Raw genomic sequence first — 72,089 nt, forward strand, 5'->3', positions numbered from 1 at the left:
CACATTGGTTTTATTGAGGTAGTGGATTGAGTCACATTAGTTTTATTGAGGTAGTGGATTGGGTCACATTGGTTTTATTGAGTTAGTGGATTGGGTCACATTGGTTTTATTGCGGTAGTGGATTGGGTCACACTGGTTTTATTGAGGCAATGAAGTGGGTCACTTTGGTTTTAATGAGGCAGTGGATTGGGTCACATTGGTTTTATTGAGGCAATGAATTGGGTCACATTGGTTTTATTGAGGCAATGAATTGGGTCACTTTGGTTTTTTTGAGGTAGTGGATTGGGTCACATTGGTTTTATTGAGGTAGTGGATTGAGTCACATTAGTTTTATTGAGGTAGTAGATTGGGTCACATTGGTTTTATTGAGTTAGTGGATTGGGTCACATTGGTTTTATTGCGGTAGTGGATTGGGTCACATTGGTTTTATTGAGATAGTGGATTGGGTCACATTGGTTTCATTGAGGCAATGGATTATATCACATTGGTTTTATTGAGGTAGTGGATTGAGTCACATTGATTTTATTGAGGCAAATGATTGAGTCACATTGGTTTTTATTGAGGTAGTGGATTGGGTCACATTGGTTTTATTGAGGCAGTGGATTGGGTCACATTGGTTTTATTGACATAGTGGATTGGGTCACATTGGTTTTATTGAGGCAGTGGATTGGGTCACATTGGTTTTATTGAGGTAGCGTATTGGGTCATATTGGTTTTAGCGAGGTAGTGGATTGGGTCACATTGGTTTTATTGAGGCAATGGATTGGGTCACATTGGTTTTAATGAGGTAGTGGATTGGGTCACATTGGTTTTATTGAGGCAGTGGATTGGGTCACATTGGTTTTATTGACATAGTGGATTGGGTCACATTGGTTTTATTGAGGTAGTGGATTGGGTCACATTGATTTTATTGAAGTAGTGGATTGGGTCACATTGGTTTTATTGAGGCAGTTGATTGGGTCACATTGGTTTTATTGAGGCAATGAATTGGGTCACATTGGTTTTATTGTGGATTGAGTCACATTGGTTTTATTGAGGCAATAAATTGGGTCACATTGCTTTCATTGAGGTAGTCGATTGGGTCACATTGGTTTTATTGAGGCAGTTGATTGGGTCACATTGGTTTTATTGAGGTAGTGTATTGGGTCATATTGGTTTTAGCGAGGTAGTGGATTGGGTCACATTGGTTTTATTGAGGCAATGGATTGGGTCACATTGGTTTTAATGAGGTAGTGGATTGGGTCACATTGGTTTTATTGAGGTAGTGGATTGGGTCACATTGGTTTTATTGAGGTAGTGGATTGGGTCATATTGGTTTTATTGAGGTAGTGGATTGGGTCACATTGATTTTATTGAGGTAGTGGATTGGGTCACATTGATTTTATCGAGGTAGTAGATTGGTTCACAATGGTTTTATTAAGGAAGGGGATTGGACCACATTGGCTTTATTGTGGCAATGAATTGGGTCACATTGGTTTTATTGAGGCAATGAATTGGGTCACTTTGTTTTTATTGAGGTAGTGGATTGGGTCACATTGGTTTTATTGAGATAGTGGATTGGTTCACATTGGTTTTATTGAGGTAGTGGATTGGGTCACATTGGTTTTATCGAGGCGGTGAATTGGGTCACATTGGTTTTATTAAGACTGTGCATTGGGTCATGTTGGTTTTAATGAGATAGTGGATTGGGTCACATTGGTTTTATTGAGGCAAGGAATTGGTTCACTTTGGTTTTATTGAGGTAGTGGATTGGGTCACACTGGTTTTATTGAGGCAATGAAGTGGGTCACTTTGGTTTTAATGAGGCAGTGGATTGGGTCACATTGGTTTTATTGAGGCAATGAATTGGGTCACATTGGTTTTATTGAGGCAATGAATTGGGTCACTTTGGTTTTATTGAGGTAGTCGATTGGGTCACATTGGTTTTATTGAGGTAGTGGATTGGGTCACATTGGTTTTATTGAGGTAGTGGATTGAGTCACATTAGTTTTATTGAGGTAGTAGATTGGGTCACATTGGTTTTATTGAGGTAGTGGATTGGGTCACATTGGTTTTATTGCGGTAGTGGATTGGGTCACATTGGTTTTATTGAGATAGTGGATTGGGTCACATTGGTTTTATTGAGGCAATGGATTTTGTCACATTGGTTTTATTGAGGTAGTGGATTGAGTCACATTGATTTTATTGAGGCAAATTATTGAGTCACATTGGTTTTTATTGAGGTAGTGGATTGGGTCACATTGGTTTTATTGAGGCAGTGGATTGGGTCACATTGGTTTTATTGAGGTAGTGGATTGAGTCACATTGATTTTATTGAGGCAAATGATTGAGTCACATTGGTTTTATTGAGGCAGTGGATTGGGTCACATTGGTTTTATTGACATAGTGGATTGGGTCACTTTGGTTTTATTGAGGCAGTGGATTGGGTCACATTGGTTTTATTGAGATAGTGGATTGGGTCACATTGGTTTTATTGAGGCAATGAATTGGGTCACATTGGTTTTATTGACATAGTGGATTGGGTCACATTGGTTTTATTGAGGCAGTGGATTCGGTCACATTGGTTTTATTGAGGTAGTGAATTGGGTCACATTGGTTTTAGCGAGGTAGTGAATTGGGTCACATTGTTTTTATCGAGGTAGTGGATTGGGTCACATTGGTTTTATTGAGGTAGTGGATTGGGTCACATTGGTTTTATTGAGGTAGTGGATTGAGTCACATTAGTTTTATTGAGGTAGTGGATTGGGTCACATTGGTTTTATTGAGTTAGTGGATTGGGTCACATTGGTTTCATTGCAGTAGTGGATTGGGTCACATTGGTTTTATTCAGATAGTGGATTGGGTCACATTGGTTTTATTGAGGTAGTGGATTGAGTCATATTGGTTTTATTGAGGTAGTGGATTGGGTCACATTGGTTTTATTGAGGTAGTGGATTGGGTCATATTGGTTTTATTGAGGTAGTGGATTGGGTCACATTGCTTTTATTGAGGCAATGGATTGGGTCACATTGCTTTTATTGAGGTAGTGGATTGGGTCACATTGCTTTTCTTGAGGTATAGGATTGGGTCACATTGCTTTTATTGAGGTAGTGGATTGGGTTACATTGATTTTATTGAGGCAAATGATTGAGTCACAATGGTTTTATTGAGTCAGTAGATTGGGTCACATTGGTTTTATTGACATAGTGGATTGGGTCACATTGGTTTTATTGAAGTAGTGGATTGGGTCACATTGGTTTTATTGAGGCAATTGATTGGGTCACATTGGTTTTATTGAGGCAATGAATTGGGTCACATTGGTTTTATTGTGGATTGGGTCACATTGGTTTTATTGAGGTAGTGGATTGAGTCACATTGGTTTTATTGAGGTAGTGGATTGGGTCACATTGGTTTTATTGCGGTAGTGGATTGGGTCACACTGGTTTTATTGAGGCAATGAAGTGGGTTACTTTGGTTTTAATGAGGCAGTGGATTGGGTCACATTGGTTTTATTGAAGCAATGAATTGGGTCACATTGGTTTTATTGAGGCAATGAATTGGGTCACTTTGGTTTTATTGAGGTAGTGGATTGGGTCACATTGGTTTTATTGAGGTAGTGGATTGAGTCACATTAGTTTTATTGAGGTAGTAGATTGGGTCACATTGGTTTTATTGAGGTAGTGGATTGGGTCACATTGGTTTTATTGCGGTAGTGGATTGGGTCACATTGGTTTTATTGAGATAGTGGATTGGGTCACATTGGTTTCATTGAGGCAATGGATTATGTCACATTGGTTTTATTGAGGTAGTGGATTGAGTCACATTGATTTTATTGAGGCAAATGATTGAGTCACATTGGTTTTCATTGAGGTAGTGGATTGGGTCACATTGGTTTTATTGAGGCAGTGGATTGGGTCACATTGGTTTTATTGACATAGTGGATTGGGTCACATTGGTTTTATTGAGGCAGTGGATTGGGTCACATTGGTTTTATTGAGGTAGCGTATTGGGTCATATTGGTTTTAGCGAGGTAGTGGATTGGGTCACATTGGTTTTATTGAGGCAATGGATTGGGTCACATTGGTTTTAATGAGGTAGTGGATTGGGTCACATTGGTTTTATTGAGGCAGTGGATTGGGTCACATTGGTTTTATTGACATAGTGGATTGTGTCACATTGGTTTTATTGAGGTAGTGGATTGGGTCACATTGATTTTATTGAAGTAGTGGATTGGGTCACATTGGTTTTATTGAGGCAGTTGATTGGGTCACATTGGTTTTATTGAGGCAATGAATTGGGTCACATTGGTTTTATTGTGGATTGGGTCACATTGGTTTTATTGAGGCAATAAATTGGGTCACATTGCTTTCATTGAGGTAGTCGATTGGGTCACATTGGTTTTATTGAGGCAGTGGATTGGGTCACATTGGTTTTATTGAGGTAGTGTATTGGGTCATATTGGTTTTAGCGAGGTAGTGGATTGGGTCACATTGGTTTTATTGAGGCAATGGATTGGGTCACATTGGTTTTAATGAGGTAGTGGATTGGGTCACATTGGTTTTATTGAGGTAGTGGATTGGGTCACATTGGTTTTATTGAGGTAGTGGATTGGGTCATATTGGTTTTATTGAGGTAGTGGATTGGGTCACATTGATTTTATTGAGGTAGTGGATTGGGTCACATTGATTTTATCGAGGTAGTAGATTGGTTCACAATGGTTTTATTAAGGAAGGGGATTGGACCACATTGGCTTTATTGTGGCAATGAATTGGGTCACATTGGTTTTATTGAGGCAATGAATTGGGTCACTTTGTTTTTATTGAGGTAGTGGATTGGGTCACATTGGTTTTATTGAGATAGTGGATTGGTTCACATTGGTTTTATTGAGGTAGTGGATTGGGTCACATTGGTTTTATCGAGGCAGTGAATTGGGTCACATTGGTTTTATTAAGACTGTGCATTGGGTCATGTTGGTTTTAATGAGATAGTGGATTGGGTCACATTGGTTTTATTGAGGCAAGGAATTGGTTCACTTTGGTTTTATTGAGGTAGTGGATTGGGTCACACTGGTTTTATTGAGGCAATGAAGTGGGTCACTTTGGTTTTAATGAGGCAGTGGATTGGGTCACATTGGTTTTATTGAGGCAATGAATTGGGTCACATTGGTTTTATTGAGGCAATGAATTGGGTCACTTTGGTTTTATTGAGGTAGTCGATTGGGTCACATTGGTTTTATTGAGGTAGTGGATTGGGTCACATTGGTTTTATTGCGGTAGTGGATTGGGTCACATTGGTTTTATTGAGATAGTGGATTGGGTCACATTGGTTTTATTGAGGCAATGGATTTTGTCACATTGGTTTTATTGAGGTAGTGGATTGAGTCACATTGATTTTATTGAGGCAAGTTATTGAGTCACATTGGTTTTTATTGAGGTAGTGGATTGGGTCACATTGGTTTCATTGAGGCAGTGGATTGGGTCACATTGGTTTTATTGAGGTAGTGGATTGAGTCACATTGATTTTATTGAGGCAAATTATTGAGTCACATTGGTTTTATTGAGGCAGTGGATTGGGTCACATTGGTTTTATTGACATAGTGGATTGGGTCACTTTGGTTTTATTGAGGCAGTGGATTGGGTCACATTGGTTTTATTGAGGTAGTGAATTGGGTCACATTGGTTTTAGCGAGGTAGTGGATTGGGTCACATTGGTTTTATTGAGGTAGTGGATTGAGTCACATTAGTTTTATTGAGGTAGTGGATTGGGTCACATTGGTTTTATTGAGGTAGTGGATTGGGTAACATTGGTTTTATTGAGATAGTGGATTGGGTCACATTGGTTTTATTGAGGCAATGAATTGGGTCACATTGGTTTTATTGACATAGTGGATTGGGTCACATTGGTTTTATTGAGGCAGTGGATTCGGTCACATTGGTTTTATTGAGGTAGTGAATTGGGTCACATTGGTTTTAGCGAGGTAGTGAATTGGGTCACATTGTTTTTATCGAGGTAGTGGATTGGGTCACATTGGTTTTATTGAGGTAGTGGATTGGGTCACATTGGTTTTATTGAGGTAGTGGATTGAGTCACATTAGTTTTATTGAGGTAGTGGATTGGGTCACATTGGTTTTATTGAGTTAGTGGATTGGGTCACATTGGTTTCATTGCAGTAGTGGATTGGGTCACATTGGTTTTATTCAGATAGTGGATTGGGTCACATTGGTTTTATTGAGGTAGTGGATTGAGTCATATTGGTTTTATTGAGGTAGTGGATTGGGTCACATTGGTTTTATTGAGGTAGTGGATTGGGTCATATTGGTTTTATTGAGGTAGTGGATTGGGTCACATTGCTTTTATTGAGGCAATGGATTGGGTCACATTGCTTTTATTGAGGTAGTGGATTGGGTCACATTGCTTTTCTTGAGGTATAGGATTGGGTCACATTGCTTTTATTGAGGTAGTGGATTGGGTTACATTGATTTTATTGAGGCAAATGGTTGAGTCACAATGGTTTTATTGAGTCAGTAGATTGGGTCACATTGGTTTTATTGACATAGTGGATTGGGTCACATTGGTTTTATTGAAGTAGTGGATTGGGTCACATTGGTTTTATTGAGGCAATTGATTGGGTCACATTGGTTTTATTGAGGCAATGAATTGGGTCACATTGGTTTTATTGTGGATTGGGTCACATTGGTTTTATTGAGGCAATGAATTGGGTCACATTGCTTTTATTGAGGTAGTCGATTGGGTCACATTGGTTTTATTGAGGCAGTGGATTGGGTCACATTGGTTTTATTGACATAGTGGATTGGGTCACATTGGTTTTATTGAGGCAGTGGATTGGGTCACATTGGTTTTATTGAGGTAGTGTATTGGGTCATATTGGTTTTAGCGAGGTAGTGGATTGGGTCACATTGGTTTTATTGAGGCAATGGATTGGGTCACATTGGTTTTAATGAGGTAGTGGATTGGGTCATATTGGTTTTATTGAGGTAGTGGATTGGGTCACATTTATTTTATTGAGGTAGTGGATTGGGTCACATTGATTTTATCGAGGTAGTAGATTGGTTCACAATGGTTTTATTAAGGAAGGGGATTGGACCACATTGGCTTTATTGTGGCAATGAATTGGGTCACATTGGTTTTATTGAGGCAATGAATTGGGTCACTTTGTTTTTATTGAGGTAGTGGATTTGGTCACATTGGTTTTATTGAGATAGTGGATTGGGTCACATTGGTTTTATTGAGGTAGTGGATTGGGTCACATTGGTTTTATCGAGGCAGTGAATTGGGTCACATTGGTTTTATTAAGACTGTGCATTGGGTCATGTTGGTTTTAATGAGATAGTGGATTGGGTCACATTGGTTTTATTGAGGCAATGAATTGGGTCACTTTGGTTTTATTGAGGTAGTGGATTGGGTCACACTGGTTTTATTGAGGCAATGAAGTGGGTCACTTTGGTTTTAATGAGGCAGTGGATTGGGTCACATTGGTTTTATTGAGGCAATGAATTGGGTCACATTGGTTTTATTGAGGCAATGAATTGGGTCACTTTGGTTTTATTGAGGTAGTCGATTGGGTCACATTGGTTTTATTGAGGTAGTGGATTGGGTCACATTGGTTTTATTGAGGTAGTGGATTGAGTCACATTAGTTTTATTGAGGTAGTAGATTGGGTCACATTGGTTTTATTGAGGTAGTGGATTGGGTCACATTGGTTTTATTGCGGTAGTGGATTGGGTCACATTGGTTTTATTGAGATAGTGGATTGGGTCACATTGGTTTTATTGAGGCAATGGATTTTGTCACATTGGTTTTATTGAGGTAGTGGATTGAGTCACATTGATTTTATTGAGGCAAATGATTGAGTCACATTGGTTTTTATTGAGGTAGTGGATTGGGTCACATTGGTTTTATTGAGGCAGTGGATTGGGTCACATTGGTTTTATTGAGGCAGTGGATTGGGTCACATTGGTTTTATTGACATAGTGGATTGGGTCACATTGGTTTTATTGAGGCAGTGGATTGGGTCACATTGGTTTTATTGAGGTAGTGAATTGGGTCACATTGGTTTTAGCGAGGTAGTGGATTGGGTCACATTGGTTTTATTGAGGTAGTGGATTGAGTCACATTAGTTTTATTGAGGTAGTGGATTGGGTCACATTGGTTTTATTGAGGTAGTGGATTGGGTCACATTGGTTTTATTGAGATAATGGATTGGGTCACATTGGTTTTATTGAGGCAATGAATTGGGTCACATTGCTTTTATTGAGATAGTGGATTGGGTCACATTGGTTTTATTGAGGCAATGGATTGGGTCACATTGGTTTATTGAGGCAGTGGATTGGGTCATATTGGTTTTATTGAGGTAGTGGATTGGGCCACAGGGCTCCCACTAACCTATGAGTTTTATTGAATGTATCTCTTGTTAACAATTATTTGGGTCATGGATTTCCTCCTGACGTAGCCCAGATGACTTGCATCTATGGGTGTGGCGGACCTCCTGGCACCCCTACTGGGTGCCTCCAACAATCTCTGCTTCCTAGCAACACTGAGTACTTCCAGCACTCCACAAGACAACATCAGCACCATACATTATATCTGTGGTTACCCCCCGTTCCACCAGTGTACCTTAATCTGGATCTATTTGTTGCTCTTTCTGTTTTAAATTGAGTCACATTGGTTTTATTAAAGTAGTGGATTGGGTCACATTGGTTTTATTGAGGTAGTGGCTTGGGTCATATTGGTTATATTGAGACAGTGAATTGGATCATATTGGTTTCATTAAAGCAGTGGATTAGGTAACATTGTTTTCATTTAGGTAGTGGATTGGGTCACATTAGTTTTACTAAGGCAGTGGATCGGCTTACATTGGTTTTATTAAAGTAGTGGATTGGGTCACATTCCAATGTTAGAGCTTGGCTGGAATCTCGCTGTCATCCACCCACCCTGGACCCGACACAAGGATCCAGCTTCCAGTGGTTGAACCTCTCCTCTAAGAGAGTGTAGCAATATGCTCTTAAAAGAGCTAGTGATTATAATCCCAGGGGAGTATAGTGATATAGCAATCCCCAGGGTAAATACAGCTGTTTCCCCCACACATGAGATAAGACTCTATGTTGAGGGTAAGCAGGAACTAATTCATTGGTAGCCACAACTGGCCTTGCAAGGAGCACTCCCCTTGGACCTGAGAGTGGACTACAGTAAACACATATACACAATTGCATTGGCTCTCAGGTCCAGGACACTCCCATACATAATAAGACAATCCCTCCCCTGCAGCGTGAAAAGAATATAGGTGGCACCCAAAAAGAAAGACAACTTTTGTGCTGCTACCTCACCCCAAGTATATAGTCACTCAAATATATTTAGGTACGTGAAAAGGAGAAACAAAAAAGGAGATAAGCGCACACACAGATATCAAAGAGGGGCAAAATTCCTCATATATGTATGTTCTTCTTATAAAAGACACTTTTAAAAAAACATAAATCTGACCCAGGAGAATTAGAGTTCTGCATCATAGATAGGGTTAATAAATACTGGAGAGGGAGGGATGTATCTAAACAACTGAGTATCCAAGAATCCAAATGGATATTGGAATTACGCACCCTGACTCCCAAGGGACTTAATATAGATTTTGAAATTAATGGGATCCTATAGGTATCTACCACCACCATCTCTCTTTTTGCACCTATTTATACATTTATATATTTTTTATATTTTTATAGGATGCTTGTCTGTATATATTATACATCTAACCGGATGCGTCGCCGCCATATTGGGGGTGGCACTAAACGCATTCGGTCAGGACCATATTTGGTAATAAGAGTGTAGATTTCCCAAGTGTTTTCGATTGTCAATTAATTTGTATGCATATATATATATACTTATAATCGTTCTACAACTGCGGAGTTCCTAATTTCTGGTGATACCAGCGGGTTCCTGAATTTCTGGTAGCCCTGATATCTTTTTATAACTGTGGAGTTCCTGAGTTCTGGTGATACCAGTGGGTTCCTGAACATCTGGGAGTTCTGATCCTCTAAAGCTTCACCTCACATCTCCTTTGGAGGTTGATATGCATCATAAGTCCCGAGCCTACTTTTAATTGGCTCAAAAAAGTGTGAGTTTACCCACTACTTTCACAACACTGTTATATACCATGTACAGGTTACGCTATGTATCAGTGTTTGTATCATTTGATATAGGAGCAAAGAAACTTTGTATCTATTCCAGGGAAATACTGTATAAAAGATACACATTGGTATATTTTATAAGAAGAACATATACATATGAGGTATTTTCCCCTCTTTAATATCTGTGTGTGTGCTAATCCCCCCATGTGCCTGGGAGATAATTAAGTCAGAAACTGTACTAAAAAAACACACATTTCACAGACACCCCAAAAGTACCTGTAAAACATACAAAACCCCCACAATTACATTGCGTGATAGCCCCGATCTGGGAGACCAACATATCCAAAAATCACCCAGATCGGTTCAGGAGTTCAGTATTTTCCTGTAAGTCATAGTTTGACCAACCGCACGCATGGTCCCATGCCCAAAACAGTTCATAGAATCAGGGCTTGCGGTCGGTCTAGTTCAGTAGTTAAAAAAATTAACAAACTGCCAAGCATAGTCAATATTTTTACCCTGGAGCTTGTTCCCCTTGTTCGGACGAACGATTCCACTGAACAGAGCCCTTCTAAAATGTGTAGAACCAAACGCAGGCGGTGATGGAAGTTCAGTGGTGTTTGGAAGTTTCTGTGTCCGTTTCTGTGTCGGTTCCCAAACCATAAAATCCCAAATCCTGAACAGAGCCGTTTAAAAGTATTTTAGCCAGGTTTATCACAGGGGCCACAGTCCTGGGGCAGGAGGCTGGCAAGCAGGCTTCTCCAAAAACCCGTGGCGAGGTACTGTTCACCACAATGGGCTAGTAACCTGGAGATTCTTACTCCACTGATGACAGCTTGATGCTACGAAAGCGAAATGTCATGCACTCTCCATCAATTTATTCAAACAATATTATCCTAAATCTATAATCTACTATAAACTACTGGCTGCAAATGAGGTCAGCAGGCTGGTTTATGTTTGTACTTTCATTCTGGTAGATCTACTGAAAAAATCCCATGACGCACTATGTGGTTTCTCTGGTAGGTGGAGTCCGGCCATTACCCAGGACAGTGATGTTGACAGCCACATTCACTTGTTTCATTCTGTCCCATGATGGTCCATTTAATTCTGCATTTCTGCTTCCTTACAGGTATGTAGCGTGTAACCGCCTGGGCCATAAAGCTAGCAATCCATTTATTGCACCATTTTGTATCTTGCTATAGATTGGGGATGTTTTCCAGTATGTGGATAGATGTATAGCATTATCTGATGTCAGTGATACTCATTACCACTCTAGAATTCTGAGTACAATGGTTAATGGACCTTTTGCTGAGCTTGATTTAACTGCATGAATTCCTTCTATGTGTTTGAAATGCACACTAAGCTATGAGAGGTTTTCATATCCTTATTATAGAAGTGAGACGGTGATGATGTGATATGAACATGTTATAATCATTTATTTTAAATATTTAGGATAAAATTCTCTGTATCCTGTCATTTTATTCATTGACAGTGTGACGTTGCAGATTGCACTATTTCTACCCATTTTCCTTTTTCCAGCTGTAATTGAAAGATTGGTGGGGTTTTAATATGGTCACGTTAAGTATTTGCTTTTCACTTGTTTTGGATTTATATTAAAATTAAAGTACACGGGCTCTGAGGGTCCAAAATAGTTCTGATAAATAACGTCTCTTTTACATTAATTAGATGTTATTTCAAACTTCTCCCAACGTATAAACAGTAACATGTACAGCTGGGGCTCAGAGAGAAGAAACCGAGTAATATTCAACAGATTCCAATATCCCCCTATTTCATAAACATAGTATACATTTTACAACCATCACCACTTTAAGTACTATTTGGGTTATTTACTAAAGTGAGAATCTAAAGTGAATTTCGAACTCCAAATTTAAGCAAATTTTACAAAGTAGCCAGTAGCATTTTGACCTGAAATTCACTTTGAAGTCTACCTTTAATGAACAACCCTGACGATGCACTGTTTTGTGCTTTAGCAGCACTGAGTCCAATTATTATAATATCATTTTATCTAATAGTCACAATAACAGTAACGTTGAATGTTCCTCCATTCCTTCACTGTGCACACCCATTTTACATATTGCTACTTACCATGTAATTCTCCAGACAATATCTTGTGTTATTTGACAATACAGCCTCAGTAGGAACACACTTCCATGTATTTATTGATGTTCCCCTTTTTCTGCTGTAGGTGAAATCTAATTTGCTCAAGTTTTATTGAATGACCCGCTTTCCTTTGTGCAGTCCTGGTTACCAGAGGTCTCGTTATATTGTCCCTGTATATATGTGTAGAATTATTTTATATCCCTTCTTAAACACCTTATTGGTTCTGTACCAATTCTTCCTTTCTATTGTCACCTTTTAATACAATCTTCCTTTCCCCTTATTTGCTCCATGCTATTGCAATTTTCACAGTTTTTAATATCGGCAGTAAAAACTGGTCCCCAATATTGCCGGTATGTTCGAGGTCAGGTCTTACTATTTACTTAAAAAAGGCAAACTTTTATATCTGCCCCCTGCACAGTATCACCAAAACCATTGCTATTTGGCATCTTCTCATACGTAGTGCTGTGATTAACATATTAATTACTACTAATCTAACAGTATTTTACCAATAGATACAGTGACAGAGATTGTATTATGTATATCTCACTGCGGCTTGTAACGAATTGTTCAATTGCTGTGACGTGAAAACTGATTTGCGAATTATAGGCTGACTTTAAAATGTTTTGTAATTTCGCCAATTTTTCCATCACAGACATGTCGGCCTACATGTGCTATTTTAGTTTACTTTGCATTTATCACAATTCACTTTGTTATAGATGAGCCCCAATATTGGTCTGTAACCAGCTGAACTGACATTTCCCGTCACTGACCTTATTGCGTGCAGTAAGTGCCAAACACCCACTCATGGCTTAATAAACATTGATATGTTGTTATGTAGCAGGAACTGAATCAGGGTGAACTGGAAACCAATAGCTGTGGTAAAATAACTAAAAATAAAATATCTCAAACTAGATTTACAGACTTTATACTTTGATAATATTTGCAAAGGTGACATTCAATTCACCAGAATTCAGCTTTAGTAAATTAATCCCATTCGAAACTCAGTAAAGATCAAAGATGCATTTTTATGCTAATTTACCTCATTTAAAGGTGAGTATTTTTTTGTGTAAAAGAGTTGCCATCAGATTTTTTGGTCGAAACGTAGAGATTGTACCGTCTCGCTCCAGCAATGGCCGACATTACAATGCAGCGTCTGTAACCAACTGATACATCTTTCTTACTCATTAGACCTATGTAAGTATTGTTTCTATTCTTTGTGACAATGTATGTATGTATTTATTTATACCGTGCATTTATTATGCGTATTACTGGTTTTGCTGTGTTTTATTTTAACCCCTTAAGGACACAACTTCAGAAATAAAAGGGAATCATGAGGGAATATGTTATGTGTATGTGTTAAGGAGTTAATCATAATGCTTGTTTGTTGATTAATTGGTATAATTGATTAATAATAATTGTTAGCTTATATTATTTGCACACATCATTAACCCCTTAAGGACCAAACTTCTGGAATAAAAGGGAATCATGACGTGTCAGACATGTCATGTGTCCTTAAGGGGTTAAAGGAGCACTGCAGTGTTATAAATATAAGCAAAAAAAATTTGATTTGCACAGAAAATGCAAAAACCCCTCTGTGGCTATTAAAAGGGGAAAAGTATATAACATTAATATAAATACCCCTAAATAGGAAGTGTGAAGACTCCTCAATGTCTTCAATATCTTAAACATAAAACCATAAATAGCACGACCTAAAAGTACAAAGGGAGACCAATAGTGCAGACAGAAAAAACTAAATACATAAAAAAGGGAACTATAAAACACTCACAAACATAGAAGTAAAAAGGCAGGGTATAACCAGTCTTCTTCAAGTCTGCTTCTTCTCTTCTTGTATATGAAGATGGGTACTTAGAACAAAGCACAAAAAAAAAACATAGTGTATAGCTGTATGGTATTCGAAAAATTGCTTTATTGTATACACTTACAAAATAAAATAGATAAGAAGAGTCCACAATAAAAAAAATTCAATAGTGAAATAAAGCAAGCTATCTACTTTGTCTCCATATCCTGGCGGTTTTATCTGTTCCTGGTGGCAGACAGCGGATGTTGATTTGAATTGATGAGCTCTTTTACTACTTGTATTTTGTAAGTGTATACAATAAAGCAATTTTCCCTTTTTTTCCCTTTTTTATGTATTTAGCTTTTTCTGTCTGCACTATTGGTCTCCCTTTGTACTTTTAGGTCGTGCTATTTATGGTTTTAGTGTTATAAATATGTATCTGTATTACTAACGCTACAGTCCTGTTCCCCCTTGTCACTTTTTCTCCAGCACCAAGTCTTGTCTGGTTGCATCATAGGCAAGGGATAGGCAACCTTCTGCTCTCCACATGTTGTGAACTACATCCCCCATAATGCTCTTACACACATAATGCTGGCAAAGCATCATGGGAGGTGTAGTCCAAAACATCTGCAGAGCCGAAGGTTGTCTATGCCTGTTCTAGGGTGATGGGCCAATCCAATGTTCCCCATAGAGGACCATTGAGGAACACAGGCGCATGTGCGGCACTCACCACGATGCGCCTACAATTCCTCCATAGGGAAACATTGTACTTGGTTATTCTCTATGACCGACCGTGACGGCACTGAGTATGGGCATGTGATGTCACGTAATGTTATGGTATGAGAGTCGGGACGTAAGACACCTGGATCTCATCCCCAGTAGGCTTGGCAGTGTTGCTTGAAGCTGCACTTCCAAGAATTATATTTAGTTTAATATTGGGTTTTGGAGGTAGGACAAGGTGGCCAGCACTGAAGGCACTATAACAACTTCAATAAGATGAAGTTGTTGATATACCTACAGTGTTCCTTTAAGTACGAGGAGGTGTTTGCGGTGCTTGTTCAGCTCATGTAAAAATCTTTTAAAACATATAGGGAAATTGGTTATTTGTCAGAAAAATTGTCACATTTTGTAAAAACTTGAGTGTTTATTGTACGTATAGGATCCATTTAGACCGGTCGGATAACAGTAAAGGTTTTTTCAAATAGTGTCAGAACAATGGGGTTGTGAGCACTTGGATACTGGTAACGGCTCATCGGCAGCTGTTAATAAGGCAATAAATATCGGATATCAGATTGCAATATCTCTAAATGTTTTGGGGAGTCTTTCTTGGGATAACTTATGAGAATGTTTGAAAATGGAATTTCTTGTTCTACGTTATAGAATTTAATGACACCCAGGTAGAAATCCAGATTGTTTTTTTAATTTTTTTTTCAGGTGATCAGCACAGCTTCAAACTCCATGACTTGGGCATCTACACAGCTACCTTTACTGAAAGTGGCAACTTGGGGGTCCTGAGCTAATATACGTTCATGTTATTATTCCACGTTAGACAATAAGTCTTTTATGATCTGCAGAAAGACTCTGTATATCACCTGTAGACTGTAATAGAATCCGTGCTCTGCCTATGGGAGCTTGGTGTGTTACAGACAGTGTATGCTGGCTATTGGTAACTTAATTATAATAACCTAAGAACTTAACGTAATTTTAATAAATTACAATTATTTTAGAACAATTGAAAATTTGAACATTTGTCAGGTTTTTTTAGGATTACAAGGATTTAAGAAAATTATGAGATTATTTATTCTTACCCTCTACAGGTGTAGCCGCAGTGAGGGTCGTACAGATCCCCCCATCCCTCGTCCTGCAGGAGGGTCAGACAGCCAGCATGTCCTGCTCTGTAGAAGGAAGACAGAATGTCAATATATTACACTATTACTGGAAGAAGACTGGAGCCCAGAATTCCACCAAACTCCAGGACAGCTCCATAGTCACCATCACCTCCAACCTCCAGTCCAGCTCTCTCCTCATCCCCTCCGTCACAGCCAGGGACAGTGGGCTGTATGTGTGTGATACAATGATAGACAATACATCTTTACTTTATACCTACACTGGGAATGGGTCGCACCTCCTGGTCACAGGTAAAATTACCATTTATATATTTTATATCTTTAGCCATGTAGTTGAAAACATATTGAAAACTTAGTGAGATGTTTTTCTTTAATACATTCAGAAATAGTTATTTTTTAGTTATATATTACATAGACAAAGAGTACATGTTTTTGGTATATGATTCCCAACAAATATAGGTACATTTATAGTAAAAATAATAAAAACATAAAAGGTCATGTGCCTTGTGATAAAAAACTATTTATAAAACATAAAACATTACACAGTTACATAGTTACAGTTACATAGTTACATAGTTACAGAGTTACATAGCTACATAGTTACAGAGTTACATAGTTACATAGTTACAGAGTTACATAGTTACATAGTTACAGAGTTACATAGTTACAGAGTTACAGAGTTACAGAGTTACATAGTTACAGAGTTACATAGTTACAGAGTTACAGAGTTACATAGTTACAGAGTTACAGAGTTACATAGTTACATAGTTACAGAGTTACATAGTTACAGAGTTACAGAGTTACATAGTTACATAGTTACAGAGTTACAGAGTTACAGTTACATAGTTACATAGTTACAGAGTTACATAGCTACATAGTTACAGAGTTACATAGTTACATAGTTACAGAGTTACATAGTTACAGAGTTACATGTAAACTTTTAAATCAAAAATAGGAGCGTCCTCCCTGGCTGTCAAGGCCACCCTCCCCTCAGTTCTTCCCGACCCGCGTTTCGCCGACTGGCGGTTTTTAGTTAGGATAGAATCTCTTAGAACAGGGAGTGATTTCTACGATAAGAATCATTTTTTGCAGCATAGTATCCAGCAGCTAACGATTCCGATAGTGTTAAGATTCACAGATTTGGGGAAGGTGAGGGAACGCTGGGGTTCTCTTTGGAGTGTAGACTTTCCTTATTAACCCCTCCCCTCTTGTGCTCTATTACTATGCCACTATTTTAGTGTGGTAAGCTTTTCTACACTATTCTAGTTAATCTATCACCTGGCTCCATACATATGTGAGTTCTGTCCTTATTAAGTTTAATTTCTTTTTTCTTTATTGATACATCATTATTTTTACAATTGCTTATTAAAAGTTATATTTTAATTTAGGGACTGCTGCTCTTGATACCAGTATTCTGCAGGTGCACTATTACAATTGTGAGTGCACTCTCCAGGTGCCCAAAATTGCACAGCATTTTCAAGATGTGGTCTTACCAGTGATTTATAAAGAGGCAAAATTATATTCTCATCCAGAGAATTAATGCCCCTATTTATACATGACAAAACCTTACTGACCTTAGCAACTGCAGATTGAGATTGCATATTGCTGCCCAATTTGTTGTCTATAACAATTCCCAAATCCTTCTCATGTGTTGTTATCCATAATTCACTACTATTTAAGGTGTAAGTTGCTTGTGCATTCTTTACCCCCAAGTGCGTAACTTTAAATTTTTCTACATAAAATTGCATCTCCCATTTAAGTGCCCAGTCCCCCAGTCTATCTAAATCCCTCTGCAGCAAAGCTCTATCCTGCTCACATTGTTTTACTTTACGGAATTGTGAGTCATCTGCAAACACTGAAACATGGCTTTCAATTTCAAGATCATTTATAAACATGTTAAGTAGAAGCGGTCCCAGAACTGAACCCTGAGGGACACCACTTACAATTTTTGTCCAGCTTTAAAATTTACCATTAATTACAACTCTTTACTCTATTTTTAAGCCAATGTTCTACCCAAGAACAAGAATATTCTTTTAGCCCAATTTCTTTTAGTTTGAAGAATAAACTATTGTGTGGAACCATATCAAATGCCTTGGCAAAATTTAAGTAGATCACATACACTGTAACACCCTGATCTATTCTCCTACTTACCTCTTCGTAGAATGCAATCAAGTTAAATTGACATGACCTATGTTTCATAAAACCATGCTGATATTGCTAATAACAAAGTTCTTCCCAATGAATTCCTGAATATTATCCCTTAATATAGTTACATAGCTACATAGCTGAAAAGAGACTTGTGTCCATCAAGTTCAGCCTTCCTCACATATGTTTTTGCTGTTGATCCAAAAGAAGGCAAAAAACCCAGTCTGAAGCGCATCCAATTTTGCAACAAACTAGGAAAAAATTCCTTCTTGACCCCAAAAGAGCGGTCAGATATCTCCTTGGATTAAGCAGCTATTACCCCACTAATTAGACATTATATCCCTGTATGTTATGTTTTTTAAAGTATTTATCCAATTGCAGTTTAAACATCTGTAAGGACTCTGATAAAACCACCTCTTCAAGCAGTGAATTCCATATCCTTATTGCTCTTACTGTATAAAAACCTTTTCTTTGCCTTAGATGAAATCTCCTTTCTTCCAGCCTAAATGTGTGACCTTGTGTCCTATGTATAGCCCTGTTTATGAATAGATTTCCAGATAATGGTTTGTACTGGATCCAAATATATTTGTATAATGTTATCATATCCCCTCTCAGGCGCCGTTTTTTCAAACTAAAGAGATTTAAATTTTGTAACGTTTCTTCGTTTCTTCGGCTCTGCACTTTTTCTAGTGCCATGATATCCTTCTTTAGAATAGATGCCCAAAATTGCACAGCATATTCAAGGTGTGGTCTTACCAGCGATTTATAAAGAGGCAAAATTATATTTTCATCCCAATAATTTATGCCCCTATTTATATATGACAAAACCTTACTGGCCTTAGCAACTGCAGATTGACATTGCATATTGCTGCCTAATTTGTTGTATATAACAATTCCCAAATCCTTCTCGTGTGTGGTTATCCCTAATTCACAACCATTTAGGGGGTAATTTGCTTGTGCATTATTGACCCCGAAGTGCATAACTTTGCATTTCTCTACATTAAATTTAATCTGCCATTTTATTATTATTATTATTATTATTATTATTATTATTATATTTATAGAGCGCCGTCAAATTCCGCAGCGCTTTACAATGGGTGGACGAACAGACATGTAGTTGTAACCAGACAAGTTGGACACACAGGAACAGAGGGATTGAGGGCCCTGCTCAATGAGCTTACATGCTAGAGGGAGTGGGGTAAAATGACACAAAAGGTAAGGATAATATTAGACTAGTGACAGTTGCAGAAGAGGAATCAGTTGTGAGCTATTAACAGTTTAATTGATACGCTTTTATGAATAAGTGGGTTTTTAACGATTTTTTGATGGAGTGGAGACTGGGTGAGCATCTAACGGAGGAGGAAAGCGAGTTCCACAGGAGCGGTGCAGCCCTTTGAGAAATCTTGAAGGAGAGCATCAGAGGTGGGAGTACGGACAGAAGATAGACGGAAGTCTTCAGCAGATCGTAAGGGCCTAGACGGGACATACTTGTGTATAAGGGAGGATAGATAGGTGGGAGTAGCATTATGTAGAGATTTGAAAGCAAGAACTAGAATTTTAAATTGAGCTCTATATATTATAGGAAGCCAATGTAGGGACTGACAGAAGGGTGAGGCATGGGAGGTGTGGGCGGACAGGAAGATGAGCCTCGCTGCCGCATTCATTATGGACTGTAACGGCGCAAGTTGGTAGCACGTAAGACCACTGAGAAGCGGATTACAGTAGTCAAGGAGAGAAAAGACAGTGGAATGGTCCAACACCTTAGTCGCATCTGGCGTTAAATAGGGGTGGATACGCGCAATGTTTTTGAGACGGAAATGTCAGGATTTGGCAATAGATTGAACATGAGGCTTGAAGGAGAGGTCGGAGTCAAAGAGAACACCTAGGCAGCGAGCCTGTGTGGTGGAGCTGATGATAGCACCGTTGACTTGGCGGGAGACAGACACAGGAGTAACAACACTTGAGGGAGGAAAGACCAGAATTTCAGTTTTGGTCAAGTTTAGTTTAGAAACAGCAGAGAGGCAATCAGAGACACTAGTCAAGAGGGACGGGAAGAGATCAGGAGAGGACAGGTAGATTTGCGTGTCATCTGCATAGAAATGATATTGAAAGCCAAAGGAACTAATGAGTTTACCAAGGGAGGCAGCATAGATGGAGAACAGTAGGGGACCAAGGACTGAACCTTGGGGGACACCAACAGAGAGGAGTTGGGGAGAAAAAGCAGAGCCAGAGAAAGAAACACTGAAAGAGCGCTGGGAGAGGTAGGAGGAGCACCAGGAGAGAGCAACATCTTGTAGACCGAGATTGCAGAGGATGAGAAGAAGCTGTTGATGATCAACAGTGTCAAAAGCCGCAGACAGGTCAAGGAGAATTAGGATAGAGTAGTGACCACGAGAATTTGAGTAGATCATTGCATACTTTGGTCAGTGCCATTTCCACAGAGTGCTTAGCGCGGAAACCAGACTGAAGCGGGTCTAGCAGAGAGTTGGACTCGAGGAAGTCTGTCAATCTCGCATACACAATTCTTTCAAGGATTTTGGATACAAAAGGCAGTAGCGAGATAGGACGATAGTTGGATGGGGAGTTAGGGTCAAGATTGGGCTTCTTTAGAATTGGGGTTACAGTTGCATGTTTGAAGGGCGATGGAAATATACCAGAGGAGAGAGAGATATTGAGAATTTTATTGAGAGGTGGAGAAAGAGAAGACGACAGAGTACGGATGAGATGCGAGGGGATTGGATCTAGGGAGCAGGTGGTGGGGCGAGAGGACTGCAGCAGAGCAGAAACCTCTTCCAATGTAGCGGGTGCGAATGAACATAGAACAGCAGAGGGAGTGAAGTTAGGGCAAGTATTGTAAGGGGAAGAAGAAGGATGAGAGATCACTTCTTCTCTGATTGTCCAGTGTCCAGTCCCCCAATCTATCTAATTCCCCCTGCCGCAAAGCAAAATCCTGCTCAGAATTTATTACATTACATAGTTTTGTGTCATCTGTAAACACTGAAACATGGCTTTCAATAGACATGTGCAATTCGTTTCTGTCCGAATGCGAATTCGGACGAATTTCGGGCAATTCGGACATTTGGATAATTCCGAATTGCCGAAGTCCCAAATTTCCGAAGTGTCGAAGTTCCGAAGTTGCCGAAGTTCCGAATTGTCAAAGTGCCGAAGTTCCGAAGCACAGTATTGCCTAAGTACTAATATACTTACCCAGTGGAAGAATGAAGAAAGTTACACTGTATACAATTTTAAATAAAAAGTATACAAACATAGCCAGGATTCAGCTGTAAACATTTGCAACACTTACAACAATAAAGTAACATACATTCATATAAAATGTAAGTTACTTAGCCAGTCATGTAATGACAGGAATGAATAAGTAGATAACTCCCTAATTCCCCAGTATCAGGGAGCTATCTACTAAAAGGCTGAAAGACCTAAATTGGTCTTTCAGACAAATTTACTAATACTAAGTAAAGATTACATAGTATTAGTAAATTCAGCCTCTACTCGCTATACCGCGAGTAGGAGCGTGTCTAGTAAACAGTGAGCAGCCAGTGGCACTAAAGTAAAATAATGGGGGGGACCTATTGTCGTCGTCCCCCGGCCCCCACCCCTGAGCGGCGGGTGGGGGCCCTATATACCAATAAGGGGGGGACCTAATGTCCTCCCCCCTTGTCCCCACCCCTGAGCGACGGGTGGGGGCCCTATGTACCAATAAGGGGGGGACATGTCCTCCCCACTGGTCCCCATCCCTGAGCGGTGGGAGGGGGCTCTAAATACCAATAAGGGGGGGACCTAATGTCCTCCCCCCTGGCCCCGACCCCTGAGCGGTGGGCCATAGATCCTGTAGAATTGTGTAAGCACATAGCTGCTTGTGAAAGGAAACTGGAGGATAATGATCACCGCATGGATTAATTTGCCCAGGCCTTCAGTACGCTTCTTACCCGAACAGCGCATCTGCAGCCTGCGGCCTCACCTCCACCTTGTGTACCTCCAGCTATAGTACACAAGGCACCTACTATCTCCCTATCTGCTCCCCTGCATTTTGATGGTAATGTTCAAGAATGCCGGGGATTTATTAACCAAATGGAGTATCATTTTGAGGCCTCACCGGGATCTTTTCCCACAGACAGAGCTAAAATTGGTTACCTGATGATCAATTAAAAGGTTGGGCCAATCCATTATGGGAGAGTAATAGGAGTGTGGCACACAATTACCAGGAGTTCCTTATGGAATTCAAACTTACGTTTGAACCTTTAGACAGAGAGGATTACACATGCACATCAGACAAGGGAACCGGTCTATCTCAGAATATGCCATAGAATTTCGTACCCTAGCTTCCGAGGTAGACTGGACTAATAGTGGGTTAATCTCTGCATTTAAAAAGGGACTATCTGAAACTATGCTAGATGAGATTGCCGCCAAAGACTTACCCAAAAAGCTTAATGAATTTATCACTTTTGTCATGCAGATTGATAATAGATTGAGAACCAGAGAAGCTACTAGAAACAAGACCAGACGCATGAGTATGCATTTAGCACCCCGTTTCTCCCGACCTATTGTCCCTGAAATTCCTGTACAGTCCGAACCCGAACCCATGCAGTTAGGGGTCACTAGACTGTTGGAAGCAGAAAGACAATATAGGAGAAAAGAAGGCCTCTGTCTATACTGCGGTAGGAAGGGACATATGAGAAACAATTGTCCCATACGTCCGGAAAACTACCGCACCTTAAGGGGACAGGTCTTAGGTGTAATGGAAACGTCCTCTGAAAAGAATAAAAATAGGTTTCTCCTTGAAATTCTCCTTGAAATTTCTATCCCCTTTCACAAAAATAACTTTTCATGCAGAGCCCTGATGGATTCAGGTGCTGCTGGAAACTTCATCGACGTTCAATTTGTCAAAGGTAATACTATACCTATCAAAGAGAGACTATCACCCCTAGCTGTTGAAGCTATTGATGGGAGACCACTCTCACAACCATTGATAACGCATGAAACCTTACCCATTAATATTTCCATTGGTGCCTTACATAAGGAAGAGATTACATTTCAGGTAATTGCATCTCCTTCTTGTCCTATTATATTAGGATTCCCATGGCTTAGCAAGCATAATCCGCATATTGACTGGGCTAATGGGGAACAATTAGAATGGGGTAAGGATTGTTATGAAAGGTGTATATTGCATGTCACCAAAAGAGTGGGCACTATCGAATTACCCACTAGTACCCACTAGTACTGTATTCAGCAAGACTCAGTCTAATACTCTACCTCCTCACAGACCATATGACTGTTCCATTAACTTACTACCAGGTGCTATGCCACCTAAGGGAGCAGTCTATGCTCTGTCATCTCAGGAGAGTAGTGTAATGGAGGAATATATTAAAGATTCATTGAATAAAGGCCATATACGAAAATCATCCTCGCTTGCTGGGGCAGGATTCTTTTTTGTATCTAAAAAGGATGGTGAGTTGCGCCCATGTATCGATTACAGGGCATTGAACAAAATCACCATTAAGAACACCGACCCCATTCCTCTTATTGATGAATTATTTGATAGACTCCAGGGCGCTAAAGTGTTTACTAAGCTTGACCTTAGAAGCGCTTACAATTTAGTGAGAATCAAGGAATACCACGAGTGGAAGACTGCATTTAATACCAGAAGTGGACACTATGAATATCTAGTGATGCCATTCTGGGTTGTGCAATGCTCCAGCGGTTTTCCAAGATTTCATTAACGATGTACTCAGGGATTACATTTACGTTAAACAAGTTCTGCAAACCTTGTTAATAAAACAACTTTATTGTAAATTGGAAAAATGTATCTTTGACCAGTCTGAAGTACAGTTTTTAGGATATAATATTTCTGCCTCAGGATTTCAGATGGATCCTAAAAAACTAGAGTCTGTTCTACAGTGGCCTTTACCCACTGGGTTGAAAGCCATTCAAAGGTGCATTGGTTTCGCCAATTATTACAGTAAATTCATAAAGGGATTTTCTTCAGTAATAGCCCCCAATCACCAATATGACACACAAGGGGGCTAGTAGTATGATATGGTCTAAGGAGGCTATTGAAGCCTTTGAAACTCTCATACAGCGGTTTGCCTCCGCCGACATATTGATACATCCTGACACCAGTAAACCTTTCATACTGGAGGTTGATGCTTCAGAGACAGGGGTAGGGGTAGTTCTCTCCCAGAGGGCGAGCCAGGAAATTCTGTTACATCCTTGTGGTTACTTTTCTAGAAAGTTGTCTCCTGCTAAGCGCAATTACGATATTGGCAATAGAGAATTGTTGGCCATTATTCTAGCTCTCAAGGAATGGCGACATCTTCTGGAGAGTTCCAAGGACCCCCTTTTGATCATTACTGATCACAAAAACCTGGCTTACATGGAAGATGCTAAGATAATATCTTCTAGACAAGCTAGGTGGTCTCTATTTCTTTCTCGCTTTAATTTTCTTATCACCTACAGACCTGGTTCTAAAAATGTCAACGCCGACGCCTTGTCCAGACAGTTTGATACTGAGGCAAGAAACGTTCTATATCATTCCTCCGGAATGTATCATTGCGTCCACTGTCCTTTCATTGTCCTCTCCACTGTTTGGCTCCATCATGGAGGCTTAATCTCAGGCACCCTGCAGTAAGCCTCAGGACAAACTGTTCGTTCTATTGGGGGAAAGGGTTAATATCATGAAGGTGTTTCAAGACAATGTGTCTGCTGGTCACCCAGGTATTAATAAATCCACTTCTGCTATCATGAGGTCATTCTGGTGGGATTCCCTCAGGAAGGATGTTAAGGAATATGTGCAGGCTTGTTCTGTTTGTGCGGTTTCTAAAGTGCCTCATAAACTCCCTTGTCGCTTGTTACAACCTCTTCCTACTCCTGAGGTCCCATGGTCCCACTTGTCCATGGACTTCATTGTTGAACTTCCTAGTTCTAACGGTTATCCCACCATTCTCATGGTTGTGGACCGTTTTTCTAAAATGGCTCATTTCATTCCTCTCAAGAAATTGCCGTCATCTCAAGACCTGGTACTAATCTTTAATCTTTAGAGATCCACTTATTTCTGCACTTAGCTCCTTAAGTACTTATGAGTGAACAACTCAGGCCCCAGAGTTTTGTTTACATTAACTTTCTTTAGCAGGATCACTGCTACCAGTGGCCCTGTAATAACATAATATTTACTGCTACCAGTGACCATGTAATAATATTATATTTACTGCTCACACTGACCCCTGTAATAACAATTATATTTACTGCTCCAAGTGACATCTATAATAACACAATATTTACTGCTCCGAGTGACCTCTGTAATAACATATTTACTGCTCGCAGTGACCCTGTAATAACAGAATATTTAATAATCCCTATTGAGCCCAATAATAACATATTTACTGCTCCCCAGTGACCCCTGTAATAACATAATATTTACTGCTCCCCAGTGACCCCTGTAATATCCCTGTGGATTGAGGAGGCGAAAGAGCTCCTGATCTGTGAGGCTCAGAGATTTTATCCTCAGAATTTGACCATTTCGTGGAGTTTTTCCCTGATGGAAACACAGACTTGGGACAATTTCACAGAGAATGAGGACAGCACATACACCAAGAGGTCCACTGTGAAGATAACAGAGGGACTGTGGGGTCAGAGTGTGATATGCAGCCTGGGGCACCGCTCACTCACAGCCAAACTCAGTAAGAGCCTGAGTCTCTATGGTAAGTCATTGAAATATGATGTCAACAGCATCTAATGTATGGGTTAAAATGTCTATTAATTTCCAGGGAAATGTGTTATGTTATAATCAGGGCCGTCTATAATATGAATAGGACCCTGGGCAAGGCATTTTCTTGGGCCCCCTAGGCCCTGACCCTCCCCCCCCACCCAATTACGCCCAAACCCCAATCCCACTGACAGACCTTCTGACACATACACACACAGACAGATATATTGAAACATTTGCAGATACATACTGACACACATACACTGACACACAAATATATACTTATATACATTCAGACATACTGACACACACACATACATACAAACACACACAGACACATACACTGACAGATATACTGAAAGACACACAGACACATACACTGACAGATGTATTGACACACACAGACATACTTACACACACAGACATACTGACACACACAGGCATACCAACATACAACCCGACAGGCATGCTGACACACACACACACACTGACATACACACAGACATACTGACATACACACACACGCAAACAGACATACTGACATACACACACACACACAGACAAACACACACAAACATACTGACACACACAGACATACTACTGACACACACACACACACACACAAATTTAGCCACCCTCCAGGTTCTTACCTTTTCCTGAAGGGTGGTTTCCCTGGGGTCCAGTGGCAGGCTGAGGCAGATGGGAGTTCTCCTCTGGAACTCCCCTCCTCCTGCCTTTCTCCTCCCGCGCGGCTATTATCTCCGGTGGGAGGAAGTGACGCGCTGCACTCACTTCCTCCCAGTCGGTACAGGAAGGGGCCTGGTCGCGCTGTTTAAGCGTCACATCGCTCGACCGGGCCCCTGCTCACACATGCTTACTGGGTGGCCCTTAGCGCATGGGCCACCCGGAGGGCCTCCTTAGTTGGCGGGCCGGTGCGGCTCTGTGCAGCCACACCGCCGGGTACATGGAGGCTGCTCAAATCCCGGGGCCCACTGGGTAGCTGCTCTGGGGCCCCCCAGGAGCAACTGAGCCCAGGGCAGCTGCCCTGTTTGCCCCACGCTAAAGACGGCCCTGGTTATAATGAATATTGCACTTTAAATATGTGTATATTTGGGCCCTTGTTTAGTTAGAGCTCAGAAGAGCAAGGATTTTGTTTTATATATTTTGTTACCTTTTATACCTTACTGTGCATTTATTTTGGAACCACAATAAAAGAGCAAGTCCTTTTACCTCATCCAGCGTGTGAAGTGTCTCTAAAGCCTGAAAAGACTGTGTGTAACACCCCAATCCCAGGACAAGGTACCAAGGGAAAGGAGTACTTCTGTCACATATGGTGGAGAATACGGGCAGCACACGGCAAAGTCTGTAAGTAGGGAGAAAGAGACTGCTGAGAAAATGGAGGATGTCATGCAAGCTTTGCTCCAGTTCACTGCTGGCAAGAGACAAACAGGAGGACTGCAGAGACTAATGCAATACAGCAAGAGAGCATTTCAATATTGCAGCAACTTGTACTGGCTCAAAAGGAAAATACAGATGCTTTATTCAAGCAAGTTGAAGCAACACAGGCAGCAGCTCATCAATTGCTCAGAGAGGAGCAGCAGCATGCCACATGTGTCATACAGCAGGAGATCCAGAGTCTATCACAAAGGCTGGCCAGGGATGTCACAGAATCACCACAATGTCCAAAGGTGATCAGAGTGAGTCACTACTTGCAAAAGATGGTATCCACAGATGATGTGGAGGCCTACCTGATGGCATTTGAGCGAACCGCTGAGCGGGAAGGTTGGCCTGAAGTGGAATGGGCAAGTCTGCTAGCACCATTTCTTACGGGTGAATCCCAGAAAGCATACTATGATCTGGAACCAGCGGAAGCCAGTGACTACAAGAATCTGAAAGCAGAAATACTGGCACGCCTGGGGGTGACAACAGCCGTCCGTGCCCAGAGATTTCATTCGTGGACTTACAGCCTGGATAAAGCGATTCGTTCACAGATGTTTGACTTGATACACCTTGCCAGAAAATGGTTGCAGCCAGAGATCAACTCACCCAGCCGCATTGTGGAGCAACTGGTGATGGAAAGATTACCTATTGTACTTTGTCGGTGGGCCAGTCAGAGCAATCCCCAAACAGCAGACCAATTGGTTGAATTGGTTGAACGGTATATAGCCGCGGGAGAACTGCTTCAACCTCCTGGCCAAGAGAGACCCAAGAATCAGAAAACCTACAGCCCCAGAAAATCTGGTAAGACTGTTCCAGGGAAAAGGGAAACTTTTGATGAGAGAACAGGGTTTTATTACCCAAGAGACATTGTTAAAAGAGAAAAAGACTTTGGGAGGTGGGAAGAGCCTACAAAGGAATCAAAAAGTACTAATTATGGTATAAAATGCTTTAAATGCTTTACCCAAGCTTCTACGGGTTTCTCACCTTTTGAATTATTATATGGCAGACACCCCAGGGGATTACTTGACATAGCAAAGGAAACTTGGGAACGAGAAGCTAACCCACATCGCAGTGTGATAGAACACATAACTCAGATGCAGGAACGTATTGAAGCCATTATGCCAATAGTCAGAGAACACATGCAAAAGGCTCAACAAAATCAGCAGAATAGCTATAATAAGAATGCTAGAATTTGAGTATTTCAACCAGGAGACAGAGTATTAGTCCTGGTTCCCACAGTAGTGAACAAATTCCTGGCAACTTGGCATGGGCCATATGAGATTATTGAAAGAGTGGGAGAGGTAAATTATAAAGTAAGTCAACCAGGTAGAAGAAAGGAAGTGCAATTATACCATGTCAATTTGCTAAAACCATAGAAAGAAAGGGAAGTTCTGGTTATTACAGAGACTTCAACCTTCCCTGATAAGGGTAATAATTGACCCCGAAGTAAATATCTCAGAGACCCTGTCAATACACCAGACAAGGGAAGTTAAGGAGTTTATTAGATTAAATAAAGAGGTATTCTCCCCAGTCCCAGGAAGGACTAGTGTGATTAAACATGACATTTTGACAGAACCAGGAAAAAGGGTCAATCTCAAACCATACAGAATACCCGAGGCTCGCAGAGAAGCTATCAGAGCAGAGGTTAAGAAAATGTTAGATCTTGGAGTCATTGAGGAGTCACAAAGTGACTGGAGCAGTCCAATTGTGCTGGTACCAAAGCCTGATAATACAGTACGGTTTTGTAATGATTATCGCAAACTGAATGCTATTTCTAAGTTTGATGCATACCCCATGCCTAGAGTTGATGAGCTAGTGGAACGACTTGGGAGAGCTCAGTACCTCACTACACTAGATTTAACCAAAGGTTATTGGCAAGTACCACTCACAGAGCGAGCAAAAGAAAAGACAGCATTTTCTACTCCTGATGGCCTATTTCAGTACAGAGTTTTGCCTTTCGGCTTGCATGGTGCCCCTGCCACATTCCAAAGAATGATGGACAGAATACTAAAGCCGCATGTGCACTATGCAGCTGCATACCTGGATGATGTTGTAGTACACAGTGAGGATTGGGAATCTCACCTTCCAAAAGTACAGACTGTCCTTAACTCAATACAAAATGCTGGCCTAACCGCTAACCCCAGTAAGTGCACGATTGGCCTAGAGGAAGCAAAATATTTGGGCTACTCTATTGGTAGGGGACTAGTGAAACCCCAAGTTGCTAAAATTGAAGCCATACGAAATTGGCCAAGACCACTGACTAAGAAACAGGTGAGAACATTTCTTGGCCTCATTGGCTATTACAGGAGATTTATATCCAATTTTGCTACAATTGGAAGCCCATTAACTGACCTTACTAAAGCTAATGCTCCAGTAGTGGTAAAATGGTCCCCAGAGACTGAACAAGCATTCAGAAAGCTTAAAGAAGCCATTTGTGCCCAACCAGTGTTGGTAACACCTGATTTTGCTAAAGAATTTATTTTACAGACAGATGCATCTGATGTAGGACTTGGTGCTGTTCTCTCTCAGGAAATTCAGGGTGAGCAGCACCCCATATTATATTTAAGCAGGAAGCTTAATCCCCAAGAAAGAAACTATTCCATTGTTGAGAAGGAGTGTCTGGCTATAAAGTGGGCCGTAGACACACTTAAATACTATCTCTTGGGACGGAAATTCAGACTAGTGACAGACCATGCACCCCTTACTTGGATGAGCCAAAACAGGGAGAAAAATAGTAGAGTAACCCGCTGGTTCCTTAGCTTGCAACCCTATAATTTCTCCATAGAGCATAGGGCTGGGTGTAAACAGGGAAATGCAGATGGTCTTTCGCAGATGCACTCGCTAATGTCCATGGTCGCTCGACCCAATAGGTCTGAGCTGGGGGGGAGGATGTGTGACCGAAAGCAAGGAATTGTGCTGGAGGGAATCTATATACCTCCCCGGATTTTGCAAGGTTCCTACTTTGTGTAATTAGCCCCAGGGGAATGTGTTATGTTACAATGAATGTTGCACTTTAAATATGTGTATATTTGGGCCCTGGGGTGGAGCACTTGGAGAGTAGGGTGGGCCAGTGCTCCACTCCACATTTTGGAAGTAGCTTGGAACCTACAGGTGAGAAGTCAAGTTCCAGAGTTTCAATCCTAATTTACCTCACCTGAAAAGGATTGTCAATTACCAGTGCTATTAAGTACTCCCCTGCCAAGGGAGGAGGGAGATTGTGTTTGATTTCTGTGAGTGGAAACAGAGAGCTGAAAACCCTGAAACAGTAAGGTTGTTGTTTATGTTTATGTTGGGAAATGGACAAGCCATCCAACCCAGTTAGCTAATTATTTTGTTTAGTTAGAGCTCAGAAGAGCAAGGATTTTGTTTTATATATTTTGTTACCTTTATACCTTACTGTGCATTTATTTTGGAACCACAATAAAAGAGCAAGTCCTTTTACCTCATCCAGCGTGTGAAGTGTCTCTAAAGCCTGAAAAGACTGTGTGTAACACCCCAATTCCAGGACAAGGTACCAAGGGAAAGGAGTACTTTTGTCACAGTACCTTTTCTGGAAGATTATGAATGGACTGTTCCCTGCTGAGCTCTATACTGTCAGATTTCATTGGCATGTGAAATAAAAGTTTTATATGTAACTCCGCATGTATATGTAGGACTGATCCCTGCTGTGTGCATATAGGGGATGCAGTACTCATATATATGAACACAGAAGAGAATGAGATTCGGCTGTATATAATAAGATCGAAATGTATAATGCGCCCAAGAAGGTGCCTGCCCCGATAAACTTGGGCGGCTGAATGCAGTACTCATGTCTGCTGGCAGTTTGCTCTATTCTGTTCTATACAATTGACATGTTGAATAACAGTTTTATTGTACGTCTGGAGGATTATGAATGGACTGTTCCCTGCTGTGGGCATATAGTGGATGCATTACTCTATCTGCTGGCAGGGAAATTAAATAGAGCTGATAACTTACTCAGCTCCCTACTCCCACTGGACCTCACAACCACTGGATACACTCCTTCACCACAGGGATACACCTCCCAGGACACCGTAGTGGAGGCACATTACGGAGTGATTAACAGGGGTGACCCCCCTTACGCTGGGTGACCCCCCAAGCGTGACAGACACCTCTCCAAAGTGACATTGTGGTACAGGGGTGATCCCCCCTTACGCTGGGTGACCCCCAAGCGAATCTTATTCTGGTAATAGTGACATACATATACTGGGGGGAACCCCCACGCCCTAGGACAGGCTCATATCCACGGAGTACGATCTGTTACTGTATGCACAGTCCGGGACACACTGGATAAATGTATATCGACAGAGCCAGGAAGGAGAGCTCACGGTGCTGCCAATTCTCCACAGTACTATATCCCATAAGGGTGACCTCTTGGATAATTTGGAGGCTACCATACCTCCCCATACACGGGCTATGTCCCGACATTACTGACCGCTCATCCCGGTCTTATTGAGGGTGATCCCCTTCTCAGACCACTCCCAGGAAATCTTTAAGTGGTGCTGATTGAAACAATTCTGGGTGACCCCCAGTATACGTGGAGGCCCACTAAGTGGCAATAAGTGTACTACCGTACCTGACACCTGTTCGGTACCCCACAGACCGAAAGAGTGTGTAAGAGACATACATACAGGGGTGACCCCCCCTACGCTGGGTGACCCCCAAGCGAGTCTTACTCCGGTGCTAGTGGCATAGGTACAAAGGGGTGATCCCCCTGCCGGACGGGGTGACCCACCGTGCCCTTTCTAGGGCTTCTACCTCCAGAGTACGCTCTGTCATTGTTTGCACAGACCAGGGCGCACTGGATGCATGTATTCTGACACCTCTGTGCTTCAACTGGGGGATCCGTACGCCCTTCCCTTAACCGAGAAGGAGAACTCACAGTGCTGCCAAAACTCCACAATTCTAGGCCATATAAGGATGAACCCGTTGGATTATACATATTGAGGCTTTCCCGTCTCCCATACTCGGGCTACGTCCTGACATTGCAGACCGCTCATCCCGGTCTTACTGAGGGTGTCCTCATTCTCAGACCACTCCCCGGATCCTGCGAAAGTGGTACTGATTGATCGAAATTCTGGGTGACCCCAGTTATACACAGAGGCCCACTGAGTGGCAATAAGTGTACTGTTGTACGATCCTGTCTCCCACAGACCGAAAGGGTGTGAACCAACATGTCGGACTTCCCTCAACATCCCCGACCGATTTTCAGGCGAGGATTAAGGCCGCCATGGCAGCTTTGGGGGAAGAAAATTGCATTAGGCTTGTCAGTAAAAGCAAAAATATTTAGAAACCACTGTGGTAAACTCGAAAAATGGTCAGAGCTGTGGCAACTGACATTTATTGTGGATAAGTGCAAGATAATGCATCTTGGATGTAAAAACCCAAGGGCAGAGTACAGAATATTTGATAGAGTCCTAACCTCAACATCTGAGGAAAGGGATTTAGGGGTGATTATTTCTGATCAATGTAATAGAGCAGCAGGAAATGCTAGCAGAATGCTTGGTTGTATAGGGAGAGGTATTAGCAGTAGAAAGAGGGAAGTGCTCATGCCATTGTACAGAACACTGGAGAGACCTCACTTGGAGTATTGTACGCAGTACTGGAGACCATATCTTCAGAAGGATATTGATACCTTAGAGAGAGTTCAGAGAAGGGCTACTAAACTGGTTTGTGGATTGCAGGATAAAACTTACCAGGAAAGGTTAAAGGATCTTAACATGTATAGCTTGGAGGAAAGACGAGACAGGGGGGATATGATAGAAACATTTAAATACATAAAGGGAATCAACACAGTAAAGGAGGAGACTATATTTAAAAGAAGGAAAAGTACCACAACAAGAAGACATAGTCTTAAATTAGAGGGGTAAAAAGAATTGGGAGACAGCTGGTCACTGCTAGGTCCCTATGACAAACGTCAATGGTCCAGTCGTGACCTGCTGTCTATAGGACCAAATAGAGACTCCAGGGGTCTCAAGGGGCTTAACTCCGATAGTTACTAAAGAAAAAAAACTATTGAACACACAATATGCTTGTCACAATGTCAAAGACAAATGTGACCTGCTGTGTTACCTGTAAAATTAGAGTAGCCCAGTGATAATTAGATGTTAGATATAAGTACACAGAAACTTATGTTTAGAATAAATGAAAATGTCAGCTCTATCTCTGTTTGATCATAACGGAGATAGAATAGTAGTTTGAGATAAAAATAGAAAAATCAATAAATTCAACATTGCTCCAATGCACATAATAGTATATAGATGGCTATGTAAATAGTTATAGTGTTGAGTATTATGTGAGCTTTATTGTGTCTGGCTCTATAAATATCAAGACACTGTCTATCATATTGTCTTATCTAATATACTCAAAAATGATAAAGTGATGATAGGATCCTCTCTAGTAATGTCTAAAACCTGTCTAGGCTTCTCGTCTATGGTAAGGTATCGAGAGAAGTACTCTGTTAGACAAAGTCTGGTTAGTATGAAATTATATATTTTGATATTATATTACCAAGAAATATATATGGCTGTAACGGACCGTTTCACACACACGAGGATAAAACCCAGTTTAGGCGATAATCCCCTTTCCAGATGCACAGGCAGCTACTGCAAACACCATGCTCCCGACTGGAACCACACGAACACTGGAACAGCTGAACAAGAAAAGCAGACATCGGCTTACACTCCTGGCAGCCAGCATACAATCCCATTCCCCCAAAGAACGAGACAACACATCGCTTTGAGGGTTAAGCAAGAACTCTGGACTGGGACACCCAGTCTGGCTTTTATTACAAACAAGTACATACAGGACACTCCCAGGGGGAGGATGAATTTAACCAATCACATGGATGTACCTCCCACACATTTCCTCCCCTTAGATTAGCACTTAACACAATTATACCGTACACCCTTTTCCCCAATTCCTGGATGTACCCCAAATACATATGCTACACCTCCAAAACAGGTATCCCCTGATAGCCCTTATTCAGGGGGACAACATATCCAAGAATCAGGTCATTCGGATGAATGGTTCGGGAGATATGAGGTTCCCAAGATTTGACCGACCGCATGGGTAAAGTATCCGAAAACAGTTCCATGCATTTTGGCCCTGCGGTCGGTCACAAACAAGTGAATGAAGCAGACGAATTACTGGTGTTATAGAGACTAAGGGGGATTCGCATGAATCCCCTAGTTTGTACGTTTCTTTCTACCGAACGGCGGGCCGTTCGTAGTTTCCCCACGAAATCCTGGAAGTCTGGAGGTCTCAGCGGTGTTTGCCTAGTCGAGTGTCCGATTTCAGTTCCAGACACTCGACGGCAAAACAACGCTGTTCGGTAGTTTAAGATGGCCGCCGCCATGTGTTTGTTTCCCGAATGGCGGCCACCCAGAGGACAAAGAATACATTACATGGATTGCCAATTACCTGTTTGCAACATTGTTGCAAACGGTAATTGGAGGCACACTTATTCCTGGGTGGTCTGGTTGTTCGGTAGTTTCACTCAATATAATGAATGGAGTGATTCTACCGAACGATCAGATGAATGCTGCATACATATCACCCAGGTTAAACTTAACACATGAAGACATATACAATATTACAGGCAGTACACTAGAATATGCTTCACAGTCTTAAAGGGACAGTAGTCCCAAAAGTCCCAATATGTCCATCGCTGATTTTAAAGGGCCAGTAGCAGCAATATAAATTATTACATGCCCAAATATAGTGTTTATAGAGCAATATGTCCAGGGGCCGTAGTCGCAGGGCAGGAGGCTAGCAGCCAGGCCTCTCCAGTTCACAGTGGCGAAGCTGGTTTCGCCACAATGGCAATAAATTATTGATTAATAAATGATTCCTACATAGCCAAATAACCACAGGTAATGATAAATCAAAACGCTGGTCTCTTTAGTAGAATAGTTAAAAGGTAGTGGAAGGATATTCCCCTTTAGAGCCATTATGTTAGAAGTTGCCTAATGATGTACCTGTTGGCAGAGTATCAGAGGATCCAGTCTGTCAGAAAGATTAACAGGGTTGAGGATAGAGATGTAGAAGTATGCTGCTAGAAAATCTAGCAGTGAAAATGCACTACAAAGCCTCTCTCCCTGGTAAACTATCTAGACAGAAAAAGAGCAAAGAGAATGAAACAAAGTAACGAGTTTAAGCAAAAAAAAAACATGTGAGGCAAACCTAATGTGCCGTGTCTAGTGTTAAGTGCCTATAAAATCAAAAGAGAACGTGAAACGCCTGACGCGCGTTTCGGTGCTGTATAAGAAGCACCTTCGTCAGAGGCAAACAAACTACTAATGGGAATGTTCATATATACCTTAGTTCCCTTTCGTCTGTATCCTTATTCCACCAATGGGATCCGTACATTTATGGAGGTATATCTACTGGGGGTGGCTTCTCGTTTGTTGCATTCAATTCAAATGTGCCAAGTGTAGAATGGGTGAAGATTTTAAGTGGTAGACAAATTGTCTCTGGCAACTCTTACCTAACTAAAAATTTGAGTACTTATGCGGACCAGCTCATAAGAAAAACAGTCACTGATCTATCTTCATACTTGAGGGACACCAAACACACCCTGAACATTTTAAATGCAGTAGACCGTCCTGATAATGCCATCCTATGCAGTTTGGATGTAGACAGCCTATACAGTTCTATTCCACACGAGGTAGGCTTAGCACATCTAAAAACCTTCCTCGACATCAGCTCAACCACTTCAAAAAGGCATTACCTATTTGTACAGGACCTAATGCGTTTTATTCTTACGCACAATTACTTAATCTTTCTGGGAAAATACTACCACCAGGTGAGAGGGACAGCTATGGAGATGGCTTGTGCCCCCTCATATGCCAACCTCCACCTGGGGTGGTGGGGAAAGACAATTGTGTTAGGTTCCCAATTAGACAGATACACCAAGTCCATCAGTATCTGGAAACGTTATATTGATTACATCATAATAGTATGGAACAATACCACTGACCTTTTTAATGAATTTGTTGAGACATTGAATCATAATGATATCAACCTTAAGTTGACCTTTGAAATAGGCGGAAAAAAGATTACTTTCTTGGATATATCGATTATGATTACAGATGAGAGACATGTAACAACAACACTGTTTCAGAAACCTACTGCAACAAATAACCTATTGAATTGGAAGAGCTACCATCCACCCCCCCCTTAATAGAGGCATACCAGTGGGACAATACTTGCGCCTACGACGCAATTGTTCCACAATTGAGGACTTTAAGATTAAAGCTAAAGTACTGAAAGAACTATTTAAAAATAAGGGGCATCCAAATAGATGCCTAAAAAATGCATATAAACATGCACCCCTAGTCGATAGGAAGGACTTACTGACAGAAGATCTAATTAAGGAAACTACACAGACGATCAGCTGTATTGGGAATTTTGATGCCGGTTGGCACCCAATACTCAAAATCTTGGGGAGATTTTGGCCTCTATTACTCCAAGACCCCCACGTACGGAAAACAATAACCCCACAAGCAAGAAGAGGGCGGAACATCAAAGACATGCTAGTTCTAAGTCATCTTAAAACCACTACGAATAGATCCACATGGCTAAAATCCTCAGTGTCTGGCACCTACCAATGCGGTAGGTGCAAAGCCTGTAAACTTTCAGACTCCACGAACACATATGACTTCAATGTAAAAACTTTCTTCAATTGCCAATCTAAAGGCTTGATCTATCTACTTACGTGTTCATGCAAAAAGCTATATGTCGGAAAAAACATCCGTACTTTTAAATGTAGGATCCGAGAACATGTGGCCTCGGTCAATCCAAGGAGATTAATAGACACCCCCATCTCAAAGCACCTAAAATTACATCACAAAAAACTGTTACAAAGAGAGAGTTTTTGGATATACAAACTCAAAACTCTCTCACCTCTGGGACTAAATTAGGGTTTCTCATATACAACATTCATCTCTGACTAGAATCATAATTGCCATTACTTTTCATTTTTGAATTGCAACATTATTTCCTTGACCAGATACACTTGTATATAATGTAAATAGTAGCTCTAGTTTTGTATATATTTAGTTTTTCTTCCTAAATTTACATATATCCTCACCCTCACTAAAATCATGAACCATATACCTGATAATGGTATATCCCTTATCCACCTTTTTCACTTTTCATTATGTTTAACAAACATCCATTGATGGCGGCTGGAATTTCTTCACTCCCTACCATGGGCATACTGACCTATGGGGCTCAATAAATGTAATCTGCAGATGATCAGTAAAAGTCCCCCCTTTTCATATTAAATTACAAATAATGTTCCACATATATGCAAAACTCAGTGCCTAACAGATAATTGTAGGAAACAAGAATATATTTATAAATGAGATCGCTTTAACCATGGACTATTATCTTTATTTTAAAATATGATCATAATAAGCTTAACATTCATATCGTCCTTGGTAATATTATGGACATCTAGAACCAAGGGATGCGTCATTCTAATACTGATGTATGATAATGGATGATGGGAGTGATGCTTCTTGACAACATTTCCTCATATGAGAGGTTTATAATAAGTCTGTTTAATATCTCTGTGCGAAATGGATAACTGAAGGGTTAACTTATAACATACATCTATTTGCCGAGATAATCAGGACAAAAAAGAAAAAGTCCTCTGCTTTTCCTAACTCCGCCCCTGCACACACTACATGGGGTGGAACAATATTTACTTCAAGCTTGAGTTGATCGACATCTCTCCGTTAATCTCACCCAGAATACATCATGGGGGTTCCGCATGGGGGTTCTGTAAGTTCCGTACCGCTCCACCCATCGTACACCACGTGGGGTGGACAGAATACCGCTTGACTGACATCTTTGCCAGACCACCCACTTTACATCATGTGAGGCACATATCTCCACCCATTCTACATTTGGCGCGTTTGAATTGAATGCAACAAACGAGAAGCCACCCCCAGTAGATACATCTCCATGAATGTACGGAACCCATTGGTGGAATAAGGATACAGACGAAAGGGAACTAAGGTATATAAGAACATTCCCATTAGTAGTTTGTTTGCCTCTGACGAAGGTGCTTCTTATACAGCACCGAAACGCGCGTCATATCCTTCCATTACCTTTTAACTATTCTAGTAAAGAGACCAGTGTTTTGATTTATCATTACCTGTGGTTATTTGGCTATGTAGGAATCATTTATTAATCAATAATGTATTGCCGTATACAGTTGCAAGAAAAAGTATGTGAATCCTTTGGACTGAATATGGATTTCTGCACAAATTGGTCATAAAATGTGATCTGATCATCATCTAAGTCACGACAATAGACAATCACAGCCTGCTTAAACTAATAACACACAAAGAATGAAATGTTGCCATGTTTTTATTGAACACACCATGTAAACATTCACAGTGCAGGTGGAAAAAGTATGTGAACCCTTGGATTTACTATCTGGTTGAACCTCCTTTGGCAGCAATAACTTCAACCAAACGTTTCCTGTAGTTGCAGATCAGACGTGCACAACGGTCAGGAGTAATTCTTGACCATTCCTCTTTACAGAACTGTTTCAGTTCAGCAATATTCTTGGGATGTCTGGTGTGAATCGCTTTCTTGAGGTCATGCCACAGCATCTCAATCGGATTGAGGTCAGGACTCTGACTGGGCCATTGAGAAGACATATTTTCTTCTGTTGAAGCCATTCTGTTGTTGATTTACTTCTATGCTTTGGGCCATTGTCCTGTTGCAACACCCATCTTCTGTTGAGATTCAGCTGGTAGACAGATGGCCTTAAGTTCTCCTGCAAAATGTATTGATAAACTTGGAAATTCATTTTTCCTTCGATGATAGCAATCTGTCCAGGCCCTGACACAGCAAAGGAGCCCCAAACCATGATGCCCCCACCACTATACTTCACAGTTGGGATGAGGTTTTGATGTTGGTGTGCTGTGCCTCTTTTTCGCCACACATAGTGTTGTGTGTTTCTTCCAAACAACTCAACTTTGGTTTCATCTGTCCACAGAATATTTTGCCAGCACTGCTGTGGAACATCCAGGTGCTCTTGTGCAAACTGTAAACGTGCAGCAATGTTTTGTTTGGACAGCAGTGGCTTCCTCTGTGGTATCCTCCCATGAAATCCATTCTTGTTTAGTGTTTTACGTATTGTAGATTCGCTAACAGGGATGTTAGCATTTGCCAGTGACTTTTGTAAGTCTTTAGCTGACACTCTAAGATTCTTCTTCACCTCATTGAGCAGTCTGCGCTGTGCTCTTGCAGTCATCTTTACAGGATGGACACTCCTAGGGAGAGTAGTAGCAGTGTTGAACTTTCTCCATTTCTAGACAATTTGTCTTACCGTGGACTGATGAACAGCAAGGCTTTTGGAGATACTTTTATAACCCTTTCCAGCTTTATGCAAGTCAACGATTCTTAATCGTAGGTCTTCTGAGAGCTCTTTTGTGTGAGGCATCATTCACATCAGGCAATGCTTCTTGTGAAATGTAAACCCAGAACTGATGTGTATTTTTTATGGCAGGGCAGCTGTAACCAACACCTCCAATCTCATCGCATTGATTGGACTCCAGTTGGCTGACATCTCACTCCAATTAGCTCTTGGAGATGTCATTAGTCTAGGGATTCACATACTTTTTCCACCTGCACTGTGAATGTTTACATGGTGTGTTCAATAAAAACATGGCAACATTTCATTCTTTGTGTGTTATTAGTTTAAGCAAACTGTGATTGTCTATTGTTGTGACTTAGATGATGATCAGATCACATTTTATGACCAATTTGTGCAGAAATCCATATCATTCCAAAGGGTTCACATACTTTTTCTTGCAACTGTATATTTCTTGGTAATATAATATCAATATATATAATTTCATACTAACCAGACTTTGTCTAACATAGTACTTCTCTCGATACCTTACAATATACGAGAAGCCTAGACAGGTTTTAGACATTACTAAAGAGGATCCTATCATCACTTTATCATTTTTGAGTATATTAGATAAGACAATATGATAGACAGTGTCTTGATATTTATAGAGCCAGACACAATAAAGCTCACATAATACTCAACACTATAACTATTTACATATCCATCTATATACTTTTATGTGCATTGGAGCAATATTAAATTTATTGAATTTTCTATTTTTATCTCAAACTACTATTCTATCTCCGTTATGATCAAACAGAGATAGAGCTGACATTTCATTTATTCTAAACATAAGTTTCTGTGTACTTATATCTATGTAGCGGTACTTATCCTTCAAGGTGCCGGCCGGGGTCCTCTATTCAAGCCGCGCGCGGCTCAGCTGCTGCACGAGCCGCGCGTGGCTCATCCGACGGCTGGAACTGTAGGGCGGGCAGTGACCGCGAGAAGTGGTCACGTGTCCCGCCTGACTCTAAGAGCATGCTGCGAGTCTCGGGCGCGCTCTTAAAGGGACAGTGGGAGCCTAAATCAGAAAAGGTCTCCCATTGGTCATGCCACACTCCCCATACAATTGCCTTTTGGGGGTGTGGATATGACAGGGACCAATCATAATAGATGTTTAGCTATTTATACTTACCTCTTTCCCTTAGTTCCTTGCCCTATCGTGGTTTCTGCTACAGTTCCCTTTAGCGCTTGTGGTGTTCAGTTGTGTTTCTTCGTTTTGACCTTGGCTTTGTATTCTGACTTCGTTTACTCTTTATCCTTATCTGTTCTGTTTGCCGGCTTGCTGTTTACTGTGTACCAGACCCCATCTAGTCCTAGTTTACGCTGTCTCTTAGTGCCCTTGACCTCGGATCGTTCCTGACTCTGTACTTCTCCTATATACGTCGAGTCCGGCCACTCTAAGGACCGGTAGACGTATCCCTCTGTGTTGTCTTCTGTTTAGCTGGATCCTGCGTGTTGGGGTATAATCTCGTTACAATCTAACATCTAATTATCACTGGGCTACTCTAATTTTACAGGTAACACAGCAGGTCACATTGTGACAAGCATATTGTGTGTTCAATCGTTTTTTTTTTCTTTAAATTAGAGGGGCAAAGGTTTTAAAATATTATTAGGAAGTATTACTTTACTGAGAGGGTAGTGGACGCATGGAATAGCCTTCCAGCTGAAGTGGTAGAAGTTAACACAGTTTAAGCATGCGTAGGATAGGCATAAGGCTATCCTAGCTATAAGATAAGGCCAGGGACTAATGAAAGTATTTAGAAAATTGGGCAGACTAGATGGGCCGAAGGGTTCTTATCTGCCGTCACATTCTATGTTTCTATGTAAGCTTTTTTGTAACAGATTGGAATTGTTTCTGATTCAAACATATTAAATTGAGGCTCAGGTTTGCGATAAACTTTGGAGTTTTTGCATGATGAGAGATTTGGCTTACATCAGATCCACATCAGATTACATGAGAGCCAACCATGAGATATTTAGAGGAAATCACTGTGACCAAGATACAAATGATGGCATTTACATGACTTAATTATATTATACGCCCTACTCTCCCTTTACATGTTAGAATATAAGAGCACATTATAACAATAACAGAGTTATTTACTAAAGTCCAAATCACCCCGTGCCGAACCGGGCAAAACCACGCAGCCGCATATGGACCCATTGGGAATAGCCAGTAAAATAAAAAATAAATAAATAAGAAACACTATGGGAGTCAATAAAATCCCAATATTACTACAAGGGTGGTTTTAAACCTTCTTATGCCCCCACCTGCGATGCGACAGGTGGGGTTAAAACTAGCAACTGGGCTGCCTATAAGAAAACAAGATGGCATAGTGCCTTCCTGTACTCCCACCCATTTGCATCCTGGGGGCTTTAAATTATAAAAACTGTCCTAACCCATCTGCATTCATCTCATTTCCGAACTATCACATCCCGTCTCTCCATTCATCTATTACCCTCTAACATCTATTACATCCCGTCTCTCTCCCATTCACCTCTTACCCTCTACCATCTATCACATCCCGTCTCTCCCTCATTCATCTCTTACCTCCACCATGTATAACATTCCGTCTCTCCCTCATTCATTTATTTCCCCCACCATGTATAACATCCCTTCTCTCCCCCATTCATCTCATACCCCCCACCATGTATAACATCCCGTCTCTCCCCCATTCATCTCACACCCCCCAGCCATGTATAACATCCAGTCTCTCCCTCATTCATCTCGATACCCCCTACCATGTATAACATTCCGTCTCTCCCCCATTCATATCATTTTCCCCCACGATGTATAACATCCCGTCTCTCCCCCATTCATCTCGATACCCCCTACCATGTATAACATCCCGTCTCATCCCCATTCATCTCAATCCCCCCCACCATGTATAACATTCCGTCTCTCCCCCATTCATATCATTTTCCCCCACGATGTATAACATCCCGTCTCTCCCCCATTCATCACGATACCCCCTACCATTTATAACATCCCGTCTCATCCCCATTCATCTCATATCCCTCACCGTGTATAACATCCCGTCTCTCCCCATTCATCTCATTCCCCCCCACCATGTATAACATCCTGTCTTTCCCCCATTCATCTCATACCCCTCACTGTGTATAACATCCCGTCTCTCCCCCATCCATCTCATACCCCCCACCATGTATAACATCCCGTCTCTCCCCCATTCATCTCTTACCCCCCACCATGTATAACATCCTGTCTCTCCCCCATTCATCTCATTCCGCTCACCATGTATTAGATCCCATTTCTCCCAATTTTCATCTCTTACCCCCCACCATGCATAACATCCCGTCTCATCCCCATTCATCACATACCCCTCACCGTGTATAACATCCCGTCTCTCCCCCATTCATCTCATTCCCCTCCACCGTGTATAACATCCCGTCCCTCCCCCATTCATCTCTTACCCCCCACCATGTATAACATCCTGTCTCTCCCCCATTCATCTCATTCCCCTCACCATGTATAACATTCCGTCTCTCCCACATTCATCTCTTACCCTCTACTATGTATCACATCTCGTCTCTCTCCCATTCACCTCTTACCCTCTACCATCTATCACATCCTGTCTCTCCCCCATTCATCTCATATTGCTCTACCATCTATCACATCCCGTCTCTCTCCATTCATCTCATATCGCTCTACCATCTATCACATTCCGTCTCTCCCCCATTCACCTCTTACCCTCTACCATCTATCACATCCCGTCTCTCCCCCATTCATCTCATATCGCTCTACCATCTATCACATTCCGTCTCTCCCCCATTCACCTCTTACCCTCTACCATGTATCACATCTCGTCTCTCTCCCATTCACCTCTTACCCTCTACCATCTATCACATCCCATCTCTCCCCATTCATCTCATATCGCTCTACCATCTATCACATCCCGTCTCTCTCCATTCATCTCATATCGCTCTACCATCTATCACATCCCGTCTCTCCCCCATTCACCTCTTACCTTCTACCATCTATCACATCCCGTCTCTCTCCATTAATCTCTTTCCCTCCACCATCTATCACATCCCGTCTCTCCCCCATTCACCTCTTACCCTCTACCATCTATCACATCCTGTCTCTCTCCATTCATCTCATATCGCTCTACCATCTATCACATCCCGTCTCTCTCCCATTCACCTCTTACCCTCTACCATCTATCACATCCCGTCTCCCCATTCATCTCTTACACTCTACCATCTATCACATCCTGTCTCTCCCCCATTCACCTCTTACCCTCTACCATCTATCACATCCTGTCTCTCTCCATTCATCTCATATCGCTCTACCATCTATCACATTCCGTCTCTCCCCCATTCACCTCTTACCCTCTACCATCTATCACATCCCGTCTCTCCCCCATTCATCTCATATCGCTCTACCATCTATCACATTCCGTCTCTCCCCCATTCACCTCTTACCCTCTACCATCTATCACATCCCGTCTCTCCCCCATTCATCTCATATCGCTCTACCATCTATCACATTCCGTCTCTCTCCCATTCACCTCTTACCCTCTACCATCTATCACATCCCGTCTCTCCCCATTCATCTCATATCGCTCTACCATCTATCACATCCCGTCTCTCTCCATTCATCTCATATCGCTCTACCATCTATCACATCCCGTCTCTCCCCCATTCACCTCTTACCCTCTACCATCTATCACATCCCGTCTCTCTCCATTCATCTCTTACCCTCCACCATCTATCACATCCTGTCTCTCCCCCATTCACCTCTTACCCTCTACCATCTATCACATCCTGTCTCTCTCCATTCATCTCATATCGCTCTACCATCTATCACATCCCGTCTCTCTCCCATTCACCTCTTACCCTCTACCATCTATCACATCCCGTCTCCCCCATTCATCTCTTACCCTCTACCATCTATCACATCCTGTCTCTCCCCCATTCACCTCTTACCCTCTACCATCTATCCCATCCCATCTCTCTCCATTCATCTCATATCGCTCTACCATCTATCACATCCCATCTCTCTCCATTCATCTCATATCGCTCTACGATCTATCACATCCCGTCTCTCTCCCATTCACCTCTTACCCTCTACCATCTATCACATCCCGTCTCTCTCCATTCATCTCTTACCATCTACCATCTATCACATTCCGTCTCTCCCTCATTCATCTTATACCCCCCACCATATATAACATCTCGTCTCTCCCCATTCAGATCATTCCCCCCACCATGTATAACATCCCGTCTCTCCCCCATTCATCTCATACCCCTCACCGTGTATAACATCCCGTCTCTCCCCCATTCATCTCATTCCCCCCCACCATGTATAACATCCCGTCTCTCCCCCATTCATCTCATTCCCCCCACCATGTATAACATCCCTTCTCTCCCCCATTCATCTTATACCCCTCACCGTGTATAACATCCCGTCTCTCCCCCATTCATCTCATTCCCCCCCACCGTGTATAACATCCCGTCTCTCCCCCATTCATCTCATTCCCCTCCACCATATATAAAATCCCGTCTCTCCCCCATTCATCTCATTCCCTCACCATGTATAACATTCCGTCTCTCCCACATTCATCTCTTACCCTCTACCATGTATCACATCTCGTCTCTCTCCCATTCACCTCTTACCCTCTACCATCTATCACATCCCGTCTCTCCCCCATTCATCTCTTACCCTCTACCATCTATCACATCCCGTCTCTCCCCCATTCATCTCTTACCCTCTACCATCTATCACATCCCGTCTCTCTCCATTCATCGCTTACCCCCACCATGTATAACATTCCGTCTCTCCCTTATTCATCTCTTACCCCCACCATGTATAACATCCCGTCTCTCTCCATTCATCTCATACCCCTCCACCATATATAACATCCCGTCTCTCACCCATTCATCTCATACCACTCACCGTGTATAACATCCCATCTCTCCCTTATTCATCTCATTCCCCTCCACCGTGTATAACATCCCATCTCTCCCCCATTCATCTCTTACCCCTTACCATGTATAACATCCCGTCTTTCCCCCATTCATCTCATTTCCCTCCACCATGTATAACATCCCGTCTCTCCCACATTCATCTCATTCCCCTCCACTGTGTATAACATCCCATCTCTCCCCATGCATCTCAACCCCTTACCATGTAGAACATTCTGTCCCTCCCCCATTCATCTTTTACCCCTCACCATGTATAACATTCCATCTCTCCCACATTTATCTCTTACCCACTACCATCTATCATAGCCATTCTCTCTCCATTCATCTCATACCCCTACCATCACTACTAGCCATTCAAGTATTGAAGAGGAAAGGCCAAGCCCATCAGCCAATCAATATGACAGAGATTCGACTGAATGAAATTAATATTATTAACCCACCCTAAGCTGGACAGGGTTACAGAGCCTGGGGGCATTTTCCCATTTAACCTATGGACCAACACAAGCCCAGCAGCAGGTTACATTGTCACCCCGTAACAGGAAGCTCTATGTACTCCGATAAATAAACACTTGTCTTAGAATCCACAGGTGACATGACACACAAAGCAATAATAATATTCCTGTATTTTATTCTGCAGAGTTCTCTCATTATTACTATAATGTTCTTCTCATCGTCCCGCTGTTCATTGTCGCTTTTATCTTTTGGAAACGTCGATTCAGTAAAAAAGGAAGCAGTAAGTTTATTGATCAATCGGATACATTATGTAATGCTCTGAGTTATGTTGACTTCCAATAAACCGTTTCTCTTGTGTCCCCAGTGTCCGGGACTGCCGAGCCAAGTACCATAACGAAAGAAAGAGGGTCTCCCAGCATGCAGGTATGTTCCCCTCATACAGGGACAGGGGGAGCTCAGTGATTGCACAGGGTGGTTAAGGTGGTGCCAGGATTTGTGATCTGAAGGATTCACTGACCCTCAGTTAAGATCATGTTGCGGTTCCCCCAGGCTAGCTGAGGGTTGGACCGCTTGGGTGTCCTTGTTCCCAATCCTGGAGAGCAGTAGTAAAATCCAAAACAGCATCCAGCGATAATCCTGCAAGTGTAGAGTATCCAACTAGCTATAGGTAAAGCTAGTGTTCAGCATTTCCCTAGAACACGAGTCGAGCCTGCAAGTTGAGGGTAAGAAGTCTGGTTTATTGAATGACAAGGCGTTGCTTAAATACACATTTTCAGGCCAGAGGCACACCCCTCTGGAACTGATGGTACACAGGGTGACAAATGACAACAACCAATGGGGACAAAGTGCATCTTTTCAAACCCTCCCCTCTAGCCTGGAGATAATTAGTTCCAACGGTTACACTAACTTAATTATCTCCAGGTACAGGCAATATTCTAATTGTTACAGATACCCGAAAACTGCATAAAAATACATAACTCAGACATCATATTCTTTAATGTACACATTCAACATATCCCCAGACAGCTTGGATCTGAGCGCACAAGTTATCTGAAAAGCGCTCAGATCACACGAATCGTATGGGAATGCCATGGGGATAAAAAATTGTCTCAAGGGCTGTTCGGCAATTAACAACCCAGAAATCCTTCACCATAGTGTCCTGCATGAGGTCGGTATATCCTTCTCAGTCTTAAAATACAGAATGGCATGGCATTCGGTACTTTATGCTCGAACGGACGAGGCACTGAGAATCCCAGCGGGGTTCATATGAAACCGTAGCCGAAAATGGTACCTGGCGGTCGACGAGCAAGACTCGCTGGTCGCCGCCATGTGTTCGTGCATACGAACGCCGACCACCCTGTCGACTGTAAATTAGACTGCAGTTAACCACAAAACCGCAACTCCTAGGTGGTTAATAAGGGGCACACTCCTCAGGTACGGTGGCCGGTCGTTCAACAGTTCTTTCAGTATTCCTTTCGGTACAGTAGAGGTGAACAGAGTTAATTGGCGGCACACGCCAAGAGCCGGGTGGTTAGTCATTCGTACAGAAAAATGACCTGATACAGTGTTCATGAGTTTTAACCGTAAAATAGCAAAAATGTAGCAGGCAGAGGGAACTTTTTAACAGATCAGCCTGACGTCCTTTTCCAGTCTCCTCACATTTTATCTCCCATTTCGTTTCCCTGTAACTTATTCTCGCCTTTCATTACCTGTCTCTATCTGGCATCTTGGGATGGAAGTGTTTTCTAACACAGCTGGTTTTCCAACTGTTCTCTTTTTCCTCATTTGTCCAGTCCAGGTTTCTGTTCAGCACAATTTACTGTTTAGTAAAGAAATCCCATAAAACGGGGCACAGCTGGTAGAATGGATCAGATTAGTTAGCAGAGTAACTCAGTAAGGGCTGGCTGGGGCAGAATGTTTAGTAGGCAGGTCAGCTCAGCAAGGGGTGGGTGGGATATAATGGTTAGCTCAGTGAGTGAGGGGAGGGTGGGTAGAATGGTTAGCTCAGTGAGTGAGGGGTGGGTAGAATGGTTAGCTCCGTGAGTGAGGGGTGGGTAGAATGGTTAGCTCCGTGAGTGAGGGGTGGGTAGAATGGTTAGCTCCGTGAGTGAGGGGTGGGTGGGTAGAATGGTTAGGTCAGTAAGTGAGGGGTGGGTGGGTGGGGCAGAATGTTTAGTAGGCAGGTCCGCTCAGTGAGGGGATGGGTGGGGTAGAATGGTTAGCTCAGTGAGTGAGTGAGGGGTGGGTGGGTAGAATGGTTAGCTCCACTGAGGTGAGGGGTGGGTAGAATGGTTAGCTCCACTGAGGTGAGGGGTGGGTAGAATGGTTAGCTCAGTGAGAGGGGGCGCGCACACACATCACCCTAACACATACACACAGCACCCTCACTCACACAGCACCCTAACACACAGAACCCTAACACACACACAGCAACCTAACACACACAGCACCCTTGCTCACACACACAGAACCCTCATACAGCACCCTAACACACACACACACATTACCCTTGCACAGCACCCTAACACATAGCACCCTAACACACACATACATCACCCTCACACAGCATCCTAACACACACAGCACCCACACACACTGCACACCTCACACACACAGCACCCTCACACACACACACATACTGCACCAACATGCTCACTTTGAGATGGGGTGTGCTCGTCATTGGGGATGACAAAACACACCCTATCTTGCCCAACCCCCTTTTCAGTTGGCCGCTGCGAATAAAAAATGCCCGTAACGAATCTTTTACCCAGTCCGGCCCTGGGTGGGATAGAATGTTTAGCTCAATGAGTGAGGGTAGTTAGGGTTAATCCAGTGAGTAATTGAGGATGGGTGGGGTAGAATTATTAATCCAGTGACTGATTAGGGGATGGGTGGGGTAGTATGATTATCTCAGTGAGTTTGTGTGGATAGCTTGGGTAAAATTGATAGCTTAGAGAGTAAATGTGGGTGGCTACAGTTAAATAGTTAGTATTATAATGGAGTGGCTATTGAGTGAGAGCGAGTTGGGGTAATATGGTTAGTTGTGTGAGGGAATGAAAGGAGGCAGGAGCATAAAGTTAGATCAGTAATTAATTGCAAGTGGCTGGAGTAGAACAGGTAGTTCTACTCCAGTAAGTAAGTGAGTGAGTGAGGGGTAGCTGGAACAGTATTATAAACTTAGTAAGTGAGTGAGGGGTAGCTGGGGCAGTATTATAATCTCAGTAAGTGAGTGAAAGGTAGCTGGGGCAGTATTTTAATCTCAGTAAGTGAGTGAGGGGTAGCTGGGGCAGTATTATAATCTTAGTAAGTGAGTGAGGGGTAGCTGGAACAGTATTATAATCTCAGTAAGTGAGTGAGGGGTAGTTGGGGCAGTATTATAATCTCAGTAAGTGAGTGAGGGGTAGCTGGGGCAGTATTATAAACTTAGTAAGTGAGTGAGGGGTAGCTGGGGCAGTATTATAATCTTAGTAAGTGAGTGAGGGGTAGCTGGAACAGTATTATAATCTCAGTAAGTGAGTGAAAGGTAGCTGGGGGGTATTATAATCTTAGTAAGTGAGTGAGGGGTAGCTGGAACAGTATTATAATCTCAGTAAGTGAGTGAAAGGTAGCTGGGGGGTATTATAATCTTAGTAAGTGAGTGAAAGGTAGCTGGGGCAGTATTATAATCTCAGTAAGTGAGTGAGGGGTAGCTGGAACAGTATTATAATCTCAGTAAGTGAGTGAAAGGTAGCTGGGGTTTTTTATAATGTTAGTAAGTGAGTGAGGGGTAGCTGGAACAGTATTATAATCTCAGTAAGTGAGTGAAAGGTAGCTGGGGCAGTATTATAATCTCAGTAAGTGAGTGAGGGGTAGCTGGAACAGTATTATAATCTCAGTAAGTGAGTGAAAGGTAGCTGGGGGGTATTATAATCTCAGTAAGTGAGTGAGGGGTAGCTGGAACAGTATTATAATCTCAGTAAGTGAGTGAGGGGTAGCTGGGGCAGTATTATAATCTTAGTAAGTGAGTGAGGGGTAGCTGGAACAGTATTATAATCTCAGTAAGCGAGTGAGGGGTAGCTGGGGCAGTATTATAATCTGAGTAAGTGAGTGAAAGGTAGCTGGGGCAGTATTATAATCTCAGTAAGTGAGTGAGGGGTAGCTGGGTAGTATTATAATCTTAGTAAGTGAGTGAGGGGTAGCTGGAACAGTATTATAATCTCAGTAAGTGAGTGAAAGGTAGCTGGGGCAGTATTATAATCTTAGTAAGTGAGTGAAAGGTAGCTGGGGCAGTATTATAATCTCAGTAAGTGAGTGAAAGGTAGCTGGGGCTGTATTATAATCTTAGTAAGTGAGTGAGGGGTAGCTGGAACAGTATTATAATCTCAGTAAGTGAGTGAAAGGTAGCTGGAACAGTATTATAATCTCAGTAAGTGAGTGAAAGGTAGCTGGGGGGTATTATAATCTTAGTAAGTGAGTGAGGGGTAGCTGGAACAGTATTATAATCTCAGTAAGTGAGTGAAAGGTAGCTGGGGCAGTATTATAATCTCAGTAAGTGAGTGAAAGGTAGCTGGGGCAGTATTATAATCTCAGTAAGTGAGTGAGGGGTAGCTGGGGCAGTATTATAATCTCAGTAAGTGAGTGAAAGGTAGCTGGGGCAGTATTATAATCTTAGTAAGTGAGTGAGGGGTAGCTGGGGCAGTATTATAAACTTAGTAAGTGAGTGAGGGGTAGCTGGAACAGTATTATAATCTCAGTAAGTGAGTGAAAGGTAGCTGGAACAGTATTATAATCTCAGTAAGTGAGTGAAAGGTAGCTGGGGGGTATTATAATCTTAGTAAGTGAGTGAGGGGTAGCTGGAACAGTATTATAATCTCAGTAAGTGAGTGAAAGGTAGCTGGGGCAGTATTATAATCTCAGTAAGTGAGTGAAAGGTAGCTGGGGCAGTATTATAATCTCAGTAAGTGAGTGAGGGGTAGCTGGGGCAGTATTATAATCTCAGTAAGTGAGTGAAAGGTAGCTGGGGCAGTATTATAATCTTAGTAAGTGAGTGAGGGGTAGCTGGGGCAGTATTATAAACTTAGTAAGTGAGTGAGGGGTAGCTGGAACAGTATTATAATCTCAGTAAGTGAGTGAAAGGTAGCTGGGGCAGTTTTATAATCTCAGTAAGTGAGTGAAAGGTAGCTGGAACAGTATTATAATCTCAGTAAGTGAGTGAAAGGTAGCTGGGGCAGTATTATAATCTCAGTAAGTGAGTGAAAGGTAGCTGGGGCAGTATTATAATCTCAGTAAGTGAGTGAGGGGTAGCTGGGGCAGTATTATAATCTCAGTAAGTGAGTGAAAGGTAGCTGGGGCAGTATTATAATCTTAGTAAGTGAGTGAGGGGTAGCTGGGGCAGTATGATCTTAGTAAGTGAGTGAGGGGTAGCTGGAACAGTATTATAATCTCAGTAAGTGGGTGAAAGGTAGCTGGGGCAGAATTATAATCTCAGTAAGTGAGTGAAAGGTAACTGGGGCAGTATTATAATCTTGGTAAGTGAGTGAGGGGTAGCTGGGGCCGTATTATAATCTCAGTAAGTGAGTGAAAGATAGCTGGGGCAGTATTATAATCTTAGTAAGTGAGTGAGGGGTAGCTGGGGAAGTATTATAAGCTCAGTAAGTAAGTGAGGGGTAGCTGGGGCAGTATTATAATCTCAGTAAGTGAGTGAAAGGTAGCTGGGGCAGTATTATAATCTTAGTAAGTGAGTGAGGGGTAGCTGGAACAGTATTATAATCGCAGTAAGTGAGTGAAAGGTAGCTGGGGCAGTATTATAATCTTAGTAAGTGAGTGAGGGATAGCTGGAACAGTATTATAATCTCAGTAAGTGAGTGAAAGGTAGCTGGGGCAGTATTATAATCTCAGTAAGTGAGTGAGGGGTAGCTGGGGTAGTATTATAATCTTGGTAAGTGAGTGAGGGGTAGCTGGAACAGTATTATAATCTCAGTAAGTGAGTGGAAGGTAGCTGGGGCAGTATTATAATCTCAGTAAGTGAGTGAGTGAGGGGTAGCTGGAACAGTATTATAATCTCAGTAAGTGAGTGAAAGGTAGCTGGGGCTGTATTATAATCTTAGTAAGTGAATGAGGGGTAGCTGGAACAGTATTATAATCTCAGTAAGTGAGTGAAAGGTAGCTGGGGGGTATTATAATCTTAGTAAGTGAGTGAGGGGTAGCTGGAACAGTATTATAATCTCAGTAAGTGAGTGAAAGGTAGCTGGGGCAGTATTATAATCTCAGTAAGTGAGTGAAAGGTAGCTGGGGCAGTATTATAATCTCAGTAAGTGAGTGAGGGGTAGCTGGGGCAGTATTATAATCTCAGTAAGTGAGTGAAAGGTAGCTGGGGCAGTATTATAATCTTAGTAAGTGAGTGAGGGGTAGCAGGGGCAGTATTATAAGCTTAGTAAGTGAGTGAGGGGTAGCTGGAACAGTATTATAATCTCAGTAAGTGAGTGAAAGGTAGCTGGGGCAGTATTATAATCTCAGTAAGTGAGTGAAAGGTAGCTGGGGCAGTATTATAATCTTAGTAAGTGAGTGAGGGGTAGCTGGAACAGTATTATAATCTCAGTAAGTGAGTGAAAGGTAGCTGGAACAGTATTATAATCTCAGTAAGTGAGTGAAAGGTAGCTGGGGCAGTATTATAATCTCAGTAAGTGAGTGAGGGGTAGCTGGGGCAGTATTATAATCTCAGTAAGTGAGTGAAAGGTAGCTGGGGCAGTATTATAATCTTAGTAAGTGAGTGATGGGTAGCTGGAACAGTATTATAATCTCAGTAAGTGAGTGAGGGGTAGCTGGGGCAGTATTATAATCTCAGTAAGTTAGTGAAAGATAGCTGGGCAGTATTATAATCTCAGTAAGTGAGTGAAAGGTAACTGGGGCAGTATTATAATCTTAGTAAGTGAGTGAGGGGTAGCTGGGGTAGTATTATAATCTTGGTAAGTTAGTAATGGGTAGCTGGAACAGTATTATAATCTCAGTAAGTGAGTGAGTGAGGGGTAGCTGGAACAGTATTGTAATCGCAGTAAGTGAGTGAGTGAGGGGTAGCTGGAACAGTATTATAATCACAGTAAGTGAGTGAAAGGTAGCTGGGGCAGTATTTTAATCTTAGTAAGTGAGTGAGGGATAGCTGGAACAGTATTATAATCTCAGTAAATTAGTGAAAGGTAGCTGGAGCAGTATTATAATCTTAGTAAGTGAGTGAGGGGTAGCTGGGGTAGTATTATAATCTTGGTAAGTTAGTAATGGGTAGCTGGAACAGTATTATAATCTCAGTAAGTGAGTGAGTGAGGGGTAGCTGGAACAGTATTGTAATCTCAGTAAGTGAGTGAGTGAGGGGTAGCTGGAACAGTATTATAATCTCAGTTAGTGAGTGAAAGGTAGCTGGAACAGTATTATAATCTCATTAAGTGAGTGAAAGGTAGCTGGGGCAGTATTATATTCTTAGTAAGTGAGTGAGGGGTAGCTGGGGCAGTATTATAAGCTCAGTAAGTGAGTGAGGGGTAGCTGGGGCAGTATTATAATCTTAGTAAGTGAGTGAGGGGTAACTGGGGCAGTATTATAATCTCAGTCAGTGAGTAAAGAGTGTAGGTCACTACAGGTAACATGACCGGTCACCTCCGCTAATTCCCTTCCCTCAGCCGGTCAGGAACCATTTAGAATACAAAGAGACCCATTTTCCCTAACCCAGTAACTGGGTGACACAGTCCTGGAGGTACAACAACACTTTATTGCCCACACACGGCTTTTATGCAGAACCCCGTGCAAGGGGTTGAACACTCAAACATACAAGGTCACATCCCAGGATCCTCCCCCTCCCTGGGACCCTAGCCTCTGTGTCTGGGAGTACAGGTGCAGGAAAGGGCCCTTTGGGTCTCTTTGTCTCCCAGGGTCCCTTTGTCTCCCAGGCACAGAAAAGCCCGCCCGCAGGAAAAGATCTGGTCTCTTTGTCCCTGCAGGCACCGCCAGCCAACCAACCTGGCCAGTTCCCCAGAAGTGTCCACACCAACCCTTCGCAAGGTCCCTGTGTGAAACCCTGCAATGGAAGCGTCAACTTTCAGGATATGAATGCTCCCCCGGGCGGCGTTCGTCTATCCGAAATGGCAGCCACCCAGGAGAGCACTCATTAATTACTTCCCTTGCGGTTTCACACCTATGTTGCAAGTGCGAACGTTCTGATTAATTGGTGTGAACGTTCTAATAGGTGACGGGGGAGAGCTCCTCATTTGTGAGACGAACGAGTTGGGAAACAATCCACGAATGTTCCCTCTGGCTGGCGTTTGTCTGTACAAAAGGCGGCCTCACTATCTGTTTCCCTTTGCAGTTGCGAGGTGTGAACGTTCTAACCTAACATTCTAAAATAGGTATCGGGGGGGTCCCAGTTCTGGAGATGAGTGAATTCTCTTTGTGGAGGACCTCCCGAACGGGGAGCGGGCACAATAAACGAAAGGATGGGGAAACACACATAATATAAAGAAAGGGCAATTCACGGACAGGCAGCGTTTCCGCCACAAAGGGTGTTTGGGGCAGATTAGCACTTCGGGTATTTAGATTTGGGTGAAGACAATGCTTTCAGCCCCAGTATTTAAATATTACTCACAATAAACACTATATTTTGGGGAATCATATTCCTATTTTAACAATCACCTTTGCCATATTCTTTCCGCAGGATCAAGATAGTGATGTGAATTTGCACTATGCCGCCATTTTCCCTGCTAATAAAGGTGCAGTGAGAAAGACCCCGCAGCAAAGGATGATGGTCCGAGAGGAAGAGAGCACTGAGTATGCAGCAGTAAAAACTGCAAAGCCTGTGGTTCATCATACCCCCACGGCTGACCAGAACAATGTGGAAGAGCCATACGTGTTCTATGCTTCACTGCGTATGTCACCACCATAGACTGATACCCACAATGCAGAGCGGATTGCAAATGGAAGCGGGTCATCCGAGCTGCTATTTGTGTCTCCGGAGCTGATATACAGTTATGTACGAATCCCCTGAGTCACTCTGGGTGGTTTGTCCGTCAATAACTGGAATTATTGAGAATAACGGGTGCAAGAAGGTCAAAGCATGGCGTAACAGTGATTGCCAACAAATAATATTGCCAACAAATAATAATCGCTTATTAAAAATTACACCCAAAGTAAAATAATAGCAAAAATATTTCTGGAAACATTGGCCAAATTTAAGGTCTATGACATCAAACTATGGAATATGACTACAGACACTTTTTATTATTATTATTATTATTATTATTATTATTATAATAATACATTAGCTGATATATAGTCGATTCATAATATCAGCATCAGATCTCATATATATAGAACTGATACTGATATTATCAATTCATTATATATCAATTATTTGATTATTATTCCTCCATGGGTAGATTAATTGGGAATTAATTTTATTCTTTGATTATGTAATAAAATTTGACTTCTATTGTACATAATAGTGCAGGTATTTCTTTCATACCCGCACTATTATGTACAATCAAGATCAATTCTCCTTAGTAATAATAAAACTTTATACAGATTTTTATATGTATAAAACTACAGACAAATAAAAAAAAAATCAATTAGATAATCTGTTAAACATTATCTAATGGATGGTCTGAAGTAGGTATAAACTATCAGGGAATCATTAAACCCCTAAACGTGAGGTAATGGTAGACATAAACTATTCAATATTGATATTAATATTAAGAATACAGCCCAACAAATAAATTAATTGAAAAACGTCTATATCTCCTGGATGGGTATAGTTAATATAATCAAGTGTTATATATTGGCTATACAAATCTAGGATGATACCGTTAAAAGCTGCATTGAAAGCCCTGCCCCTGAGACTGATGAAACACTTTCAAGCATTAATGGGGAAATTAATATGGATAGATAAAAAAAACAAGAATTTCTAGACATTAATTATATTTAAATAAAAAATTTGGTGGTATTGGTCTCCCAGATATGATCAGATACCAACAAGCTATTAACTCATATACAACAAATACAATTAGAATCATCTTAAAAGGAAGGGTGGTTTGAAATTTGTGGTGTACTGCCTGGCACCCCGACTGGGTGCCTCCGCCAATCGCTGCTTCCTAGTGCTCACCGAGTACTTCCAAGTACTCCACAAAACCCCATAACCACCATAATCCCAACAGCCAGCATAACAGCTTGGTTGGGGTCTCGTTGTCCTCCACCCAACCTGGACCCAAGACCAGGACCCAGTGGGTAGACCTCTCTTAATCCAGAAAGTAAAGCATGATGCTCTTACAAGAGCAGGTGATCATAATCCAAGGGAGTATAATGAGTATAGCAATCCCCAGAGTGAATATAGCTGTTCCCTCCACACATGAGACGAGGCTCTATGTTGAGGTTGATGTGGAACTGGTTTAATAGGAGCCACATACAGCCTTTTATGCAACTCCCCATGCAAGGTGTTTACGGATACATATTCCAGGGGCATTCCCCTCTGGACCTGAGAGGAGACCACAGTAAAACATACACATAATTACATTAACTCTCAGGCCCAGGACACTCCAATACAAAACAAGGTAATCCCTCCCTTGTGCCTGAGAAATAATTGAGTCAGGAACTGTACTAAACTCAATTATCTCCAGGCACAGAAAACATACATTTTAACAATATCCTGAAAGTACCCCCAAAACACATGAAACCTAACTATCCCCGCATAGCCCCGATCTGGGGGACCAACATATCCAAAAATCACCCAGATCGGTTCAGGGATTTGGGATTTCCATGGAAATCATAATTTGACTGACCACACACAAGGCTCCTGCCCAAAATAGTTCCAGAGAATCGGGGTTTGCGGTCAGTCTAGTTCGGTAGTTTTAAAACCGAACAAACTACCGAACAGAGCCAATAGTCTTACCCTGGAGCTTGTTCACCTTTCACCTTCTATGTTGTGGGCGATGCTGGAAGTCCAGCGGTGTTCTTGAGTTTCTGTGTGCGATTTCCGTTCCATGAGATTCATGCCCAAACACTGCTGCCTGCGTTCGCGGGAACAATATGGCCGCCACCTCGTGGTCGTTCATGCGAACAGCGACCTCCCAGATGAACACTTAGAACACTGCGGTGGAAAGTGTTACAAATTGTCAATTAGGCTTGACAAGCTCCCTGGGGGTCTTTGGTTTGTGCGCCTGTTCGGTTCCCCAACCAAATAAAAAATCCCACAAACCAAGTCTGTTAAGCTTTTAAAGGGCCCATAGTCTTTTGGCAGGAGGCTGGCAAGCAGGCCCCTCCAAGAACATGTGGCAGAGGCATTTCTGCCACATAATTGAACAGTTTATGGAATTAATATTATTGTTTCTAGAAAAGAGGGGGCAGGGCTTACCGAGCGGTGGGGGCGGGGCTTATCGCGAGGCGGAGGCGGAGCTAATACCTCCCGAAGCCCCTGCTGCACAGGAAGAGGGAAGGAGGCCCTTCTTCCTCAACAGCCAACTGCATCCACTGGTGTGTGTGTGTGTGTGACTGTTTGCCTGTTTGTGTGACTGTCTGTGTGTGTGACTGTTTGCCTGTGTGTGTGTGTGTGAGTGTTTGACTGTCTGTCTGTGTGACTGCCTGTGTGTGTGTGTGTGTGTGTGACTGTGTGTGTGTGACTGTCTGCCTGCCCATGTGTGTCTGTCTGTGTGTAACTGTCTGTCTGTGTGACTGCCTGCCTGTGTGTGTGACTGCCTGTGTGTGTGTATAACTGTTTGTCTATGTGTGTGTGACTGTCTGTGTGTGTGTGTGACTGTCTGTGTGTGACTGTCTGTCTGTGTGTGACTCCAATTGTGTGTGTCGCTGTAGCTGTGCCATTGTGTGTATCTGTGCCTGTATGTGTGACTGCCTTTAACAGAGTGTGTGTGTGTGTGTGTGTGTACATGCCTGTAACAGAGTTTAAATTTCCCCAGCCCTTATTGTCAAGGCCGCACTTTGACTGACAGACGCTCACTCACTGTCAGACGCACACTCACTGACAGACACACACTCTTATATACACTGACAAACAATGACATACACACACACACACCATTACTTGGACACACACTGACAGATGCACACTCTCACTGACAGACGCACGCACTCACTGAAAGATGCACGCCCCCACTGACCAACACATACACACTCAGTGACCGACACTCACAGACACACACACACACACATAAACACTTACAGACACACACACTTACACACTTACAGACATACAGACACACACACACATTCACTCACAGACACACACACACATTCACTTAGACATACACACTCACAGACATTTCCACTAACACTCACAAACTAATATTTTTTAAAATTTTATTTTAAATCCACCAAGCCTCCCTGGGAGAGCTGGAGTGGATTTCTTACCTGCAGTCCAGTGTGGCTGCTGGGCGTGCAGGCAGGGGGCGCACAGACTGAGTAGGCGGCGCTTAGTGATGCCGGGAGCCGGACTGATGTCATATTCCGGCTCCCGGCCTTATTAAGCGGAGGGAGCTGAGCAGGAAGAGCTCAGGTGAGTATGCTCCTTTGCTGCTCACTGCCAGCCTCAGGGGGGCTCAAAAGTGGCCAGCCGGCCAGCTCTTGAGCCCTCCAGGACGCGAGGCAAGCAAGGGATCTGCCTGGGCATTTGGGGGAGGCTTTTTTTGCCGCCCCCTGCAAAGTGCCGCCCCAGGCCTTGTTTGCCTTGCGATACACACGTCCCAGGTGCCTGTGTGTGTTACTATATTCAGGCAACTTGGTGGGGTGTGGGGCGCCGTGAAGACTTTTCGCGCAGGGCGCCTAATTGCCGAAGGCCGGCCCTGGACATGAAATTACCAAAATGTTTTCAAGGAAAAAAGTTGATAATCTCAAATCCGTTTCAAACTTCTAAATTTAAAGAACTAGATCAAATTATAGAAGAATACGAAGCCTCTTTCTAAGATCAATTCTCCTTAGTGATAATAAAACTTTATATAAACTTTTATATGTATAGAATTACAGACAAATCTAAAAAAAACTCAATTAGATAATCTGTTAAACACATAATGCAAACAAGACGATAATAAGAGCTTAGTGTGACTACCTTGAAAACACGTCTCGAAATCCCAAATCAACAGCTTTAGAGAAATGGGGGAAGGAATTGCCAAAATCATAAGACACAAATCAACAGGAAATGACTTTGATTCAAATTGGTAAAATGACTCCTTGTTTATCAATTCAAGAACTCCATTATAAATAGCACACAGACGGCATTGGTCTCCAGCAGAACTTTATAAAATTAAAGCCATCGAAAATCCTGTCTGCTGGCGCTGTTAGAAAGATCAGACAGAGTTACTACGTTTGTGGAGAATTACCAAAGCTTGGTTAAAGGTTTTTGGATTGATATCGGACTTAACTAAGAATTTAATACCAATTTAATAAGAATTTAATACCAGCACACCCTGAAATTGCCTTATTTCATTTTGATCTAGACCACTTGCCTTTTTTCAACAGATCTCTTATAATTCAGATAATGATGTCTGTAAAATGTATAATAGCAAGGAAATGAAAAATGAAGACGAATTAAAATGATCTCAGAAAAAAAACAGGTATCTAGTCAATGAATAATGGAATAAGGATACTATGCTAGTAGACAGAAAGTGACCTTATACAAAATAATTTGGGACAGATGGCTTTCTGATGAAACCTCCAGGGTGAAACGCGTAAAGTGTGGCTCTGTCTTCCATTTGGATTGCTTTATATATATATATATCTTGTTTATCATAATAAAATTAATCCTTTTAAATATAAATTTTATCTATTCAGAATTTTTTATTTTTTGGGGCTTCCTGATCAACATATATCCCAGGTGGGGATCATACCACCAAAGCGCTTTATACTAGAGCAGGTCTATGCTCTAGTTCATGTGAGTAAGATACCTACCTTTTTTATATATGCACTACCACTTTGATATACATATTGCACTACTGGATATTCCAATTTTTGTCTTCACATATTCGAGACACAGATAAAGTCTACCACCACTGTAGCTGAAATTATATCCAGTGACGGGGATTGTACCGTCTATGCCCTACACAGCAGAGCTCTTTGCAGCTCTATAAATTGTGAGTGAGTTTTTGCTATAGGACTCTACTTCACTGTGTTAAAGCCATATTGTGCTACTATTGTCTCTCTTTTTCCTTTTTCTTTGAGATACCATGCACTGTATAACAGCCAAAGACTTCATAGACTTTTAACAAAAAAGTATTTACATATGATTTATATTTTTCATTTTTGTACATTACTGTGTTTCAAGGTGTGGTTATCTATTTTTTGTATTTGTCTTTTATCTCTAGTGCTAGTCTTTCAATTTCCCACTAGGACACAAATTGCCAGGCCTCCCCTGGTAACAGCTGTGCCAACCTATATATAGTGCAATCACTCCTCCTCTGAGACAGGGAAGAGTCTAATGCAGGGCCGGATCTGGCCCACCGGGATACCGGGAAATTTCCCGGTGGGCCGCGGCACCTGGGGGCTGCTCTGGCAATATATGTGCCACCGGGTGGCCGGTCCGGTGGCACATACTCTGATAGGGCCGGCCGGCGGCCGCATACCACGCTGGAGCCGCTGGACCGGGTGGCAGCCTCGCCGGTCCGGCGGCATTTCTAATGCTGGGGGCTGAGCCTGAAGGAGGAGGGAGGAGCATGTCTCTGTACCATGCTCCCTCGCGGTTCCCACAATTCACAGCACAGGAACCGCGAGGGAGCATGGTACAGAGACATGCTCCTCCCTCCTCCTTCAGGCTCAGCCCCCAGCATTAGAAATGCCATCGGACCGGCGAGGCTGTAGTGGAACGCGCTGCCCCCCCTGACTCCTCTCAGGTACGGGGGTGGGGGGGCAAGAAAGAGACAGAGGGGGAGGGAGAATGGGGGAGGGAGAATGGGGGGGGGGTGCAAGAAAGACAGAAGGGGAGGGAGAATGGGGGGGTGCAAGAAAGAGACAGAGGGGGAGGGAGAATGGGGGGGGTGCAAAAAAGAGACAGAAGGGGAGGGAGAATGGGGGGGTGCAAGAAAGAGACAGAAGGGGAGGGAGAATGGGGGGTTGCAAGAAAGAGACAGAAGGGGAGGGAGAATGGGGGGGTGCAAGAAAGAGACAGAAGGGGAGGGAGAATGGGGGGGTGCAAGAAAGAGACAGAGGGGGAGGGAGAATGGGGGGTGCAAGAAAGAGACAGAGGGGGAGGGAGAATGGGGGGTGCAAGAAAGACAGAGGGGGAGGGAGAATGGGGGGTGCAAGAAAGTGACAGAAGGGGAGGGAGAATGGGTGGGGGGGTGCAAGAAAGAGACAGAGGGGGAGGGAGAATGGGTGGGGGGTGCAAGAAAGAGAAAGAGGGGGAGGGAGAATGGGTGGGGGGGTGCAAGAAATAGACAGAGGGGGAGGGAGAATGGGTGGTGGGGGGTGCAAGAAAGAGACAGAGGGGGAGGGAGAGTGGGTGGTGGGGGGGTGCAAGAAAGAGACAGCGGGGGAGGGTGCAAGAAAGAGACAGAGGGGGAGAGAGAATGGGGGGGTGCAAGAAAGAGACGGGTGGGGGGGTGCAAGAAAGAGACGGGGGGTGCAAGAAAGAGACAGGGGGGTGCAAGAAAGAGACAGGGGGAGTGCAAGAAAGAGACAGGGGGGGTGCAAGAAAGAGGGGGAGGGGGAGGGAGAATGGGTGGGGGAGGTGCAAGAAAGAGACAGAGGGGGAGGGAGAATGGGTGGTGGGTGGTGCAAGAAAGAGACAGAGGGGGAGGGAGAATGGGGGGTGCAAGAAAGTGACAGAAGGGGAGGGAGAATGGGTGGGGGGGTGCAAGAAAGAGACAGAGGGGGAGGGAGAATGGGTGGGGGGTGCAAGAAAGAGACAGAGGGGGAGGGAGAATGGGTGGGGGGGTGCAAGAAATAGACAGAGGGGGAGGGAGAATGGGTGGTGGGGGGTGCAAGAAAGAGACAGAGGGGGAGGGAGAGTGGGTGGTGGGGGGGTGCAAGAAAGAGACAGCGGGGGAGGGTGCAAGAAAGAGACAGAGGGGGAGAGAGAATGGGGGGTGCAAGAAAGAGACGGGTGGGGGGGTGCAAGAAAGAGACGGGGGGTGCAAGAAAGAGACAGGGGGTGCAAGAAAGAGACAGGGGGAGTGCAAGAAAGAGACAGGGGGGGTGCAAGAAAGAGGGGGAGGGGGAGGGAGAATGGGTGGGGGAGGTGCAAGAAAGAGACAGAGGGGGAGGGAGAATGGGTGGTGGGTGGTGCAAGAAAGAGACAGAGGGGAGGGAGAATGGATGGTGGGGGGGTGCAAGAAAGAGACAGAGGGGGAGAGAGAATGGGTGGGATGGTGCAACAAAGAGACAGGGGGGTGCAAGAAAGAGACAGGGGGGGTGCAAGAAAGAGGGGGAGGGAGAGTGCCACAGGAAAAGGAGGGAGAATAGAGAGACAGAGGAGGGAGAATAGAGAGACAGAGGGGGAGGGAGAGTGCCACAGGGAAAGGAGGGAGAAAGAGACAGAGGGGGGATAATAGAGAGACAGGGGAAGAGATATGTGGGGGAGAGAGAGAGAGACACATGGAAAGGGGGGAGAGAGACAGAGGGGAAGAGATATGTGGGGAAGAGAGAGGGAAAGGGGGGAAAGAGACAGAGGGGAAGAGAGATGTGGGGGAGAGAGACACAGGGAAAGGGAGGAGAAAGAGACAGAGGGGAAGAGAGATGTGGAGGAGAGAGAGACACAGGGAAAGGGGGGGAGACAGAGACAGAGGGGAAGAGAGAGACAGGGAGAAAGGAGAGAGACACACAAGGGGAGGGGGAAGAGAGAAACAGAGGGAGAAAGGAGAGACACACACAAGGGGAGGGGGAGAAAGGCAGAGGGGGAAGAGAGAGACTGGGAAGGAGAGGGGAGACTCCTCTTCCCCCCTCTCCCCCACCCCCACGAGGCTCTCCCTTGGTGGTCGCAGTGTTGAAAGTGAACTCTAGCCCCATAGACACACTACCCCCACACACACACCATACACATGCACACATTGCCCCCCACACACATTCACAGCCCCCCACACACACATTCACAGCCCCCCCCATACACACTCACACACTACACCCCCCACACACACATACACTGAACCTTTCACACACACACTGCACCCCTCACACATTGCACCACTGCTCCTATACCCTACTACAGCCTCATATCCCAGCAGACCCCAGGTAAGTTGTCAAACTGTTCTTAACCCCTTAAGGACCAAACTTCTGGAATAAAATGGAATCATGACATGTCACACATGTCATGTGTCCTTAAGGGGTTTTAAACGGTTTGACTTCTTACTCTGTGAAGGGGTCCCGGCACTCCTTGCACCATAACCACTACACAGAGCAGTACTGGTTATTGTACATGGATTTTTTCCCCTCCCGGGATCAGGCTCTGGATCCTCCAATGGTATATGACATGTATATTAATGTGTGTATTAGTTATATACATATATATACATACATACACACACACATACATATATACACATATACACACATATATATATATAAACATATATACACATATATATATATATAAATTTATGCCTTTTATATTTACAATAACATATTTAAAGTGAAGCGCGCACCCACAGGACTTCAATATAAATAAGATACCGTCATTTTTTACAGTTGTGCCGTACATACATTCACTATTTCAGTCCCATTACCAAGCTTCCCTTAATATGTCAAGGTAGTTGGACTGAAACATTGATTACATGCAAAGGCACGTCTGCTTAACCCCTTAAGGACACATGACGTGTGTGACACGTCATGATTCCCTTTTATTCCAGAAGTTTGGTCCTTAAGGGGTTAAAATAAATCAGCACTTTTGTTTATTTTGAAGCCTATGAGTGCTTTTCTTTACGTTGGAGTAATAGTTTTTAATTTTAAGTTCTCTTTTCTAACTCTGTATCTGCACACTATGCTGGCGCGACGCATTATGGGGCTGGTAAATATTTTTTTCCAGGGCTGCTTTTAATTCCCAGTCCAGCCCTGGTCTAATGGAGAGGTTTTGCAGAATTTATTTTGTTTTTTATTACATGAGAGTTTATGAATGAGTCACAAGAATTGGTTAGCAAACTTATCCCATGTAGGTGATTTGGTCCCCATCAAAAAAGGTTAAAGGGACATGCGTTACTGTGAGACAACTGAGTCAATGCAAACGCTTTAGCCAGTAGCCTTGCTCTGCAGGCTGAAAAAAAAGGTAATATATACACAGAAAACTAGTATAATCTCTCACACCTAAAAATTAGGGAAGTGAAAAAACACTTATCTCAGTGGATAGTGATGACAGCTTCCTCCAGGGATATCCCAGCAAGTATCCCTTTAAATACCACGTAGATACAAACAAAAAGGAGGATACAGCTGCAGATCTACAACATAAAAAGCAGATAATAGTGTAACCCTATTAGGAAATATAGAAATGTGCTGTGATAGGTAACACTCACAAAATAGATTAAAATAATGCACCCAAGGGTGCCTCCCCCAATAATAATGGGGGGGCTAAAACAGCTCCTCACTCCTTCAATGATGGTGAAACTGGACTCAGGATCGATGGATAGAACAATTCTGCTTTATTATAAAAAAAAAAGTATAAAAAACACTAGAAAAAGGCTAGAGGGACTTCCTCAGGGACCTCCTGGTATTCTAAACCACCAAAGTGGAAAACCAGCATCAGATAAAATCAAAGTAATAACAAACAAGCAGTATAATCCCTCCCCCCTGAATCTCTCTTTTAGATGGGTGACATGTCTTCTTATTCGTAGTCCATTGGGCGATGTCCAGTTCCTCCAGCCATATATAGTTGAATTTCCCAGTTTTTGCTAATTCGATGACGTCACTTCCGTTTTTTTGGCAATTCCATGACGTCACTTCCAGTGCTCCAGTTCCGTTTGGCATCTTCTTATGATGCGTGCGTTCCATAGCATGCGTTCTACCTGAAGCTCATAAACATAGTGTTACTGAGGGAAGCCTATAAGGCTCAAAAAACATGAAAATAATGTAAAATAAAACAACAAACAGTACCCTACCATTATACATCACAAACAGAAGGGCAAGAATTAACCCCTTAATGCTGTTACTGCGTTCTATGCCGTCCCGCTTTAAGTGGGCTTTAAAACCGTTGCGGCGGCATAGAACGTCGTAACGGCTTTGAGCCCTGGAGCGCCCGGTATACTTTCCTTACCGGCGCTTCGCTTCGGGAGGACTACCTCACAGCCCAGGCAGCCCTCCCCTGGCAAAAGAAGCCCCGGGGGCCATGTGATCGCTCTCAAAGAACGATCACATGGCCCCCTATAGCTGGCTGTGGATCTGCCAGCAGGGGGACTGTCTAACATGTCAAACAGTCCCCCTGCTGGAGGGTAGTGTAAAAAAAAAAAATGAAACATGTCATAAAATAAAATAAATATATTTATATATATAATATATGTATATATATTATATATAATATATATACATATTATATATATGTAACGTCATACAAAGTGTATTTTAATATTAATATAAGTACATATATTAGTATTAAAATACACTTAGAATGACGTTATATATATAATAGATATATACACATATATTATAGATATACGTATAATTACAATATATAATAAATAAATAAAATATTGAAACAAAATGTAATATAAATTATATATTCATATGTAATTTCATTCTAACTGTATTTTGTTATTAATATATATATTGGTAACAAAATACACTTAGAATGACATTCTATATATATCTATCTATATATAAAATGCAAATAACCGCAAATATATATAAATAAATACATATAATTACATAAAAGATTACATTAGTATACACGCATAATTTAAATACCTATAAATGCATATATATTAAAATTCTACGTGTAGATTTAAGTAATCTTTTAACATAATTATGTGATTTGATTAATGAAAATTTGATTGACATGCCTGACAACACAGGGAGAAAGTGCAGAGAATTTAATTCGTAAGCACTATATTTGACCCTGTAACTCTCCAAGACACCATAAAACCTGTACATAGGGGGTACTGTTTTACTCGGGAGACTTCTCTGAACTCAAATATTAGTGTTTCAAACTTGTAAATAGTATTACAACAATGATATTTTAAGTAAAAGTGACTTTTTAAAAAATGTTTTACAAACGAACAGTACTTTTATGAACTATATTATTGTTGTAATATATTTTACTGTTTTAAAACACTAATATTTGTGTTTAGTGAAGTCTCCCGAGAATAACAGCACCCCCTATGTACAGGTTTTATGGTGTTTTGGAAAGTTAGAGAGTCACATATAAGGCTTGCATTTCATTTTTTGGACATTGAAATTTGCCAGATTAGTTATGTTGCCTTTGAGAGCATATGGTAGCCCAGGAATGAGAATTACCCCAATGATGGCATACCATTTGCAAAAGTAGACAACCCAAGGTATTGCAAGTGGGGTATGTCCAGTCTTTCTTAGTAGCCACTTAGTCACAAACACTGGCCAAATATTAGTGTGGCGAAACCAGCTTCGCCACTGTGAACTGGAGAGGCCTGGCTGCTAGCCTCCTGCCCTGCGACTACGGCCCATGGACATATTGCTCTATAAACACTATATTTGGGCATGTAATAATTTATATTGCTGCTACTGGCCCTTTAAAATCAGCGATGGACATATTGGGACTTTTGGGACTAATGTCCCTTTAAGACTTTGTAACATATCACAGTAATACTGTCTTAAATATTATGTAGGTATTTATGTGTTCAGTTAAACTGGGGATATGTAGAAATGTGTGTTTTATGTGTTAAATGTATCAGTATGTAATTGTATGTCTTTTACTGTCTTTTTGCAACCATGTGGTTAATGGAGTCTGACTCTAGTCCTAGATAATTGGATTACTTCTCCAATTATCTCCAGGGCAGAAGGGAGGAAGCCGGGATGCATTGTGGGGGATGTTTTACTTCTGTTTGGGCCAGATTGTGCCATGCTGCAAGCCAGGGCCCAAAATATACTTTTAGTAACTTTTAAACCCCTGGTCGGATTCATGCCATTTTTTAATATGTTGTTCCCCTGAATGGATTGATTGTGGATATGTATTTTTATGTGAATGTGATGTATGGTTTTAAAGTTATGAAAGTTGTGTAAAAGTATATTTTACTCTGTATGCATAATGCGATTATGTGTCACACTAAGGGGAGGGGATGTGTGGGAGGTAACATCTATGTCATTGGTTCTTTTATGCCTCCCCCTGGGTGTGGCCTGTATGTGTGAGTTGGAAATAAAAGCCAGACTGGGTGTCCCAGTCTAGAGTTCTTGCTTAACCCTCAAAGCGATGTGTCGTCTCGGTCTTTGGGGGAATGGGATTGTAAGCTGACTGCCAAGAGTGTAAGCCGATGTCTGCTTTTCTTGTTCAGCTGTTCCAGTGTTCGTGTGGTTCCAGTCGGGAGAATGGTGTTTGCAGTAGCTGCCTGTGCATCTGGAAAGGGGATTATCGCCTAAACTGGGTTTTATCCTCTTGTAAGTGAAACGGTCCGTTACAATTGGTGGCAAGCGGCGGGATCGTTCCTACAACCAGAGGGACAGCTACAGACAACACCATTTCTGGATTACAAATTGAGGGCAACGCTAGTATCCGTACAGCGACCCTATCTACAAAGGAAATCAGGAAAATGGAAGGAGACAGAGTCGCAGCTGCTACAGCACCTCCGAGGGAGGAGGAGGAATCCGAGTTTGCCAGGGAATATAGGAGCAGGATGGCTCTATTCTCACCAGCCCGAGCGGAGCAGATGGCAGACCGGGTCTACAACGATGTACAGGCGTACCTCATGCTGCGAACGACGCAGAGGAACCAACAAGCTGCGGGATCGTTCCTACAGCCAGAAGGACAGCTACAGAACACCAATTCCTTGGAGTTACAAATTGAGGGCAACGTTAGCACTCGTGCAGCGCCCCTGGCAGCAGAGGTATCCAGCGACTTGGAGCAGACAAGTATGGAAGGCTCTGACGCTGAAGATGATTTTATGGCCAAGGTGAGGCAGCAAGTGGCCCAGTATGGGGGTTATATATCCATGGACACATTCCAGGGGATCTGGAACCAGGTCATGGCTGAGCAAAACTCAAAGATGGACGAAGAGTATGATGAGCAGGAAGAGTGGTACAGCAGCAGAGTAGAGGCTGCATCCGAGGAGGTTAGCCGCCCCCCCCTGAGGCGGAAGGAAGAACCCGAAGTAGGGGTCCTCATAGATTGGTCCTGTGAGGAACCACAACAGGCAGGTGGAGATGGGACCGAGGTCTCTCTACCAGCCCTACAGGGATGCTGGGCAGTCGGCCCAGATCCCCAGCGGCAGTGTGTAACCCTGATGGTGTCGTCCATCCTCCCCAGCGGCAGAGTAAGTCCGAGGGAGCTAAAGGTGTCGTCCTTCCTCCCCAGCGGCAGATTGTATCTCAGGGAGCTGAAGGTGCCGTCCTTCCTCCCCAGCGGCAGTGTGTGTCCCAGGGAGATGAAGGTGTCGTCCTTCCTCCCCAGCAGCAGGCTGAGTTACAGGGGGCAGAGGTTGTTGTTCCTGCCCCCCAGCAGAAAAGTGATATGCCAGGAAGGCAGTGTGAAGTAAAGGGAGAGGAGAGCAGCGTCCTCCCTCCCCAGCGGCAGTGTGTGTCTCCGGGAGCTGATGGTGTCGTCCATCCTCCCCAGCGGCAGGCTGAGTTACAGGGGGCAAAGGTTGTTGTTCCTGCCCCCCAGCAGCAAAGTGATATGCCAAGAAGGCAGTGTGAAGGGAAGGGAGAGGAGAGCAGCGTCCTCCCTCCCCAGCGGCAGTGTGTGCCCCAGGGAGCAGAAGGTGCAGTCCTTCCTCCCCAGCGGCAGTGTGTGTCTCCGGGAGCTGATGGTGTCGTCCATCCTCCCCAGCGGCAGGCTGAGTTACAGGGGGCAGAGGTTGTTGTTCCTGCCCCCCAGCAACAAAGTGATGTGCCAGGAAGGCAGTGTGAGGTGAAGGGAGAGGAGAGCAGCGTCCTCCCTCCCCAGCGGCAGTGTGTACCTCAGGGAGCAGAAGGTGCAATCCTTCCTCCCCAGCGGCAGTGTGTACCCCAGGGAGCAGAAGGTGCCATCCTTTCTCCCCAGCGGCAGTTTGCCATCCAGAGAGAGGAACTTGTTACACCCTCTCTCCCACGGCAACCTAACCCACCAAGGGGAGATGTTAAGCCCCACAACTGTGCAGATGGGACCGTAGTCTCTGCACTTACAGCACAAGGGATAGGGACGGTCGGTCCTGTTCCCCAGCCTCAGTGTGATGGATCCAAAGGGGAGACAGTCGGTCTCCCCCTCCGGCAGTCGAGCTGTGCACCTAAAGGGGAGACAGCCAGTCTCCAGCAACCAGGCGCCCACCAGACTACTCCCGTGGTAGTGCTGGCAACAGGACAGAGTACCGCTGGTCTCTGCCCCCTCAGCAACCCACCAAGGCAGCCTACCCGTCTCCCACCCAGCAGTGGTGAAACACCAGAACTTGGACAAAATCCTTCCTCACCCAGATGTAGTAACCGGCTAGTGTGGGTGGGCTGCTCTGTTATTTCTGTTTCGTGGGTGGGTTGCTGGACTAACCAGGGCACTGACCGGCAGAAAGTCAGGTACCCTGTTAGTCTAATTGGCAAAGGGGAGAAATGTGGCGAAACCAGCTTCGCCACTGTGAACTGGAGAGGCCTGGCTGCTGGCTTCCTGCCCGCTGACTATGGCCCCTGGACATATTGCTCTATAAACACTATATTTGGGCATGTAATAATTTATATTGCTGCTACTGGCCCTTTAAAATCAGCGATGGACATATTGGGACTTTTGGGACTAATGTCCCTTTAAGACTTTGTAACATATCACAGTAATACTGTCTTAAATATTATGTAGGTATTTATGTGTTCAGTTAAACTGGGGATATGTAGAAATGTGTGTTTTATGTGTTAAATGTATCAGTATGTAATTTTATGTCTTTTACTGTCTTTTTGCAACCATGTGGTTAATGGAGTCTGACTCTAGTCCTAGATAATTGGATTACTTCTCCAATTATCTCCAGGGCAGAAGGGAGGAAGCCGGGATGCATTGTGGGGGATGTTTTACTTCTGTTTGGGCCAGATTGTGCCATGCTGCAAGCCAGGGCCCAAAATATACTTTTAGTAACTTTTAAACCCCTGGTCGGATTCATGCCATTTTTTAATATGTTGTTCCCCTGAATGGATTGATTGTGGATATGTATTTTTATGTGAATGTGATGTATGGTTTTAAAGTTATGAAAGTTGTGTAAAAGTATATTTTACTCTGTATGCATAATGGGATTATGTGTCACACTAAGGGGAGGGGATGTGTGGGAGGTAACATCTATGTTCTTTTATGCCTCCCCCTGGGTGTGGCCTGTATGTGTGAGTTGGAAATAAAAGCCAGACTGGGTGTCCCAGTCTAGAGTTCTTGCTTAACCCTCAAAGCGATGTGTCGTCTCGGTCTTTGGGGGAATGGGATTGTAAGCTGACTGCCAAGAGTGTAAGCCGATGTCTGCTTTTCTTGTTCAGCTGTTCCAGTGTTCGTGTGGTTCCAGTCGGGAGAATGGTGTTTGCAGTAGCTGCCTGTGCATCTGGAAAGGGGATTATCGCCTAAACTGGGTTTTATCCTCTTGTAAGTGAAACGGTCCGTTACAATTAGTTTTTTGCTTTTTTCACACAAAAACAAATATGAACGCTAACTTTGGCCAGTGTTTGTGACTAAGTGGCTACTAAAAAAGACTAAACATACCCCACTTTCAATACCTTGGGTTGTCTACTTTTTCAAATGGTATGCCATTGTGGGGGTAATTCTCATTCCTGGCTACCACATCGTCTCAAAGGTAACATTACTAATCTGGAAAATTTCAATTTGAAAATGGAACGTTCTATATTTGACCCTGTAACTTTCCAAAACACCATAAAACCTGTTAATGGGGGGTACTGTTGTACTCGTGAGACATCGCTGATTACAAATATGTGCATTTTTTTGCAGTAAAACCTAACAGTATTATGACATTAACAGCTAAAATGTCAGACGGAAATGCAAATTTTAAAAAAAAAATCTTATTTTCTCACATTTTTTACATTTTATTCATAATAAATTATGTTCCATATATGAATAGTTATTGATAAATTAAAGCCCTGTTTCTCCTGAATAAAATGATATATAATAAGTGTGGGTGCACTTAATGTGACAGCGGTGAATTACGGGTGAACAGACATATAGCGCAAATTCCAGTTTTTGTTTACGTTTTGTTTTGATCAGAACGTGCACTATTGACTCCGTCCTGAAGGGGTTAGTATTATTTTTTTACATCCAAGTATTTATTTTTCCAACTACGCAATGATGGGTCCATGTATAAAAAGGTGAAGTACTCCCCTCCCATACCTTTATTACGTATGGAATTGAATAATAGGAAATGAAATGCCTGGTGATTACTCCAATGGTGGTAAAGCATTTCATTTTCTTTTTATGACATTTTGTAAATAGGATTTAGCAGTTTATTCAAGTGCCCCGGTATATACATCCAATTATAGTGAGTTAGTGATAAGTTCTCCATCTGGGGAAAGATCCTTGACAGGCATCTTACTTGCCCCTCTGTTTGGGATGTATCTTCCTTTTTTGTTTGAAGAAAAAAAAAAAAAAGTAAATTATTCCCCCCTCCCCCCCATATTTATCTGCTTATTCCTTCCTATGTTTCCCTACACCCACTCCAGGGTGACACGGATCTAACCAATCATTGTGCTATCCCTAGGAATGCTGGCATCGTGCATTGCGCGTGCCTGACAGATTTGCACAGTTGGATGATCTCTTCACCTTATAACATCCTAACGGGGAGAAGAGATTGAGTCTGATCAGTGCGATCATACAGAACAGGCTCCGGTGCTAAGATCATCTCTCCTGCTGCTGCACAAGGATTCGCTGTTTCTGTAATTAATGGACTGCTCTGAAACGGAGATGGGATGAGGCTGAGAGGAGTGCCCAACAATGCAATCTGACAACGTTTATGGTAGGTTTGTAAACGTTTATTATTGTCAAGTGACGCATGTCGCT

At 42.7% G+C, this 72,089-nt stretch overlaps 1 protein-coding gene across 1 annotated transcript; it reads left to right on the top strand.

The window, feature by feature from the left end:
• Nucleotides 1–11,204: 11,204 nt before the first annotated feature.
• Nucleotides 11,205–54,941, top strand: LOC134573703 (uncharacterized). Its single transcript, XM_063433486.1, has 6 exons — nucleotides 11,205–11,241; nucleotides 15,849–16,169; nucleotides 25,466–25,735; nucleotides 46,224–46,319; nucleotides 46,404–46,462; nucleotides 54,714–54,941. The coding sequence occupies exons 1-6, from the start codon at nucleotides 11,205–11,207 to the stop codon at nucleotides 54,939–54,941; spliced, it is 1,011 nt and encodes a 336-aa protein (XP_063289556.1).
• The last annotated feature ends 17,148 nt before the right edge of the window (nucleotides 54,942–72,089 follow it).

Source organism: Pelobates fuscus, chromosome 1, assembly GCF_036172605.1.
Source record: "Pelobates fuscus isolate aPelFus1 chromosome 1, aPelFus1.pri, whole genome shotgun sequence".
Classification (NCBI taxonomy): Eukaryota; Metazoa; Chordata; class Amphibia; order Anura; family Pelobatidae; genus Pelobates; species Pelobates fuscus.

Bases quoted from the DNA above. Each gene is read 5' to 3' on its own strand.
- LOC134573703 (XM_063433486.1), top strand. From the start codon at position 11,205: ATGGTCCATTTAATTCTGCATTTCTGCTTCCTTACAG. The intron at 25,736-46,223 runs GTAAGTCATTGA...TTTATTCTGCAG, and splicing joins TAAGAGCCTGAGTCTCTATG to AGTTCTCTCATTATTACTAT. The intron at 46,320-46,403 runs GTAAGTTTATTG...TTGTGTCCCCAG, and splicing joins ATTCAGTAAAAAAGGAAGCA to TGTCCGGGACTGCCGAGCCA.